The sequence below is a fragment of the Pelmatolapia mariae genome, linkage group LG6 (genome assembly GCF_036321145.2).
Source record: "Pelmatolapia mariae isolate MD_Pm_ZW linkage group LG6, Pm_UMD_F_2, whole genome shotgun sequence".
NCBI lineage: Eukaryota > Metazoa > Chordata > Actinopteri > Cichliformes > Cichlidae > Pelmatolapia > Pelmatolapia mariae.
In genome coordinates, this window is record NC_086232.1 from 33,713,436 (window position 1) to 33,785,524 (window position 72,089).

General features: G+C 42.3%; 1 protein-coding gene and 1 pseudogene across 1 annotated transcript in view; both read left to right on the forward strand.

Annotated features, from left to right (window-relative positions):
- LOC134629377 (complement C3-like) overlaps positions 1 to 13,687 on the forward strand; it is an 87,304-nt gene extending 73,617 nt beyond the window's left edge. Inside the window, exons 33-37 of the mRNA XM_063476665.1 lie at positions 12,080 to 12,161; positions 12,280 to 12,325; positions 12,434 to 12,524; positions 12,634 to 12,723; positions 13,610 to 13,687. Coding sequence (XP_063332735.1) covers positions 12,080 to 12,161; positions 12,280 to 12,325; positions 12,434 to 12,524; positions 12,634 to 12,723; positions 13,610 to 13,624 — 324 coding nt within the window. The 3' untranslated portion in view covers positions 13,625 to 13,687. The remainder of the gene's footprint in view (positions 1 to 12,079; positions 12,162 to 12,279; positions 12,326 to 12,433; positions 12,525 to 12,633; positions 12,724 to 13,609) is intronic.
- Positions 13,688 to 28,428: 14,741 nt separating this feature from the next.
- LOC134629773 (complement C3-like) lies at positions 28,429 to 53,145 on the forward strand (annotated as a pseudogene).
- Positions 53,146 to 72,089: the final 18,944 nt, after the last annotated feature.

A 72,089-nucleotide genomic window follows, 5' to 3' on the forward strand; every position in this document is an offset into this window, starting at 1 on the left:
TTGTCTACACCCACGCTCCAGTGGAAATCTAGCTGATATTGTTCCATTTACCCGCACAGCCGCCATTGGGTTGGAATAAAGAGTCTGTATCCACTTAATTAAGTTTGGCCCAAATTTAAATCTTTCAAGTGTGTGGCCCAGGTACTGCCAGGAAACCCTATCGAACGCTTTTTGCGCATCAAGAGACAGAATCATTGTTTCTTCTTGTTTGGTCTTGTACAAGGACATTAAGTTCAACAACCTACGAACATTGTCCCCATAGTGCCTTCCTGCGATGAACCCCGTTTGATCTGGATTTATGACATGTGTAATGATTTTACTAACTCTTTTGGCTAAAATCGTGGTGAGAATGCGCAAATCAGTATTAAGTAATGAAATTGGCCTATATGATTGACAATTTGTGGGGTCCTTGCCCTCTTTATGGATTACGACAATTGTGGCATCGTTCCAGGACGGCGCCATAGTCCCAGTCTGCAGAGCGCAGTGGTAAGCTTTCAGTAATAAGGGTGCGACTTTGTCCTTGAGTTTTTTTTATAGAATTCGTTAATAAAACCATCAGGGCCAGGACTTTTTTTAGTTTTAGGGTTTGAAATCACCTGTAAAATTTCTTGTTCTCGAATTGGTTCATCTATCTCCTTTGCTACAGATTCTGGCAGTGTTTTTAAATTGATCTTTTCTAAGAAATCAGATAGTGTATTGTCATCTTTACATGTATCTGAATTTTTATACAATGACTCGAAAAAGTTGGCAAAGCAACTTGCAATTTGATTTAGTTTAGTGATTAGGGTTTGATCTGACTTCAACTTTTGGACCATATTACAAGTTTGCTGTTTCCTGAGTCTTATTGCCAGCAATCTACTAGCCCTACTACCCTGTTCATAGTACTTTTGTTTAACGAATCTTAAATTGCCCTCAATTTTTTCGTTTATTAAACTATTAAGCTTGCTACGTAACCCTTTAAGATCGGAAAGCAAATTGGCTGTCTGTGCTTTTTTGTGTTGTTGCGCTAGGTGTTTTATTTTGGCCTCCAATTCACACCGCCTAGCCTCTTTTCTTTTTTTCCTGGCACTTGCAAATGATATTATGCAACCTCTAATGTATGCCTTGGCGCAATCCCAGAGAGTTAAAGGCGATATCTCCGGAGTTGTATTCAACTCCAAGTAAGTATTTAGTTCAGTATGTAAGAACTCACAAAACTGGCTATCATTTAGGAGTGAGGCATTTAATCGCCAAAGTTTTAGTTTTGGTGTCAATCCTAAGTCCCATGAGAGTGATAACGGTGCATGGTCAGATAGTGTAATTGGTAAAATTTCAATATTGTCAATTCTATGCTCTTCTGTTTTAGAGGTAAAAAAGAAATCTATCCTGGAATAGGATGCATGTCTATGCGAGTAAAAAGTATAATCTCTGACTCTAGGAAACCTATTTCTCCAGTCCCAGTTCAGTTGTTAAATGTTTTAGAGCTTTGCTCATTTGCGACGCATGGCTTTTAGAACTTGGTTGTTTATCCATATAAGGTGACAGGACACAATTAAAATCCCCTCCAAGCAATAAAACACCAGAACACTTTTGAAGCACTAGATTAGAAATTGTATGTATGAAATTTGGCTCATCCTCATTAGGGGCGTAGTAGATATTGATGAGGGAAACCAGTACTCGTCAATAGAGCCATTGACCATAATGTACCTTCCATGTGGGTCTCTATAAGTAGCGAGTAGGGTGAAGTTTATCTGTCTGTGTACTAGGATAGCCACACCTCTTTTCCTGCCAGATTTGTGAGATGAATAAAACACTTGTTGTGCCCACGACCTTTTTAGCTTGTCATGCTCAACGTCAGATAAATGCGTCTCCTGCAAAAAAGCTATATGACAATTGAAACTTTTTAACTGGCCTAGAATTTTTTTCCTTTTATTAGGGCTGTGGAGGCCTTTGACATTATAACTTATGACTTTAAGCAAATCTATCTTGACTATTTAGGGTTAAGTTTGAGAGATATCTGAGAGGCACAAATAATTTTGAACTCCATGATGACCCAAGGTTTTTGTTTAGCATAGGGCAATACAAAAAGAACCATCAAACCAACAAACCAGAAACTAATATATAAACCACTTTGTACAAGCTTTTTACCCATCAAATGATCCCCGGGAGAACAAGGGACCTGAACAGGGGTAACAACAGCAGGACACAAAGGCAAAGGGACCCTGAGTGCAGCCAACTCAAGTTTAAATGTCTTCATATGGAATAATGAACTGAAGTTCGGGGAAAATTGCTGGGCGAGCAGTCTCAGTACCACTAATAATTCTCAGTGCTGTCTGCTAAAACAATATTGGGACTCAGGCCCTGCACGACGTAGTTATGACCAGGCACAGTGATGTAGCTTACTGACGTAGAGAACTCTGAGTTACCTTACACCTTGGGACAGAGGATAAGACAGTCATAGTTCACCATCTGCTGGAGAGAGTATATTTCCCTTGACATAATCCATGGCTTTGGCAGCATCCACAAACTCCTTTTCAACGTTGTTGTAAGAGACACGGAATCTGGCAGGGTACAGAATGCCAAAGCGGACTCCCGGTCTATCATGGAGTATCTTTCTCACGTCAGTGAAAGCCGCCCTGGCTTTTGCCACGCTGGCCGTGTAGTCAGGGAATATGGCGATTGGGTTTCCTTTGAAGTGTAATTTTCCTCTGCGGGCTCTCCTGAGGATGTCCGCCGCGTCTCCTTCGCTGTTTAATTTAGCAATGATAGGGCGTGGAATATCCCCGGGTCTCCGTTGAGTCAGGCTACGATGAGATCTTTCCACGCGGACTTCTCTGTCAAGCTGAAACACCTCTTTGAGGAGCGCAGAGACCGCCGCCGGAGAGCTGGAACCCTGGGTTTCAGTCACACCGATAATCCGGATGTTTCCCCTTCTCATACGTCCCTCGAGGTCTTCACATTTGTGTTTAAGGACTTTCACCTCTTTTGTGAGGGACTCCATTGTGTCTTGTACAGCCACCATTTCGTCAGACCAATTCGACAGACCCGCTTCGACAGATTTTACGTTAGCTCTCACCTGATCCAGCTCGGCTCGAATAGCGGTAGTGTTGCTATTGATTTCTGCCTTCACATCTTGGATATCCCTTTTCAACGAATCAAAGCTGTCAGCCAGAGCAGACCTGACTTCCTGCTGGATGATGGCGGTGATATCTTGTCGCAAAGAAGTAAGAATATCCGTCTTGAGGTCTGCCACATCCATTTTAGCTATCGGTGCCGACTTCGGTGTTTGGCTAGCGGTGTTGTCACAACTTTTGCCCGCGGCTGCACTGGTCTTAGCTGTCGACGAAGCCTCGTATTTGTATTTCCGCAGATTTGCTGCCATAAAAGCGACTTTCTTGGATTTATATCCATAGGAACTTTAAAAGTTTAAGATTGTCTTTGAGAGCAGGTTGGTAACTTAAGTGCCTATTTATGATGCAATTTAAGCTGGAATGTGCAGAGGCTCTGAAAAAAGCGTGTTCACTCCATCGCGCTCGCTAGCGCCCCCCGGGATAAGCTATTTTGAACAAGTGAGTTTTGAGTTGGGACTTAAAGAGAGAGAAGGAAGTGATATTTCTTAAATCAGGGGGTAGGGAATTCCAGAGTCGAGGAGCAGAGCAGCTGAATGCCCTGCTCCCCATGGTGGCAAGACGGGGAGAGGGGACAGAGAGAGAAAGAGAAGAAGAAGATCTGAGACACAGAGATGGGATGGTGATCTGAACCAGATCAGAGAGATATGGAGGGGAGTGATGATGAATAGCCTTAAATGTGTACAAGAGTATTTTGAAATTGATCTGATATTTGACCGGGAGCCAATGAAGCTGCTGCAGGACAGGAGTGATGTGATGGATAGAAGGGGTCCTGGTCATAATACGGGCAGCAGAGTTCTGGACACGTTGAAGCTTGTTGATGGATTTTTGAGTAAGACCAAAAAGAAGTGAATTACAGTAATCAATCTGGGAAGTAACAAGGTTATGAACAAGAATGGCAGTGGCATGTGGCGTGAGAAAAGAACAGAGATGAATAATGTTGTGCAAGTTGAATAAACTGAGTGCGATCAGACAAGTATGATTTAAACCAGGCTAGTGGAGTTTGGGAGAGACTGATGGAGGCTAGTCTACTGAGTAGAATAGAGTGAGAAATAGTGTCGAAAGCAGCACTCAGATTGAGAAGAATAAGAATGGAAAGTAAACCGGAGTCAGCTGCCATAAGAAGATCATTAGTTATTTTTATAAGGGCTGTTTCTGTGCTGTGGGAGGGGCGAAACCCAGACTGGAACTGTTCGTACAGATTATTATTAGTTAAATGTGAGTGGAGTTGTGTGGCAACTATCTTCTCAAGAATTTTTGAAAGGAATGGTAGATTGGAAATAGGATGAAAATTCTCAAAATTATTGGGATCTAGACCAGTTTTTTTCAATATTGGAGTGATGACAGCAATTTTGAGGGAAACAGGAACAGTTCCAGTGGTAAGTGAAGAATAGACGATAGCAGATATGAGGGGAAGCAAAGAGGGTAGACATGCCTTAACCCAAACTGTAGGAAAGGGGTCTAGCTGACAAGTAGGTTTTGACTTACAGATGAGATCTGAAATATCAGTAACAGAGGGAAGCTAGAAAGCAGAAAAACTGTGTGATGGGAGAGGAATTACAAAGGAAGAGCTACATGGAACATCGGAAACCAGGTCTTGGTGTATTTTGTGAATTTTCTCAATGAAAAATAACATTAGAGAATCACAGAAGGAAGATGAGTAAAGATGAGCAGGTAAAAAATCTGGTGACCTGAAAGAAGAATTGAACAGTGAAAACAGTATCTTGGTTGAGTCATCATTTGAACAGATAATGGTGGAGTAGTAAGCAAATTTTGTTTGATTAATACACTCCTTATAATACAGAATATGATTATTAAACATTTCCTTGTGGATATTCAGACCAGTTTTCTAATAAAGGCGTTCAAGCCGTCGGCCTTTTGCTTTCAGGAGCCTGAGTTCAGCTGTAAACCAGGGTGCTGACTGAGAGAATGATACTGATTTGGTTTTGAGTGGGGCAACAGATTTTAGAATACTGTTGAGACTAGAGTTATAATAGGAAACCAAGTCCTCCTGAGTGAGCAGGTTATGAAAATGCAAATGACTAGAGAAAGCAGAAAGAGTATCAGGATTGATTTTCTTAATATTCCGAAAAGAAATGGTATGAGGGTTCTTGGTTATTGAAAAGGTCATTTTGACATTGAAAGAAAGAAGTGATCAGAAATTAGCAGTTCATCAGCTTTGCAGTTAAAAGGAGTAAGTCCAGAGCAACAAACTAGGTCCAAAGTATGGCCCTTAGTATGAGTGGGAAAGTTTATATGTTGTTTAAAGCCAAAACTATCGAGGCAGGATGAGAAGTCTTTGGTGAGAGGATGATCACTGTTATCCATATGAATATTAAAGTCTCCCAGGAGTATGATATTAGAGGAAACAGTAGCTATGTGAGTCAGCAGATCAACAAAGTCACTTATGAAGACAGAATTAGACTTTGGGGGGCGCTAAATAACAGTGATGACAGTTGGAACAGGTCCTGAGAGTTGACAAACAACGGATTCAAAGGAACTGTAGACAGGTACAGACAACGCAGTGACTTTCCAGTTCTTGCAATAGATTACTGCGAGACGTCCACCACGGCCGGACTTACAAGGTTGACAGGTGTAAACAAACCCCGGGGGAGTTGGAGTCGTTGAGCTGTGAAAAGTCATTGGGCTGTTACCACGTCTCGGTCAAACAGAAAAAGTCAAACTTACGATCTGTGAGGAGATCCCGAATGAGATGTCCCTTGCCCGAAGTTGACATCAGTGCTGTCAGACTGGACAGAGGTGTTAGCCGACCTAGGTAGGCTGGCTAAAACACTGTGGTCAACAGCCCTGTCGACTGTATTGGCTTAGAGTTGTCATGGTGAAAATTCCGACAAGAGCCCCGGTGAATGTACTTTCGGCGAGGGAGGAAGGCAATATCCGTGTGGAGATGAAGCGCAGCCAGCGGTGGAGCAGCCAGGTGAAGGCGGAGACGGAGAAGCTCCTCAGCTGAGTATTGGTAAAGTCCAGCACTAAGTCGGTAGACCAATGACATAAAAATCCAAACCCACACGAGCACGACGCAGATCCTGCCAGGCCACATCACGGACAGTCAGGTAAGCCAAACAGTCAGGTGTACGGATCCAAGGGAGACAACGGCCAAAACAAACAGGCAGATGAACTAGACCCAAAATACTCAGGCACTTGCAAAATTCGCGGTGAGTAGCGGCAGCAAGTCGTGCCAGCTTTCACTCAACCGGAGCCAGAACTTTGATCAGCATGTGTTCATACGTTTTGGTTTCACGTTTGAGCTTTCGGTTTGTTTTTGCAAGTACTAATTTCCATAAAGGGTTTCTCCAGCAATAAAAGCTGCGTTTTTGAATTTACGTTCCGTCTCTGAGGGTCTTGCATTTGGGTCCAATCCTGGCTGCCGCACAGCACCCATCATGACAGAACAACACAAACACGACATGGACCCAGCAGGCTCTACCCGTGAGAAGGAGATTCTCCGTGTACAGAGTCTCGTGAGGCGGAATACCTGTGCCTCGGACTCCAGAACTATGATTGTTGGGATTAATGCCACTGAGGCGATTCTCGAGGGCAGTCCCCATCTTCGCCAGAGTAATTCCCCTTCCACATCCTGCCCCCGACCATCGTTCGCCAGCCTTTTTCCTGGCAGCAATGTGGTCAGAGGATGTGGAGCTAGCCTCTGTCTTTCTGCCACTACTGGTCTCCTCTACAAACTCCACTCACGTTTCCAGGAGGAAGCGCCCTCCGCATTGCCGATGCTCTTCACCACGGCCGACACCAAGGACTTCTTCAGATCAGACAGTCATGGTCAGTGGCGGTCCTAGCCTGGGCCCAGGGCGCCTGGGCCAAAACAGGCTAAACCCCCCAGTCGCGCGAAACTTCAGAAGCAGATTTGCGTCGCAAAAACACTTTTCTGTCTGATTTGCGCAACCAAGTAGCGCAACTGATGCATTTGAAGTGCGAAGTAAAATACGCGCTGCAGTTTGTGTGGTGCATTTTGTGCATTCGCGCTTATCGCGTCTACCGCTCGAGTTGGAAAAATCTGAACTCCAGTGTCAAGTCGCGCCGCGACAACCAATCAGCAACCTGGTGACGTGATGCTCTGACCCTAGTTCAAAGGGGTAGGTCCAGCCAAAGCCATTCATTCTAGCAATCAGTAGTTTTCTGATGAGGGCTCTCCAGGGCAGAAACAGTGTTCTTATTTTTCTCCTCCTTCTCCCTGAGGCTCTTCCACTTTAAGCTGGGTCCTTTTTATTCCTGTCTTTCTGTAAATAGTTATATTTTATATATTTATGTTTAATGTTTTTCTTTTTCAGCATCTTAATATTATTTCAAATAAATTTTTGTAATGACTAATGTGTAAAGTGTCCTTTACGCCGCTGCTCTGCTCGCCACAGTAAATAGAGAAGGGAGACTCTCTCTTCAAACGCTACATTGACAGCTGCCATCTTGTAAACATACCGTCTGGCACTACTTCCTCCCACATTTCCGCTTCACGCACGTGGAAATTGCATATTTTAAAGCGTGACCAGTTCGCTTTGGACGCGCTTTGAGGTGCGAATGTGCATGCAACCAGCTAGGGGTGTCTGGCGCTTTTTGGTCGCATCTATCGCGTTCGGTGTGAACGCACCGTTAAGTAACTACAATAGTTACACTCTGTTAATCCTTGATATTTATAACTAGTGGTGCAACGGATCAAAAGTCTCACGGTTCGGATCGGATCACGTTTTTTTCGTCACGGTTGGGATCAATTTTCGAATCAGCAGAAAAAAAAAAGACGACAAAAATTTAACTCACCATTTACTTAAGTATTTTTTGCCTATTAAAAAACATTCAACTCAAGACTCATTCCACGCAATTATATAAAAACAAATCAAGATGCAATATAGTGCAGTACAGGGCTTTCTATCTACCACTCCGCTGTGATATAATGAGCGGTCACGGTCACGTAGCTTTCCGTTGCCCTGGAGGTCCACCCATTTGTAGTTAGGGCAACAGAAGATGCCTGGGACAGCTCAGCCATAACTTCAAACTTTTCCTGCTCATACATGCTTGGAGCGATCTTGTCACTGAAGTGGACGCGCGACGGGACATCATAGCGTGGCTCAAGCACGTTCATCATAGTTTAAACTAGTGCTGCCAGCGTAAATCTCGTTAAAATGACGTTAATGCCATAACTGCATAACGGCAAATGTCCGTTAACTAGTTACCGCGGATCGCCCCATGCGTGGGGCTGCACGGCGTCAAAGCGTCAACTAACGCGTTGACTAGTTTAAACCCCTTGTTTTGCACAAGGGAATACGGCCTCCTGTCTGCAGCTAAACACCCCAGTAGCTTTTGTAATAGCTTTAGCTCGGTCGGATTGGGCAGCAAAGGGCTGCTTAAATACCGCAAACTCCTCTGCTCCTCCACTTGGACCGCTAGCGCTGACCATAGCTATCGCTTGACAGACTGACCACAAGCACCATACACATACTTTTTTCTTCTTTCACGTGCGTGCCGAACCGTGGAGTGAGATCGGTTCGGATTTCGGATCAACCGTGATCCGTTGCACCACTATTTATAACTGAGTGATCTGTATTAAATTAGTGCTATTTCTTTTATGTGTTTAAATCTGTAACATAATGTATTGTTTGGAGTTTAGTCCAGTGTTCCTGTTACTATTTTTACAATTACTTCTTGGACCAACTGTAACCCACGATTTCCTTAGGGATTAATAAAGTATTCTGATTCTGATTGCTTCAGGATACATGACCTGCCATTATCCAATGACACATCACTTACCTGTATCTTTTGCTCGTTTCTCCTCCTCTTCTTTTCTCTTTTTTCTAAACTGAGCACCTGATGGCTTTGAACTCTTCTTGTCCATCTTCCATTGGTTTTAATTTTGCACTCTAGTATGAACAAACATCCCCCAACCTAAGGGTCACCACAACATAACCTAACAGACCTACACCTTAGTTCACAGATTCGTTTTGTCTAGGGTTTATTTCTGGGATTTCGCACAACCCAGGAACAAATCATGAATATACAATGGGATTTACAACATTATGAATGAAATGTGCTCTATTTGGAAGCAGCCGGCCCCCCTCCCCTGTGTGTGAGACTTTAAATCATCAAACTGTAAATTATACATTTTAAATTGTTATTGATCCCTTTACCCCTAGTCCTAAAGTGTATATTTATTTTCTTACTCCTCTTATATTTATTGTTTGTTTACTTGCACTGCTGTAACTGGAGCCTCGTTGTCTCGTTTCTCTATTTACTGTACTGTATATAGCGGAGATGACTATAAAGTTTACTTTGACATCAGCACAGCAGTGAGCAAGCGCACTGAGGGCTCTCGCGCTCACTTTTCGGGTAAAGAATTTTGAAAAAACATCAGTGCAAATTATAAGTCTGTATCATGATATCTGGGGTTTCGTGTTTGTGGGTTTGTTTTAATTTTGTTTTATCTTGCGAGTTGGTTATCTCCTCCCTGTGCCGCAAGCAGCAGGTGCACCTCGCAAACGGAGGGCACCCTTACTCCCAGCAAATGGGCGATAGAAAACCGATCGGTGCCTATGCAATCCCCAAAATGCGCTGGCATGATGTCGAGGCAGCATGAGTACAAGCAATTTTTTTTTTTTTTTTTTTGCTGATGCCCGTAATGCCGCCCCCACCACGATGTCACCCTGGGCAACCGCCCATATCAAAAACTGCTACTGGCCTTGGTGAGTAAGAAGGACTTTTCGCTTGCCCCTCCTAAATCAATAACAATTAAGACTGTGACTAAGGAGCCTCACTTTACAAGACCCAAAAACCTCTTCCTTTTGGCCTATGAATGAGAACTTTGATTTTGTTTCTGATGTTGAAAAATCAGAGATTTTTTGTTTGTGCCACTCAGTCGGAGACCATTTGTTATACTACACAAGGGGCAGTATCACAAATTGAAAATGTTGAGTCTGAACCAGAGACTGTATTTTCTGTTTTTGGACTAATGTGTGAGGAGGACTGTTTTTCTCCTGTGTTTCCCAAATCTTTAAGTGTAAAGTTGGTATATTCTGAGGTCTGAGCCTATTAACCTTGAGTGTGTAAATCTGAGTCTGCTAGGGTTAATTGTTCTACTGCTAGGGTAACCTCAGAGGCTTTAAAAACTGTTTCTTTGGAGCGTGGTGGTACTAAAACTAAGACTGTTTATTCTGAAATTGCCTCCTTGGGCTCGGTGAATTTAAAGGGTTCTCTCGTCACTCCCTCCGAGCTGGGGACCATTTCCATAGAAACTGTTCATTTTGGGGTCATTAATTCTAGCTGTGGTAGTAAGAAAGACTGTTTTAATTTTGCTGTTTCTGAGCCTTGAGCTATAAACTCTGAGATTACTAACCCTGAGTCAGCCTCTCCAGGGTCTGAAAACTCTAGGTGTGTTGTCCCAGGATTTATAAATTCAGAAGCTATAAGTTCAAAATCTGTTTCCTCAGAGGCCACATATTCCAGCCCCACGGATATGAAAGACTCTGTTGGTTCTGTTTCTTGTGGATTTAAAGGACTGTTTTTCGCCTACTCATTCTTAGCAATGAACTAATATCACAATGATTGTCTCTTCTGAGCCTGCTCCTCTGACTGCTTGTGCTCCTGTTCTCAGGACAGCTGCGGCCCAGCATTCCCCTGCACCTGTCTTAGTTTCCGAGGTGAGGGGCAATAGCTCCCAGTTGGTCCCTGCTCTGGTTTCCAGGCCAGCTGAGGCTCTGCTGGTCCCAACACCTATATCAGGTCCTCGGGTGGGGACAGCAGCTGCCCAGTCGCTGCCTGGACTGGTGCCGATTCCTGAGGTGAGGCCCGCCAGGACACAGCCAACCTCTGCACCCATACCTACTCCTCGGGTGGGAGTAATTGATGTCCAGCAGATGCCTTCGCCCGTGTCTGTTCTTCGCTGGAGGCTTTGGTGTGCCCGTCCAGCTGGTTAACCCATGTTCTGAAGGCTCAGGAGAACCAACACCACCTATTCTACTTCCACTACTACAGCCTGTAGCATACTCATCAGCTCAGCTGTAGCGCACTCATTAGCTCAGCCATTATCTCTGCCTGCAGCTCAGTTATCTGTTCAGCCAGGGGTCTCCGTACCTGCTGATCCTGTGTCTGCCTCTGCTGGAGGGTCCAAGGGGCCCGTCCAGCTGTCTTTTGTTCCTGCTGTGCATTCTGTTGAACTGCGCCAGCTGTCTGTTCCCGCTGGGGGTTCTGGAGAATGGCGCCAGCCGTCTGTTCCTGCTGGTGGTTCTGGAGAACTGCGACAGCCGTCTTCTCTTCCCGCTGGAGGGTCCGAGGGGCCCGTTCAGCCGCCTTCAGTTCCTGCTTGAGGGTCCGAGGGATCACTTCTGCTGTCTGTCTCTGCTGGAGGGTCCAAAGGATGGCTCCAGCACCTCGTGTCCGCTAACGGCTTTGAGTCTGTTCAGCCACCTCCTGCTCCACCACCTGCTGCATCCATACCTTTGCTTGCAGCACCACCACCTGCTCCACTGCCTGCAGCTGCTACGCTACTCTCTGATCCTGGCTCGTCGCCTCCGGCTGCCCAGCATGGACCGTTTGTCCACCTCCACGTCCACACCCGGCACGGCCTGCTTGTCTATGTCCACACCCAGCACACCATCGCCAGCCACTTTCCAGACCGTCAGCTGAGGAACCTTGCCATCATGGGTGGCCTTCTGAACTGAGTTGCCACCTTCCACGTGGCCAACCTCCTGAAATCTGCACAAACCTGCATCCAAGAAATCACTTGGATAAGTGACAAAATGTTTCTCCCACTGAAAACAATATGTGAACAGATGAACAAAATCAACCTTCTGGGTGTGGCTACATAATTTCCTCTGGGATTAATAAAGTATTCTGATTCTGATTCTAATATTCTTTTCAGATTCCTAGAGCAAGGATTTTAAAAGAGCAGCATTACCAAGACTGGTGCCCATTTGTTTTTCACACAATATATAATTACGCTTTTTTTTATTCAACAGTTGGTAACAAGTTATTATGCTAAGCCCAAAGAACACAAGAGTGGCTGTCAGGATTTTACCCTCTCCGTAGAACTCATCCCAGGTAATTTCATGTCCTTTATTGCTTTGTTTTATTTATCTGTTTGTTTTCATTAAGTTTGCCTCAGTTTTATGTATTTATTTATGTTCTCAGTTGTTCTTCTTTTCCTTTTTTGTTCCAGAAGAAACAAATACAAATGACACATACAGGCTCAGAATAGGGGTGATGTAAGTACAATATACTCCTACCAGTTTAAAAATAGTACTGACTTTTTTGTTTGTTTGTTTTGTCATGCTTTTTGTTATATTTTTTTGATCAACTTTTCTTCTCTAAAGGTATAAGAACAGGAGTCGTGATGCAAGCATGTCAATCTTGGATATTGGCTTACCATTTGGCTTTTCTGTTGAAACAGGAGACTTGGATTTGGTAAGAAGTGATACCCATATTAACCTCCCAGGACCTGGTTAAGAAAAATGCGGTTAAGAAAAACAAGGTCTGTTAATGTTTAAAAACTTGTCTTTATGTGTGTCTCTAGTTGTCTAAAGGACGTGGCCGCACCATATCAAAATATGAGATCTATAAAGCCCTGCCAGAAAGAGGCTCAGTCATCATTTACTTGGACAAGGTTGGTGACTCACACCGATTTTCTTCTTATCCCTTTTTTTTTCCCCTTTTTGTTTTTTTTTTTTTTCAGTTTTTTCTTCTTTATATTTCACTTCACAGGTTTCTCACACACATCCAGAGGAAATTGATTTTAGGATCAAACAGGAAATGCTGGTAGATGTCTTACAACCCACAGCTGTAACTGTATATGAATATTATGGACGTAAGTCTCAGAAACATGCTACCTTTGTTACAGTTAAGATTTACTTGTTTGCTCCCAGCTGATCTGAGTTGATAACAAAGCAGACACTATGTTATGAAACGGCCGTGTGCAGGCAGGAAAAGGACCCAAAGTGCAGACTCCGGAGACAAACGTGAACTCAAAGTAACAAACTTCCAAAGTACAAACATTAACGCAGGCAGGACAACAAAACACACAGCATGAGTGAGGGTAGATAAGAGTAGATCGCGACACGGACACAGAGAAACACAGGGCTTAAATACACAGAGGGAGCAATCAGGGAATGGGTAACAGGAGGGAAACACAGCTGGGGCAAATCAGGCCTAACGAGACAAAGGAAGCAAAACCAGACGCATTTACATGAGACACAAACTTTCAAAGTAAAACAGGAAACATAACACAGAGACGCGAACTTGACAAGGCGATACAGCTGACAGGGGAGACAGAGCAACTAGAGAACACAGAGACATAAACCATAAGACAGAACTCTAACAAAGAAACCAAAGACTAGAAATGATAAATAATATAATAAACTCAAAACCCTGGATCAACGACCCAGGCATTTTAACACACTATGCAAATGAATTTGATCAATTTAATCTGCATTTTTATATCTATTCTAGTTGGCACAAAATAATTTTCGAGTACTTTTTGTTTTCCATTGCAGAAACACGTTGTGTGAAATTTTACAATGCACAGATGGAAGCTGGAAAACTACAGCACTTTTCTTACACATGTCTTACAGGTAAACACACGCACACACACACACACACACACACACACATACATATATATATATATATACACACATATGTAGAGTGCGACCAAATTTTTCAATGGTGCGACTAAAAAAATCTTAGGTCTCACCGGTGCAACCAACTGTTTGAGTAACAAAAAAAAAGAAAAAAAATACCCCGCAACTCTGAAAGTCTCCGTGTGGTCAACAGCAGACACACATTGTGCCCCTATCGTGGTCTTAACCAATCAGAGATAGTCAGGGGCGGGACCTCTCTGATTGGTCGTGGTCCAGATATTCATGTAGTCCGTGTGTACATTTGAAAGTGCAGGGCAGGCGGAGAGAGAGAGTTGAGTAGCTTGAATAAAGCGATATCGATTAGTTAAATCCTGAATCGACTTTTAAATATAAATGTATTTTGCCAGAAACGCCAGAATCTCAGGTTAAAGCTCACAAAAGTATTTCAACAACCGCCAAACAGTAAATGAGAGCAGGTACACTGACTCCACACAAAGAAGTAAACGCAGAGCGGACCCGACGCATCAGAATCAGCTTTCTCTTTCTCGGCTTTCTCACCCGACGGCCCGTACACGGACACGCCGTCGGGGCTGAAAGCCGACAGCTCACTGATTCTGATGTGTCTGGTCCGCGCTGTGTTTCCGTCTTTTTTGTGCTAGATTCTGAGCTGCAGGTTTTGTCTCTCTCCAACCAAAATTCACTGAACCAGCAGCAAAAGAAGCAGCAAACTACACTTCACATTTGATAAACATCGTCATTAATTCCCTCTTACTTTTGCTGTTTTGCCTCCACCACGATAAAAATCACACTTCATGCACAGCTCTCTCTCTCTCTCAGTGTACTTCAAGAACAGTTTCCCATCTCAAATCTGTTTTCTGCATTATTCATTTGCTTATTACCCACCAGTCTACTGGTGTTTACAGTGCTGTCGGCCGCTGTCTTTTTTTTTCTTTTTTTTTTACTTAATGACCTCGGACAAGAAAGACTAATTTCTGCTGTTCAATACTGAAGACATTTAAACTTTTTTAAATTATGCAAAATTGCAGAATATTTTTAAGGTTATCTGCTATAAAAAGCCAGGCCAGGAAAATCTCCTTCATGTTTTTTCTGTGTTTTATTCTCAGTTACTTTCACACAAAGGCATCTGCTGTGATATTCACAATTCTGATGAAGTCTCACAAGTGTCAGTACTGATAAATGATCAGAATTACAATATTTCTGACTGTCTGTGGCAAAATTGAATCGAATTGGGACCTTGTGAATCAGAATCGAATGGATTATAAAAATCAGTGATGATGCCCAGCCCTAGTGAGTAGCCTAGGCCCGACAGAAGTGGATGTAGCTGTGGGTAATGAGAAAAAATGAAAAGAACGATTGATAACGTTTTTGTTAAGTTAAGGCCTGATCCGTCTGAAATTCGTAGCCAGTGCTCGGACACAGAGCCATCGATCTCTGAATGCTGAAAAAGCACAGTGTATCCAGAAAATACATTATATGTTGTCATAAATGCACTGCCCAAGTGTCCCCTCTCCCCACTGCCTTTCAGCGACAGGCAGCAGCAAACAGGTCGTCAGAGGAGGCCGAGATTATGATTACGTTTAACATTGTCTACAATATTGCCAAAGAGTGCCAAAGCACTTTAAGCACAAGCACAAGATTGTTAGTTAATCATTTACAAATCAATATTGCCTGTATGGACAGCAATCCCCCCCCCCCCCAAAAAAAAGTGCACATGTAAAACTGCGGTGTTGAGCGATGCGGTTGAAAAATTTGGGTGCGCCTAACTTTTGTGCTGGTGCACCTAAGAAAAAAATTTAGGTGCACCAGTGCAACCGTGGCAAAAAGTTAGTCTAGAGCCCTGATATATATAAATTTCCCCTCTACTCCTTGTGGGCGGTCTATCCTTCAAGCTTGGGTCCTCTACCAGAGGCCTGGGAGCTTGAGGGTCCTGTGCAGTATCTTAGCTGTTCCTAGGACTGCGCTCTTCTTGACAGAGATTTCCGATGTTGTTCCCGGGATTTGCTGGAGTCACTTGCCTAGCTTGAGAGTCACTGCCCCTAGTTCTCTGATTTCCACAGGGACCACTGTTACCTTCACCCTCCACATCTTCTCAAGCTCTTCTCTGAGCCTTTGGTACTTCTCCAGCTTCTCTTGTTCCATTTTCCTGATGTTGCTGTCATTTTTTTATTGCTACCTCTATCACTACGGCCGTCTTCTTCTGTTTGTCTACTACTACGTCTGGTCGGTTAGCCACAACCAGTTTGTCCGTCTGTATCTATGCTCTTGTAAAATAATTAATATTGTATCGTAGGTAATATATTATTGGATTATATAAATTTTCAGTTTTCCAATTTATGTTATTCCTTAGCCTTTGTCAGTGTTAACAGAGTTCCTGGCTTCTATCTCTCTGGTAAACCTGCTTGGCAGTTTCTAAGGCCTCAGGGACAGACATTTTTTTTTAGACTTCTTAGGCTCCCCTTTATTCATCACACCTTTCTGCAGTTCTGATAGTTGGCTATCTTTCCTCCATACTTTCTTGATCTTGGACTCTAGTCTCCTACCGATTATAGGAACAGCGCTGCTGTTTTGGACACTACAAACAGTTTACATAGTTTTTCACAGGATGGTAAAGGCTCTTGTGAAAACTTTCTTTTTCATGATTAACTAAGATATTGCTGTGGCTTTAGATGTATGCACAAACCGACTTTTCTAAAATCGAAATGACACATATTTTTGCAAAGAGATTGGTTTAAATTTGGATATACAGTAAATCATCAAAAATTTAAGTGAAAGACAGCACTCACCTGCAGGATCCAATAGGATCAGAACAACAATCAGAGCTTAAAGTAAATTATTACTGATATATTTATTACATTGAGATTTTCACATAGCTTCATCCACAGATCAAAACATGTACACAACAGCTTTATATTTTTAATCTGTCCCGATTGTGTACTTCCAGAGAACTGCAGTATGCAGAAGAAGGAAAATATCACCAATGATGAACGCCAAGCTACGATTTGTGAGAGTACAGAGACCCACAAAGTAGACTTTGGTAAAAAAACAAACAAACAAACATAAATGGTTGCATTAAGGTTTATTTAACAGGATACAGAAAAGCTAAAATCTACACCTGGTCTGTCCATAGCATACAAAGTGCAAGTGGCAGAGTTTATAGAAGAGGTATCCACAGACAGTCACAAAGTCCAAGTTGTGGACACCATCAAAGAAGGCAAGTACTCGCCTTTCTTTAAATTTTAATTAAAATTTTTTCTATGACAAAAGGTGGAAGTGACATTTATTTTATTTTGTATTTTACATTTATTCATTGCTCTTTCTATAATAGCTGCACAAGTTTAGGTGATTTTAAGGATAAATCAGGCATTTTAGAAAACTACTACTTGCTTTTATGCAGAGAGGTACATTTGACAGTTAGCAGCATTTGCTAGCAGTGGAGCTAGTATTGCTGATACCATCTCTTACTTGGCATATTGCCAAAATTTTGATATTATAATATATATTATTTGATATTATTATATATAAGAACACAGCAGTGCTGTCTTTAACTGCAACTTGAGCAACACGTTTAATCATTCATAAATGACTGCTCTTAACTGTCACATCTTCATTACAGGTAATCTTGATGCTAATCCACTGAATAAACATCGCATATTTCTCAGTTATCAACACTGCAGAGAAGCTTTAAGTCTGGAAGAAGGCAAAACCTACCTTATCATGGGCTCAGATAAAGATATTCACCAAGATGAGAAGAGCAATTCGTAAGTATATTGTTTGCATGACTGTGCATGTGAATGGTGTATGTTTAAACATGTCTTTTCAGAGTTCTATTAATTAATCATAGGTTCGCTAAATAAATGTACCTGTCTTGTGCTGTGTGTATGTGTTGTTCATTCCAAATTTTGCAGATAGTTAGCTTTTATGTGACCAACTATTTTTTTTTTTTTTCAATTGTTCTCCTCAGGTTTGAGTACATGATTGGTGAGAGAACCTGGGTTGAATACTGGCCTACAGCAGAAGAGTGTCAGACTGATAAATACAGGGATAGCTGCTTGGGCTTGGAATTGATGGTCAATTATTACTTAGTTCTTCGATGCGTTGCATAGTAAAACTAATGAAAATAAAGCATTTTCAAATGATCAAAATATTTTTCGTTACATTTTCATGTAAAAGCTAAACTGATCTTACCAAATGGTTACTGTTGTTGTGATTTGCCACTGTATAAATAAAATTGAATTGAATTAATCAGCAGGTAATAATTCCAACTGTGTTTCTCATTTATCCGCTCCAACCCACATAATGAATTTTGTATTGGTTAAGGCTAGGGCCATTTTTAGTTTTATTACTTTTTAACATACAGTGATGACAGACACAATTATGGATTGTTTTTCCACATATTCAATTTATGACTATTTTTTTTACTGTTATGGATTTTTTACTACTGGTGACCACTGTAGCATCATTTGACAATGTTATTTGCCGCTACTTAAAGAAAATAAATCCCTAAATTATATCATTACAATCATTATCAGTCACTTTCAATGACTCTGCATGTCTCTTGCATGCCAGTTTTAAAAAAAGACTGAGTTATTGCAGGCTAATTTGTGTGTTTGATATCTCTCTTATGATGCGTTCCCCTCCCCAACACCACCACCACCTCTCAGAACTTTGTGTGACCAGTGTGAAGGCTCAAGATATGATAAATGTCCTAAAACAAAATATGCAGCAATCAAACAAGTATAGCAAACTGCAGTTCGCATTAATGAACAGAGAGATGTAAAAGCACAGACATTAAATCATCAGTTCTACAGGAGATTTCATAGTTTGGTATGTATTTGTTGTTATGTAATTATTACCTGTTTTATAGGAAAGTATGATGTAAAGTCCATGCATTTGTATTTGCCTCTCACATGCTGGTTATTTCCAGGTTTCTATGCCAAACAAAAATGAAAAAAAAAAAAAAAGCATTTACCCACTTACAAGCTGATCCAGGAAAGGCTAGAACCTGTACGCCATTCATGTATATTTAGTGAACAGTGGTTTGTACCAGCGCTCCTTATTACAGATGGGCAGTAACACATTAATACGATTACATTTTTTCAAATAACGAGTAAAGTAAGGGATCACTCTTGCAAAAAAGTAATTAGATTACTGTTACTTTCCATTAAGCACACTGTGTTAATGCGTTACTAAACCGTGATTTTGTTTGTGAGAGTGTCTCATGACAATGATGTAGGCATATGCGACGTTCGTGGTAACAGACATGTGCAGATCAACAGTGGAGAGCGTTTGACCGTGCAGCATTTAAAGCGTGAAAGTACTGACCTTACTTTGAGTTTGATTCCGTAAAAAGTGACCAGAAAATTAGCGTCCGCTGTACACTGCGTGAGAAGAAAATGTCTTTTTACAGCGAAACAAAACCCCTAGATATTATAGACAATGTTAAACTTAATCATCATCTCGTCCTGCTCTGATGACCTGTTTGCTGCTGCCTGCTGCTGAAAGGCAGTGGGGAGATGGGACACTTGGGCAGTGCATTTATCGCTGCATATAATGTGTTTTCTGGATACACTGTGCTTTTTCAGTGTTCAGAGATTGATGGCTCCGTGACGGAGCACAGGCTATGAATTTCAAATGGATCAGGCCTTAACTTAACAAAAAAGTTATCAATCGTTCTTGTCATCTTTTCTAATCTTTTAATATCAGCCTTTTGGATTTGGTTGGCTAGCTCATTACACTAATTTCAACCATTAAATTATTTTGATCAGTAATCAGTGCAGTCTTGACACTTCACAAAGCCGTTTTGTGCTGTTCCTACCCCCAACAAGTTGGGGGCAGACATCACCTTCCTATGGAGCAGTGGTGAGACAGAGAGGAAAAAATTAAACTTCTGCTGTTTGGGTTACCACATCAGCTGCTTGGGCCTCCATCTCAGCTGCCTGGGCCTCCATTTCAACTGCCTGGGCCTCCATTTCAGCTGCCTGGGTTTCCACCTCAGCTGCCTGGGCCTCCACCTCAGCTGCCTGGGTCTCCACCTCGGCTGCCTGGGTTTCAATCTTGGCTGCCTGGGCCTACACCTCAGCTGCTCAGGCCTCCACCTCAGCTGCCTGGGCCTCCACCTCGGCTGCTCGGACCTCCACCTCGGCTGCCTGGGCCTCCACCTCGGCTGCCTGGGCCTCCACCTCGGCTGCCTGGGCCCCCAACGCGGCTGCTGGGGCCCCCATCTCGGCTGCCTGGGCCCTCACCTGCTGTACCCAAATTACAGTCTCCGGTAAAGGGTTTCTCATCATTAAATGCTCATAGCATTGTCAACAAAAGGACAAGAAATCCTGCTATTAAAAGTTACAGAGGAGCAAAGATCTGCAAGACATTTAATCAGGCTAAAGTAATCTAGGACACTAAAAATAAACCAAAGGGGCTTCTATGTGGACACATTAACATTCGCAGTATGTTACCAAAGCATGAGCAACTGGAACATATTCTAAGCAATTCCAATATTTCTATTTTGGGTATCTCTGAATCTTGGCTCACAAGTTCTTCTCCTGAGTCTGCGGTTGTCTTTCCAGAGTACACAGTATTCAGAAGGGGTAGAATTGGAACAAGAGGAGGAGGAATACTTGTGTATGTAAAAAAACACCTGGATTCCTCTTTACTTAGTTCACCAATAGATGTCGAAATAGAACATATTTCTGTTAAAATCACTCTTTCACCAGAAATGTCATTTACGTTGATCTGTTTATATCGTCCTCCTTCCGCAAAGAATATTTTTTATGAACAACTACAGATATTACTTAAATATCATACTATAAATAATAAGTCTAATGAAATAATTGTAATGGGAGATTTTAATGTCAACTGGGACTGTGAAAAGGACAGAAAAACACTCAAGGACATAATGGAGACTTTGAACTTTACTCAACACATTGAACAACCTACAAGAATAACGAGACACTCTAAAACTAAAATAGATCTGGTTTTCAGTAATAAGCCCGAGCGAATTATTAAATCTTATAATTTTATCACTGGTATTTCAGACCACAATTTTATATTATTTTCTAGAAAACTTATAAAATCACGGGTTAAGAATCACTTTCATAGTTCATCTAATAGGAGATCCTTTTATGAATTTATACCAAGAAGTCAGCGACAAAATGTAGCAGAAGCATTAGCATCAGTTAACTGGGAGCCTTTATTGTGTAGTGATGATCCACAATTCTGCAGCAGTCACTTCACTGACATTGTCAAGGATGTTATATCAACATACTCCATTAGACGTCGACAAAAAATAAAGACAACATCTAATTTGCCCTGGTTAAACAAAGAGTGCAAGAATTTAATGAAAACAAGAGATCAATTACTAAAACAATTCCTTAAACAGGTCTAACTCTGGATAGACAGAGATTTACTTCAATGCGGAACAAAGTAACAAGAAGTTTGAGACAGGCCAAAGCAAATTTTTTTATAAATATAATTGAAAGAGCCAAAGGTAATGGTAAAATTATCTGGCAACACTTAAATAAATTACTTGGCCGTCATTCAAACAAAAGTAAAAATACAATTGAACTTTATGTAAATAACTCTATTGTTAGAGAGCCTCTATCTATTGCCAGTAACTTAAACACTTTCTTTATTTCATCTGTTAAGGAGATCAGTCAGAGCTTTGACTCAGAAAAAAGAAAAGAAAAAAGAAGAACAAGCAGAAGAAAACGAGAGCAATAGAATAAACAACATCACGATGATATATGGGAATATAACACTAAATACTTAATATTAAACATTATTGTGCAGCACGTAAGATCGACAGCGCACAGTGTGCTTTGAGGTAGGAGCCAAAAAGGGTGTAGTTTGTGTGTGTGAGCACCCGTGTGTACACCTGTGAGCATGAACGCGCTTGTTTTTAAAAGGTTCCTTCATGTAATGATCTGCTAGAGGGTGTGGGGAGCCACGGCCCCGTCCTCCAGGGCATGAGGCAGGTATGGAGGAGATCAAAACTCCAGACATCCAGAGGCGCCCAGAACACAAGAGACCAAGGAAGACCAACAGAGGGGCAGCCGCACCACTATCCCAGAAAGAGCTGAGGAGAGTCCCAGATGAGGGGTCACTCAGCAGCCGCAGAGCAGAAGCCGGGGGGGGGGGGGGTTGCAGTGACGTGCCCGTGAGCTCTGCCGGCAGCCAGCTGTGCCTGAGTGACCGAGCCCCAGGCCGAGAGGCCGAGGGCACCCCACCCCCGAAGTGGCCCAAGCGAGCCCCAGGCTCCAGGCCCCGATAAGCAGCCACCAAGGAGTGAGCCGGTGTGTACCTGGACACCCATCCCCAGACACAAAGAACCACCAACGCACCGATGTCTGAGGGCGTCTGCCACTGGCAGGGGAAGTGGTGGGGGGAGATAAGCCTCCATACCTTGGAGTACTGAGATCCAATACTAAGTCAACAATATATTTCATCACTGTTATTATTGTTTATTATGGTTGGGACAGGAAAACTAAAAAAATCTAAAAAAAAGTAATAAAAAGTCTAGTTACTTGAAACAGAATGTCAATTTATTCAAAAGAAACTGCTAAAAGACTAATCATTATGGAAGTAACAGATGAAATGCAATTATTGAAAATCATTGCTCTTATAGGTTCAATTGGAAAATCAGTAAAACAGTAGGGACAGAGTTTCCAGACAAAGATAGTTTTTATTTGAGCTTTAAAAAACTGCTGGAACTGAAGCAGCATATTAAAATTAATTAAATAATACATTATTTCATCGCTACCAAATTTAAAATTAATTTTCTCATCAAAGATATAGTGTATGATATAACACTCTGACATGTCTGAGGGGTGCAGAGCCTACATTTGATATTGTGCTGTATATATAAACATTACAGAAAATATCAGTAGCACCAGTAATACAAAATACAATAAATTCATGCTGTTATTTTACAGACAAACATTTTCAAATCACAAACTATTGTAAACTTAGAGTTTGGATCTTGAACTCTACTTACATGGGTGATCCATCAGTCAGAAAAATTAAGGACAAAAAGGCCAGTGAGGCTAATAGCCAAAGGCAAGTCCTGTATGTCCCCCTGCCTGATCTCATATCTGTGCATACCATACAACTCTGGAGCATTTTTATCCACGTAATGCCCTCCTTCTGCTCTTTGACTTCGACCCAGTGCAGTTTCACCCAATTAATCTTATTACTAGATTAGGTAAAAATCATTGAAAATGTTATAAGTATGAACATTTGCATACTAGAGCAGAGTTCTCTGCGGTTTCATTTAAAATCAGGACACACACCATCAGACTTAAACAGTAACCACCATCTTGTTTTCAAAAACTAACACTGTTTGATAAGCCGCTGTATGTCCAGAAATTGGTGAGAGATCTTTTTTGAAAAGTAATATTTAATGCATCATCATTTATATAAAAGATATGATTCTATTGCAACAGCAAGTATCATTTGTTCATGTTAAACTAAGAAAGGTAAAATTAAAATGCTAAATCTTTCTCAACAATGGAAATATAATCAAATGAGATAACGTGTAACTGGAATAACACTTTATTATTGAGTATTTGACACTTGGTCCAGAGGTTACTTGAATTGAGGTTGTGTGTGTGTGTGTGAGTGTGTGAGAATAACCTCCTACCAGGTGTACTTAAAATTATTTATGGTGTACTTACAGTATAATCTGTATCTCCTTTTCTTTAAGATATCCATAATTTCCAAATAAAGTACCTTACATTTAATTGCAGAGTAATTAAATGTGGGGTACCTGCAGAAAGTTGATTCTTTTCTGGACCTAGACATTCCCCAAGTCTTGAGTCAGCGAATGGCTGCGTCCAGATGAACAGAATCAACTTTCTGGGCTTTTCTTACCTGGATGATTGTAAATGAAGCGATATACTTCTATAGTCTATATAATGCATCATCAAATTGCTGTATTAAAACAACATAAAATGCTGTCTACATGATAAATGTTGAAAAAGTCGTTTTTTTGTTTTTTTAATCTTCCTTCCTATGGGTTTTACCTATATTCAGTTTTTCCAGGTGGTTTATACTGTAAGGTAAAGAAAGGTAAAGAAAAGCTCAACGATCAGATTATCCTTTATGAGAAAGCACTGGAGGATGCTGGAAAATAAGAAAAAAAACTTTTCTAACATGGAGAAACCTCTGGCAGAAACATGACCTGGAAGTGGCAACCATTTGCTGCAACCAGGTCCTTTTGGGGGTGAAGGGAAAAGGACAAGAGGAAGGAGAGGATTTGTCCTCTATTTATAGGCCTCCCATTGTCTTCATCAAGTACATAGTGTTACCCACATCTTTTTTTTCTTTACTTTTTTCCTTTGTACTGAGAATACAGTGCGGAGGCCGGAGGCCATGCTTCTCAGCTGGAAAAGGGTGGCATACCCACTCTGGGACAGGGATGAGTTACTGTCTCAGAGTGGAGGAGTTAAAGTAACTCAAGGTTTTGTTCGTGAGAAAGGGGAGAGGGGAGTGGGAGATTTGCAGATGGATTGGCACTCTGGCTGCAGTGATGTGGATGCTGTACCAGTCCATCGTAGTGAAAAGAGAGTTGAGTGTAAAAGTGAAGCTCTCGATTTACTGCTCAATCTATGTCCTTGCCCTCACCTGCGGTCACGAGCTCTTGGTAGTGACCGAAAGAATGAGATTGTGGGTAGAGGTGGCAGAAATTAGTTTTCTCCAAAGGGTTGTTGGCATCTCCCTTACAGATAAAGTGAGGAGCTTAGTCATTTGTTAGGGGCTCAAAGTAGACCCACTATTCCTCTATATCAGGGGTCGGCAACCCTAGGCACGCGTGCCACAGTTGGCACGCGAAGGGTTAACTGATGGCACGACCATAGCTGGACTGGCCATCGGGCATACCGGGCATTTGCTCGGTGGCCGATGATTTTTTTTTTTTTTTTTGTAACGGTATAAACAATGAAAGGTGGTGGACTGGCCAGATGCTGGCCGGTGTGTAAAAATAACTCAGTTGTTTGGTGGTGGCTATTGTGGAGCTTCCACAGATTCAGTAACATTAGCAAGTGGTGGAGGCCAGCAGGTGGATGAGGGAAAGGAGAGGCAGGAGGAGAGACCCGAGGCAGCACCGGTCCGAGTGTCAGGTGAACTGAACTTCAGATAAGAAGTTATGACCTGCAGTCTATCTGGGTCAGATATAAACCAAGTTTAGGTGTAGTTTATTTTCGTCATGCTGACTTTTTACAGTCAGTTACAATAACTTGTACTGGGTATTAGCTAGCATGACGGAGTTTTCATCAGCATTTTTGTAGCGAACTTTATTTTATTCATAAGGTTAGTTAGTAGAGTTGTCAACCGTCCCGTAAAAAGACGGAATCGTCCCGTATTCAGAGAAAATATTACGCGTTTCGTATTGAGCTGAAAAGGAACACAGTTTGTCCCATACTTCAGCTAGAATGGAAAAAGACACAAAGCTGGAGTGATTCTGTCGTTACGCTGCGCAGCTGCCTCTTCTTCTCTCATTCTCTCCCCCTCCCTCTCCTGTTGCTACTTCAATCATGAAACTGATCAATGATCAGCTGATCGGCTTTTCTCTCTTGTTTATCTCCCACTTTGCGCCAGAAAGAGGAAACCGCCGGATGTCGTTCTAAACAACAGCAGCACGTTTAAGCTTGATAAGCTGTTGTCAGAATTTATTTAATATTAATTTCTAGTATCAGTTGATGTTTGCTGGAGCCACAGCCGATTTTTTGTCCCAGTCCAGCCCTGGGCACGACACGCAGTGAATTAATCTGAGAAGGTGCATTAAAAAATAAATGGCCACGCCAGCGGTGCACATCGCAAATTAGCTTGCATAGAAACATTAGTTGTGCCGCTTCTTAATGACGGTATCTTAGCTAACAACCCCAACTACCAGATTCAACTTGTAATTGCCTAAAAATAACTTAGCCTACTGGTGAGGGGGAAAGCTTCAGGAGCTGTCCGCTCAGCACAGCATCAGCACCACGGAAATACACGGATACATCCGTAGACTCGAGACAGAATTCACAATGCGTTTTTGGGACTTTCAGGTGTATGGACCAATGTTTTATTTTCTGATCAAACCAGAAATCTTTAATGAGCAGCTGGATTTGTCTCGCATTAACTGGCTGAGTTAATGCCAGTTAATGTGACATCGAAGCAACTGGAATCCACAGCTGTGCGTGTTCATGGAGCTTGCATTTTCACCTGCTGGACATCACTACCTGACACGTTTAATTGTCTTCAGAACATTGCGGAGGCCTTATTGACAGTACTTGGCTCTACATATCTGTGTGAGCAGATTTTCTCTCACATGAAGAGTGTCCTCAGGTAACTGTCTGAATGCTAGACACTCGGAGACCTGTGTCTCTGAGTGGGAGACCAGAGATCACATTAACATGTGTATCTCTGTATTAACAAACATGCCATATTGGCCCAGTTTATTTTACTTATCATCGTTGTGAGGAGACCATAAATAGCATATGTATTTTCTGTTGTACAGTTCATTTGCTGTTATGGAGTTCTTGTTATGGATAAAAAGTGTCTTTTTTTGTTTGTTTCAAAATAGCTGATAACTATTCGCTGATAGCTGCCAACATCTGCGAACAAATATAATTCTATAAAGTTGTTCTATATAGTGTGTAACTGTTAAAATAGAACGTTATTAAATTTATTGCTAATGCAATCATATGGCACACTGGCTTCTGAGGAAATTTTAGATGGCACTCGTCATCAGAAAGGTTGCCTACCCCTGTTCTATATCGAAAGAAGCCAGTTAAGGTGCTTCAGGCACCTGATTAGGGTGCCTTCTGGGTGAGCTGTCCTGGGCATGTCCCACCGGGAGTAGCCCCCAGAGCAGACCCAGGAAACGCTGGAGAGATTATATCTCTCGGCTGGTCTGGGAATGCCTTGGTGTTTTCTCGGAATTGCTAGAATAGGTGGCTGGGGAGAGGGAGGTCTGGGCATCTCTGCTTAGGTGGCTGCTCACGTAACCAGGCCATGGATAACTGGAAGAAAATGGAAATTCAGGCCTCCTGGCAGCCTTATGAGACCCGAGATGTACATTTTGTGCAATCTACACGGATTTTATGAGTAGAGAGCTGTCGGCCACTATGTCCTCCAAACCAGAACAGAGACACTTGACAGTATATGTAGAGGTCGGCAGCATCCAACAACCATTGTTAAAATTATGTATTGAATACTACTTTCCCCTCCTGAGTCATCTGAGGGTTTGCCAGAACCACTTTGAGGCCAACTGAAAGTTTTGTTCCATGGCCTCACTTAATTCCTCCCACACCTGACATTTGCATAAACACTGCTAGATCCACACTCTAGTTGGCCTGTCAGTACCCGTCAGCTGCCTCTGGAGTCCCACAGGCTAACCAAACCCAATAAGACTGTCTGATGGCTCCCTTCACCTCTGGTGTCCACCATCTGGTTCTGGGATTACCAACATTATAGGCAACAACAACCTTGCAGCTGCAGTTTCTCACAACAACCTCTGCAATGGGAAGGCCATTCCTCCCAATCACACCCCTCCAGGTTACATTTCGTTGTCCATGTGGGCGTTAACGTCCCTGAACAGAACAATAGAGTCACTGGTTGGATCACTCTTCAGCACTCCACACAGTGACTCCAAAACAGCTGGGTACTCTGACTGCCACAAATGACAGTCAGGACCTAATTACTGACACAAACTTTCAATGACCTGGGAAAACGCCAATGTACAAGCACAGAACCGATATATCAACTCACATGATTCATTTTTAGATTAATTTTATCATGTGCATAATGGAATTTCAGGAAAATAGGGATTGCTAACACTAGCACAAGTCACTGGAGCAATTTGTGTTTCTTTTTTATTGTTTTTTGAATAATGCAATTGAAAAGTTGCACATAATCCCAAACAAATTCACAGGTTACATGGAATCATTGTCCTAAACTCATAAATAGGGAAGCTGTTTGATAATGTTAGCTGTAGTGATATATTCTGATTTGTTTTGGCACCAGAGGGCACTGGATGGGTGTAAGAATGACTCATGCAGAAGACTGGTGGCCCCTGTGCTTTAGGGGCAAGACATTTCCTGTTTTCCTGCACTTCAGTTATGTAATGAGTAATAATGAGGTAATACTAATGAATTAGTAATGAGTTTAGCTGTTTGCAAGCTTGTCTTCTCTTGCTACTACTGCAGTGGATTGTATTCAGTCGTGCTGGATTGTTGAACTGACAACAGTTAGTGAAGCTGGCTCCCTTGTTTGTTTTGATTCTGCCTTCATCCTGTGAGTTACTTACCTGTTGTGCAGAAAAAGCCTGGAGACTGGAGAGAGAGAGGGAGAGAGAGAGAGAGATCATGCTTTCTGTGAAAGACTCTATGAAGGTGAGAAACTGTGGAATTTCCTGTCTGTTCAGAGCCTGGACTTCACTGATAGGAAACCTTTGCCTTAGCCCTTGTGAACTTTGTTGTGTAAATCAACTTGCCAGAGTCCTGTGTTTGAGTCCTACCCGTTTTGATGGCTGTGACAGTTCACCTGTTTCTTCAGGGAAGAGATCATTATCAGGGCTAAACTGTTTCTCAACTGCCGCTGGGAAATCCTGTCTGTGTGTGTGTTTGAGAAGATGATGGAAAAAAGTGTGTAAGAGTGCAGGAGGAGGGATGTTAGTGGATTAGAGGAGACTGCTGCAGGGCCACAGTTTACTTTAGTAGCAGAAAAGGATCAGGATAATGAGGAGGACTCTGCTGCTACTGGCCTCTCTGGCCGTTGCTTCCCTGACCTCTGTGGCTGATGGAGCTCCGTTGTAAGTAGACTTGCTGTACTTTTACACATTCCCAGTGAGTTTGAATTAATTCACGAAAAATAAAGCAGTTTTGGTCAGTGTTATTATTGTGGATCCATGCAAAATGTTGGATTATATTTTCTTTTTGCGTTTATATATTATTGCATGTATAGATTCACATTCTTTAAGGGCTCATAGTTGGTATTTGAAGGTTTGTGGATGAAGAAAAAATTGGACATATTAATGAAACCTTGGTCAATCTACCTTTATTGCTAACTATATTTTATTTGTAACTTGTGTAATGAAAAGCTGCAGCCAATGTAAGATAAGTCAATGTAATCTGTATTTAAAATGATGCCAAGAAGTTTACTAAACTTTGTTCAGTTTGCACAATGGCACATTACCTCAGACAAGACAAACAAACTCCAGAGGCATGGTGAAAAGATTAACTGACCTAGTTCTGGACCTTAATCAAGATAATCAATTCATCACTCATTGTGTTTGAAGTCCAGCACAATGCTTAAAACCAGTCTGAATTTAACAGTAAAATTACAGGACAGATTTTTAGTTTAAATAGGTCAGCTCTATGCTGTCACTGCTGCTTTTTGTCAGCAAACAGTCATAAACTGGAGGGAACTGAACTTTCATTATCATAAAGAACAAAATGAAAGAGGAGAGGTGTAAAAATGGTAAAAGTGTATCTTCAAAGCCGTATTAACTAGACCTTAACTAAACCACAATGGATTAAAAAAAAAGAAAACGAAATAATACAACATTGTAATATATAACTCGCTAGTGTGGTCATTGGTGGTATTCAAAGAGTTAATTGAAAAACTGATTTCAAGATGCAACATTTAAATATAAAGTATTTTTTAAATGTGAGTTTTAGCAAAAAAGCATTAAGACAGTGCTTGTCAACCTTATGAAGGATAATTCCCATCTAAAACACAAATATGTTACAAGATGATTAAAGACAAGTAGTTTCCTTTATTTTATTTTCTTACTGTATACTAGCTATTTCCACTTCGTCAGGACCATAAAAATCACAGATTTAGTGGTTTAAAGGCTCATAGGGAAAAGGGCTGGGAAATACTTAACAAGTACTTAAAGCCTTCATACATCACACACACACACACACACACACACACACACAACCACTTAAAAGATACTACTACTTTAAACATCTTTCTCTATTACCACTGCTCTGCAGGAAAGTGATGTCTGCTCCCAACGTTTTCCGGGTGGGAGCCGCAGAAAACATCTTTGTGGAGTGTCAAGAGTGCACTGGAGGAGATATTAGAGTTGATATCAATGTGATGAACCATCCAACCAAAATCAAATTGCTTGCAAAAACAATTGTGACCCTGAGCAGAGTAAATAACTTCCAGCAGTTCGGGAAAATAAAGGTAAGAAAATACTTGCTTACTTTAAATGTGGAAAATGTACTGTGTCAAAGAGAGAGAGATCACCTGGCTTATGAGCTGCAAGGCTACTCGGGGAAGTGTTTCATCAGAGAGTAACAGGATTAACATCTAGGAAAAAGCAGTTAGAGCCAGGTGAGTCTCCTCACCACTGAATCTAAAATCCAGTTTCTGAAGTACCTGTTGGGATAAACCCCTTGGAATCGGAATATTGGACCTCCTTGACCAGCCTATGCTGGTCAGCTAGCTATATGTCTTTACTGTAGCAGCCCAAATCAGATGCTAAATTTAGCATTTGTTAGCATCAGTCAGGAGGCTAACACTAGGGTAACACTAGGGTTAGTGTAACTATGCCTCATACCCTTTTAAGTCTACAGCAGAGAGGGCTATAAAACAGTATAGAACTTATTAGAGTCCTAAAATAATTTCTTCCTGTCTATACATTAGTGATGGGATTTCCGGCTCTTTTTAGAGAACCGGCTCTTTCGGCTCGGCTCACTAAAAAGAGCCGGCTCTTTCGGCTCCGAACCGGCTCTTCAGGTTGTTTTGTTGCTTTAATTAATTTATTATTAACAATAATATAAAATTATGCACAAAAGGAATTACTAATGTAAAAACAAGTGGTTTTATTTATATATGTTTATATATAAATATTTATGGTGGCCCCTAGAGAGAAAGCACGTACAAACTCCAAAAAGCACGTACAAACTTCCAAAACAGAGCTACCTAGATCACTTAAATTACACAATTGAAAGCATATGTGTATGGTTTGTGTATTTATACACAAGCACTCATATATATTCAAATAATTAAAAAAAAAAGTTCATTTACCTGTTACTACCACACACCAAATCCGGTCGTTGGTACTTGCTGGCTTGTGTAGCCACTAGGTAACAAAAGCTCAACACTGCGCCTAGCATCCTGGAGCACTTCTGTTGTGTTTTGTACGTGTTTTGGAGTTTGTACGTGTTTTGGAGTTTGTACGTGTTTTGGAGTTTGTACGTGCTTTGTCTCTAGGGGCCACCGTAAATATACTTTTATTTATTCACTCCACATAAAATGTAATAAATAAATCATATAATACAAAAACCAACTATTCACAGTTCAACTTTTAACTATTTAAATTTTCAGCCTTTTTTTCTTTTAAACAAATTTAAAGTGAAACAACACAAAACACTGCAAACCACAACACAATTAAATATAAATTAAAATATGAAAACAAAAAAGAAGATGTACATTCTCTGTCATATGGGCCTGCATGAATAAACTTTCTGAATCCTTTATCATCCGCAACTGAAAATAGTTGTGGATGATTACTATACCTTTCTTTTTTTTTCTTCTTTTTTTTTTGCCTGTCCCATTTGGTTCTTTAGCCGTCAGAATTGTTGTCTGAAGACCAACAAGGATACCCAATGGATTTATTTTGCCAAATGGATCATCATGGCATTGCCGTATTGGTCCATTTGATCAACCTTTGTTGTTATTATTTATTTAGGCATCCCCCCCCCCCTGTCCCCTTCTGGCCACTTGTGCCTCAATTTTATTCCACAACTTAGACATCCACATTACTCACACTCCCATAACACACACACATATATTCAGGGTCTTGAGGGTGACCACGTTAACGGCGTCCAGTGGACGGTCTGTGTATTCAACCCTACCTCTGGCACCGGTGCCCACCTCTCAATTTTAAATCCATGTAGACACTGAGGGTTCTCGGGAGGGGCCGTGCTAACACCTGCTGCTCTCTGGCAGCAGCACCATGCCCTCCCTTGTTTTAAATGCACTTTAGAACAACACGCAGCAACACTACACATGAGCGGGAGGAGGGCAGTATGGGGTCTTCACACACCCCCGTTCTCTACTAGCCATCGGGGCGGGGGACTGGGAGGAGGTGTCGGCTGTCCGATTGGCCTCCCTGCTGCTGTGGAGCCTGGGGCGGTCTGCTTGCCTCCACCCCGGGGGAAAGGGTAACATCTCTTGGATCTGGGTGCCGTTTCCCCCTCTGGGGGCGAGGGTACCTGGATCTGGGGTATAGAGTATGTTTGGGGAGTGTGATTGTGTGTACATGTCCATTTATGTCTATCCTTACGTTGGGTGAGTGCTGAGTGTTTGTATATGTGTGCATGAGGGTGGGAATGCATGTTTGTGTCTGTGTGTGCCTGTTTGTCTGTGTCTATATGTCAGGTCGGGTCTTAGACTCCACCTCTCTGGGAACACCCAGGCCCTCCAAAGTGTGGAGGCCTATCTCCCCTCACCACACTCCCTGCCGGTAACTGATGCCCTCAGGGGTCGGTGCATTGGTGGTTCTTGGTGTCCGGGGCTGGGCGCTCAGGTATGCACCAGCTCACTCCCGGTGGCTACTTGGCGGGGCCTGGCGCCTGTAGCTCGGTCAGGCCTCTTCCGGGGCAAAGGGGGCCCTCGGGCCTCCGGCCTCTGGGCCTGCGGCTCGGTTCACTCTGGCACAGCTGGCTGCCGGCAGAGCCGGCGGGCACGCCAGTGCAGCCCCCTCTGGCTTCTGCTCTGTGGCTACTGGGTGACCCCTAGTCTGGGGATCTCCTCAGCCCTTCCCAGGAGGGTGGCACGGATGCCCCTCCGGTGGTACTTCTTGGGCTCTCGCACTCTGGGGCCTCTGGATGTCTGGAGCCTGGATCTCCTCCATGCCTGCTTCATGCCCTGGGGGACGGGGCTATGGCCCTCCACACCCTCTAGCAGACCGTTACATGGGGAAACCTTTTGAATACAAGCGCGCTGATCCACACAGGTGTGCACACGGGTGTTCACTGTTCGTAGACATAAACTACACCTTTCTTGGCTGCTACTTCAAAGCACATTGTGTTATGCGTGCTGCATAACAACATTCAATATTTAGTATTTACTGCTGTTTACACTTAGCTAGATTAACGTGATGGTGTTGTGTTTAGTATGTTGCTTTGTTTTTTTTGCTTGTTTTCTATTCCTTTTCTCTCAACAGGTGATCCAGGAGATTTTTTTTTCTTTGTCTTTGTAAGTGCCCTTTCTCACTGTCCCTCTTCCCTTCTGTTTTTCTTTTCCTTCCTCTCTTGCTTTTTCCCTTTCCTATCCCCCAGTCATGTCTGTCCCGTCTGTAACAACTGAAAATAAAATAAATACTATACCTTTCTAATGTGACGTTGTTGTCCCTGACTCTCTTTCTCTCTCTCTCCCTCCCGCTCTGTTCCTGTGCTACTGCGAGTGTAACTACCGCCCCTCCCCCCTCTTCCAAGCGCAAAGCACAAGGCTCGCGTGCGGCGGAAAAAAAGTGCGAGAGAGAGGGTGAAAGGAAAAAAAATCCCCACGGCTCGCGATAAGGAGCCGGCTTGCGTCGTTCACATCAAAGATCTGGCTCCAAGAGCCATTTCGTTCGCGACTGACACATCACTACTATACATCAGTAGAACAAACTTTTCCATTTATCTACATCACTGACTTTAACTCAACAATAACCTTAAACAATACATCTTGAGTTCAGTCTCTTCATCACTGAAGATGCCATTTAAGTCTTCAGACAAATGTCTCTTCATAATGGTTTCAGATCCCTGCAGGAGACTTCAATAAAGATCCCAGTGTGAAGCAGTATGTATACCTACAAGCTCAGTTCCCTGACTGTCTGCTGGAGAAAGTCGTCATGGTTTCCTTCCAGTCTGGTTACATCTTCATTCAGACTGACAAGACCCTTTATACACCCAACAGCAGAGGTAAGTCCACTGCTACCTCATGACTGAGAAACACAACACCCACCATGTCTTCATTGTAATTCTACCGTCTGAAAATATTATGAACACACACTAGATTTTTACTTAAGCATTCAATGAACATCAGGCGAAATTCAATCAGTGTTTTACTGATGATGTTATGGTAATTTAGTGTTGAATAAATTCTATCACTACATCTCACAAATTAGAAAGTGATTATGTCTTGTCGACTAGAGAAACAAAACAGTAACACACACACACACACACACGCACAGTGTGTTTGTAAAATTAACTTCTTTAATAATTATTCCTCCCAAAATGTATATGTATGTATATCACCTACATAATCAGGTAAATGTGTAACACCTTGAGCAACAAAGCCTTCCCATCAGTTTTATTCAGGGTGTTTGCACTGACACCTCAGATGGAGCCTCTAAAGAGGGATGAAGAAATCCAAACTGATACTTCCATTATCATTGAGTTTGTGGTAAGTGTTCTATTCTTTTTAAGCTTAGAATTGAAAGTAATATTATGCAATTAGCCATAACAAGGAAATCTTGAATGTTTTTTATTATTTCCAGACACCTGAAGGCACAATTTTACTACTTCGTCGAGTCTTTTTACATTCAGGTCTCTACTCTGGAAGTTTCCATCTTGATGAAACTGTTAGGTGAGTATTTTATTTTAATGAGGTTATTAAAATGTTAAGTTATATTAACAGAAATCAAAGGTAGAACCGTGCAGTTTAATTTGTTTTATGAAAACATACAAGGGTTATTTTCCTTGTAGTCTGGATTTATATGAGAATCTAAACAAACTCTATACATAATCAAAAGATATAGCAAGGCAGGGATGTGAAATACAAATATAAAAGAAAATTTTCCTAAAAAACATAGAAATCTTTGTTCTTGTAGATGTTTCTTTCTGTAAAGTAATACACATTAGATCTTTTTTGTAGATTATGGTCTGCAGTCTTATTAGTTTTTTGCCTTCTGTTTTATGAATACTTGAACTATTGATTATTAAAATGTCTGTGCATTTGTATGTCTAGTACTGGACTGTGGAAAGTGGTGGCAAAATTCCACAGCAACCCACAGCAAAAGTATTCTGCAGAATTTGAGGTTAAAGAGTATGGTGAGCATCCTGTTATCTGTACAGTACCTGCATGAAATTTCTTTACTGTTTTTAAATGTGCAATACAAATAGCAATTTGAACTTGACACAAAAAATATTTTCATCTTGCAGTTCTTTCCAGTTTTGAGGTGAAACTGACACCATTAACACAATTCTTTTACGTGAACAGCAGAGGTTTCACTGTCAGAATCAAAGCTACGTATGTAATTGTTTTGTGGATTTAAAGGCTTAAGTAGAAATTATGTGATCCTTTGTTGATACAGCTTGTGAATTCTCATTCTGAAGTGTTTATTCTGTGGTTTAAGCTATCTGTTTGGTAAAGAGATGGATGGAACAGCCTATGTGGTATTTGGGGTTAGAAAAGGACAAAGAGAGCAGAGCTTTCCAGACTCTCTTCAAAAGTGCCGGTGAGCCTATATTTATATTAAAGATGTAGCATGTAAAGTGATCCTGACATAAGAGTTTAACTACCTCCTACTATTCACAAACTGTATTATTGTGCTATAACTGTATGACATATTTTTACACACACATCTTTGTGTTGCTGAATTAGATTAGAAGTGGTGAAGGAGAGGTGGCACTGAGGAGGGAGGACATAATAAAAGTTGAGAATGACATCAACAGCCTTGTAGGGGGCGCCATATTTGTATCTGTCAGTGTGCTGACAGAAAGTGGTAAGAAAGAAAGCCTGTCTTTTTAAGCCTGTTCAGAATGTTTCATATGTCTTTTTGGGGTTTTGTTCTTGTATTAGATTTGTACCTTTGTGTTGTGAAAAACATGTAGTTGAAATACATATGTATTCTAATCAGTTTATCTGTGCATATAATTATCTTCTTGCATCTTGTAACAGGTAGTGAAATGGTGGAGGCCGAACTGAGAGGTATCCAGATTGTCACATCGCCCTATATGATTAACTTTAAAAGAACTCCAAAATATTTCAAGCCAGGAATGGCCTTTGATGTTAAGGTAAAGCACTAATTTAAATTTACATAGCTTGACATCATATCACTCTTTAAAAACATAATGTTGATGCATCATTAGTTCCTATATAGAATCCAAATCAGAATTTGTAGTATACACTTTGCGCTGTTTGCAGAAATTATTATTCTTTCACCAAGTGTTTTGATTTAATTTCTTTTTTTGATGTTAGGTTGAAGTTTTAAATCCTGATGAAACTCCAGCAGCAAACATTCCAGTAGTGATTAATCCTGGTGCAGTCAGGGGACTCACAGCTGCTAATGGCATGGCATGGCATGGCTTACAATCAATACAAGGGACAATGGAGCCGAGCTGAGAATCACTGTAAGTGTCAAAGGTTTAGAATTTAAAAAGAAAAGAAAACACAGCAATAAAAATAGTCTCACTATAATTATCATAGCATATGTATGTATGTATGTCTGTATGTACACTGTATCTTCACCTTAACAGTCTTAATGAAACTTTGCATGAATGTCGATAAATATACAAAGTCACATGGTAGTAATGTCATTTCAGTTTCAGATGGTGATTCAGTATAATCAAAGTTATCACAAAAAAGGGAAGGCTGGAAAAATCAAAATTAGGAAATTATTTAAAACTGAGTGAAGCTGTTTGATGTTGCATTTAAGTAAAAGTAAGCTTTCAATTAATACATGTTATTTACTTTTCGTTTTCACCTGTCCTCTATTATTGACATGTTTCTCCATTTCTCAGAGTGAACTTATTACACAACATTTTTTCTCCATGGAAAATACAGCCCTTATACCTTTATAATGATTTACGATGCTAATATTTGTTGAGAAACGCCTCTTCTTGTATACTGTCTATTAAAAAAGCATTTGCTCCTCTTCATGACTGGTAACTTCATGTAATTTTTAGTCAGGAAAAGGACCCAAACACAATACTTTCCTGGTTAGCAGCAGTGAATTTATTTACAGTGTTTGTTTGCTTCACGCTGTTTATTCTGTGTTCCAAACAGTGCAATTTCCTCTGTGCTAAAACTCCCAAATCCCATGCAGTACTCTCCTCCCAATCAATGGTGCAAGAATAATCCAAAACAAGTTATTTACAGCAGTGCTCACTCCCTCCAATACTCCTCCTGTGGTAACCTGAAAAAACAAGACATAGCGATTTAGTAAACGTTTTCTGGACTGAGACAGGTTTCAGTTTCCGCGAGCTGGGGTTGACTGAGTCACTCAACGATCCAGTGTTGATCGAAGTCCAGCCTCACTGTTAAATAGCAGACTGCCGACAAAGATCATTGTCAGCAGGTGAATGGTGGTGATTGCAATCAGGTGTGGCTGGCCTCAGCCCGGGAACTCCACAGGCCTGGTGTTCCCTGAGAACCAGCACATTGGGCACACACACATACAGCGAAACAGCAAACCACACACGACATAACAAAAAAAAGCAGGTCGACCGGCGAAGACTGACAACCCATGACACTACATACTGAGTAGTGCACCTGCAATTTCACTCTCATCTGAATGCATGGACACACAAAAGGGAGGAAAAAGTGAAAAAGATAAATTTAAACAGGAAGATGAAGTAACTCAGCTGTCTCTGTGGCATCAGCTGGAAGGATCTTCAGACTGTTTCACATGAAACTTGCTTTTCATTAAAGTGCGTATCAGATTTAATCGCTCATTATAACCTTAACCCTTGCTCACACATATACTGACCTCAAGTGATAAAGATTTTTTGCACCCCTTGTTACAATAACATTGGATGAAATTATTTAATTATCATTTACTTCCTCTTTTTTTCTTAGCATGGTTTATATGTGTGTGCCTTTAATTACAGGCAATGACGGATAATCCTATGGTTTCACCTGATAGACAAGCAAGAGCAGAGATGACAGCTAGACCATACAGCAGCAAGACTGGGACTTTTATCCACATAGGTGAGGAAGATCCTGAAGAAACACTGGGTAAAGCTAAAGAATAAAGATGGTAGTTATAGGTCGAAGTAAGAATGTACTGTTTGAAACATGCACCAAAAGATCTTTTCAGATTGGAGCACTAATTTATCACTAATAAAAATAATTTGCAGGTGTGGATGCACCTGAGAAGGAATTAGGAGACAACCTAAGAATCTACCTCTTTCTCAACAAGCAGCCAAATCAAAATCATGATATCACATATCTGGTAAGAGATGTATTTATTTATTTTTGCACATGTGTAGCTATTTATGTTTTGGTCCAACAGCTGGTCATCACATACATTTGTGATTAAGGTGTTAGGTATTAATGTGTAAATCTGTTTCCTCAGATCCAAAGCAGAGGTCAGCTAGTGAAATATGGCCGTTATGAGACAAGAGGCCAAGTACTGATTTCCCTGATACAACCAATCACCAAAGAAATGCTGCCATCATTCCGCATCATAGCCTACTACCACACAAGTTCAAATGAAGTGGTATCAGACTCTGTTTGGGTGGATGTAAAAGACACCTGCATGGGCACTGTAAGAGACTCAAGAGCTGTGAAAGAGTGAATGTGGACATATAATATGCACAAATGTTACTCATTTCTACAGTAGTACTTATTTTTTAACATATACAAATCTGCATGTCACACTCACTTAGCTGAAACTTGAATTCACACAACCTTCTCCAGCCTATGAGCCTCGCAGGACGTTTCGTTTAAAAGTCACAGGAAATCCGGAGGCCACAGTGGGACTGGTTGCACTTGACAAAGGTGTCTACGCCCTAAACAACAAGCACCGCCTGACACAGAAAAAGGTCATTTCTCGATTATTTATATTTATTTTATTTTGTTTTTTTTTGCTTTTTATATTTTTATAATTTTAAAAGCTACAGTAAACAGGTTGCAGATATTGGATTTCATATTGATTTATGTATTTCAAATATGACATGGAGACTCCATGGGTTATCCTTCAGCAGTAGGGAGGAAAGACCTGCGAAATTTCTCCGTCCCACATCGTGGGTGCCGCAGCCTGCCACTGAAGGAGCTGCTCAGTGCTGTCAGAGTCTCCTGCATGGGGTGAGAGATGTTGTCCAACAGGGATGACAGCTTAGCCACCATTCTCCTGTCACTCACCACCTTTACTGTGTCCAGAGGGCATCCTAGAACAGAGCTGGCCCTTCTGATCAGCCTGTTCAGTCTCTTCCTGTCCCCAGCAGAGAAGTTGCCGCCCCAGCAGACCACACCATAAAAGATGGCTGAGACCACCACAGAGTCATAGAAGGTCTTCAGGAGTGGGCCCTTCACCCCAAAAGACCTGAGCCTCCGCAGCAGGTACAGCCTGCTCTGCCCTTTCCTGTAGAGGGCGTCTGAATTATGAGTCCAGTCCAGTTTATTGTTCAGATGAACACCAAGGTACCTGTAGCTGTCCACAGTCTCAATGTCCATACCTTGGATGTTTAGTGGTTGCAGTGGAGGATGTTTGTGCCTGCGGAAGTCTACCACCAGCTCCTTGGTTTTACTAGTGTTGATCTGGAGGTAGTTCTGCTGGCACCAGTCCACAAAACCATGGGTCAGTTCTCTGTACTCCCTGTCGTCCCCATCAGTGATGAGGCCGACTATTGCAGAGTCGTCAGAAAACTTCTGCAGGAAGCACTTGGTGGAGTTGTGGGAGAAGTCTGCAGTGTAGATGGTGAAGAGGAACGGAGCCAGAACCGTTCCCTGTGGGGCCCCCGTACTGCAGACGACCCTGTCCGACACACAGCCCTGAGTTCTCACATACTGTGGTCGGTCAGTGAGGTAGTCCAGAATCCATGTAGTGAGGTGATGGTCCACTCCTGAGTTCTCCAACTTGTCCTTCAGGACTGGGGGAAGAATGATGTTGAAGGCACTGGAGAAATCAAAGAACATGATTCTCACAGTGCTCCCAGGGGTCTCCAGGTGAGAGAGGGAACGATGCATGAGGTGAATGACGGTATCATCCTCTCCAATGCAAGGCTGGTAGGCAAACTGAAGTAGGTCCAGTGATGAGCTCACAGGCGCCGAAGCTGAGCCAGGACCAGCCGCTCCAGGGTCTTCATCAGGTGGGATGTCAGAGCCACCAGCCTATAGCTGTTGAGGTCCTTGGGGCATGAAGTCTTTGGCACTGGTACAACACAAGAGGTTTTCCAGAGCTGTGGGACTCTCCCTAGCAGAGAGACGTGGTGGAGCTGCAGTCTTAAGCAGCCTTCACTAGAGAACATGGACATATTGTGGTTCTCAAAAAACAAAAAGTCTGCTTTAGCTGACCTACAGGTTTCAGAATGTCACTTTGAATTACGTTTCTTTGCACCTTTTCTTTGGAGAGAAGGATGATTCATTCATTTATTATTATCCAAAGTGGTTGTCTGCCTCTGAGCTGCAGAAGAGTTTCTCTCCCCAGTAAAAACAACAGATTGTCTCAAGGTGCTTTAATTTGCAAGGTAAAGACTCTACAATAATACAAAAACCAGAGAAAACCCCAACAATCATATGAACCCCTATGAGCTAACGCTTTGGTGACAGTTGGAAAGGACAACACCTATTTGATTTGGGATGTTTTGGATGTATCCAAGTCCTCCAAGTCCTACTGGTACAAAATATACATTTGTATTTCTAACCTGCAGCTGTGGGAGACAGTAGAGGAATCTGACACAGGCTGCACACCTGGTGGAGGAAAGGACAGTATGGGTGTCTTCTTTGATGCTGGGCTATTGTTTGAGACTAGCGCTGGTTCTGGGACTGCATACAGGCAAGGTGACAATATTTCATTCAATAGAATACCCCACTCTTTTCTTATTGTTTAATGGGGTTGCAAATGTACTTTTCCTTTATAAATAAACTTTTCTTTTGTTTCAATGCTGTACCCAATCATGATGATGGTGTTTCCTAATCATCACAAATATATCATTAGTTGAAACATGTTAAAACATTGTCGGTGAAGGTTCTTAGTCATTCAGGTCATCGTAGTCAAAGGAGCATCGAAAGAAAAGTGTCTGGACTTAACGCACACTCACATCCTGGGCCATTTGACCTCAGGAAATCACATGACAGGGTGGGGCTAGGTTTCACAATGAGCTCACCCGAAACCTTGGCTGATTGTGACCTACACCCGTTTTCACACCTCGGCTCATGTGATTGGGTAGAGGGGCCCAAGGCTTAAATCTGAGACTCTTCACCGTTTGACTCTAGAACTGAAGAAGCTTCTCAGATGAGAGGTGAAAAGTCCAGACGCTTTTCTTTCCAAGCTCCTTAGACATGTTAAAACATTTTACTCTTGAGTCTATTGCTGTTGATAAATATTTAAATATCACTTTTTTTTACTCTGTTTTGTGACAAAATTCTTGTTATGGTAGATCTCATCTGTGTTGCATTTTACAGAACTTAAATGCCACACTGTTAACAGGAGGAAACGCAATGCTGCTATAATGGATGTCAGAAGCAGCTTATGTAAGTATCCCAGCCCTACACAAATAACCACATATTAATTCATAATTTCACACACATAATTTTTTTTTTTACCTTTGCCAGACTATGGATTAGTAAAAAGACAAAGCAAAAAAAATCTTTATATAATGCTTCTGACTTCATTACAGTAATTTTTTTTATAAACATGTATTTTTTAAATATTTGTAACTTTACAGTGAATCTCAGTTCTTATACTTTCTTCCACAACCATCTCTGTTTTCAGTAAAAAATTATACAGACCCAGTAGAATCTGAGTGTTGTCTGGATGGCATGAAGGAAACCCCCCTTTCATACACCTGTGAGGCATGCAGTGACGACATTGTCAATTCTCAAGGCTGCCGTGATGCTTTCCTGCACTGCTGCAAGGCAGTGGAAACCCTTCGAGCAGAGAAGAGGGAGGAAGACTTCAAACTTGCTCACAGTAAGAGATGGAAACGAAATGGTAGGTGGTTATCTATAGTCATGCTATTTGTCATAAAATTCACAAAGTCATATCATATTTATCAGGTTTTTTTTTTTTTTCAAAATCCAGATGAGGAAGAAGATAATAGTTTCATAGACAGCAATGAAATTGTTTCTTACAACAAGTTCCCTGAAAGTTGGCTGTGGTCTGATATCAAATTGCCTCCTTGCCCTAGAAACACACCTAACTGGTGAGTCATATGTAACTCTCAAACACATGCAAATGAACTGATAAGTTAGTCTTAAGCTAACACTTTTCTGTGTTTCAGTGACACCACATCATTTGTGAAATTCTTTTACTTCAGTGATTCAATCACAACCTGGCAGTTCATCGGCATCAGTCTGTCAAGAACTAACGGTGAGGACTTGGTGGCAAAAATATGGCTTTGCTTTTTTTTTTTGCCTTCCATTCCCTTTACTTTTTTCTTTTTTTTTTGGTTTCATTATTTTCTACATATTTTCTTTAAGGAATCTGTGTGGGTGATCCATTTGAGGTCATTGTTAAGAAGGATTTCTTCATTGATCTCAGGCTGCCTTATTCTACTGTCCGTGGAGAGCAGATAGAAATTAAAGCAATCCTCCACAACTACAGCCCTGATCGAATCACTGTAAGTACAGAACCACAGTAATTACTGGACTTAAACATTGTGACGTTCATACGTGTCATCTTGTGCAGTTTATTATTTGCTTTTTCGTGTTGTCCTTAAAATCCTTTTTATTTACTGGGATCATTATATTTCCTCAAATAAGGCTGGATTTTTATATTTGGGTTATCATCAACTAAAATTGAAGAGCACAATCCGTTTTTATGTTGAGTCTATTAAATTAGTTTTCTATAAATAAGCGGTAACTGAAATGACAAAAGTGAAAGGAATGCTTAACAAATCATCAGCATTTGAGAACTTCATAGGATCAATATGTCCTTAAAATTTGAATTTGACTTGGTCTCTTTTCCATCTCTGTTGTTGTTTTTTAAAGGTACACGTCAATTTGACTGAGGAGGAGCATGTGTGCAGTTCAGCTTCCAAACGTGGTAGGTATCGCCAGGAGGTCACTGTTGGGTCCGAGACCACACGATCTGTCCTCTTTGTCATTATTCCCATGAAGGAGGGAGAATGGCGCATTGAGGTTAAAGCAGCTGTTAAGGGTTCATATCTCAATGATGGAGTCATGAAGATGCTGCGGGTGGTGGTAAGAGAACCAATGTTTGCTATTAGTCACAAAATATGTTCGCTATCAGTTCCCTATTAATAAAACCAATATATTTTTTGTAATCTGAATATGAACAGGTCTCCCAAAACTGTTAAAATAACAATTTGAAGGTTATTGTTTGTTGATGTGTGGGATGAATGGGAATGGGCTCAATCCCAGACCAAACATCAGACTGATAATTTTGTAGGTTAACCTTCTGTGTTGATTAGTGCTTTCACTACATCATTATTAGTGCCAAAAGAATATCACTGTAATGAATATAGTGATATTTTGTGAAGAAATTATGAAACGAATAAACAATAATGGTATTAGTCAAAACATTACAAATTTTTTGTGTCCATTTTGGAAAATGGAATTTATTCAAAATATGAGTACGGGGAAATGGAGAGTGTGCCAAAGTGTCAAAACTGAGGCAAAAATATAAAATACACTTTAGCTATATTTCATTTCTAAACACAATGGTTATCATCATTCCTGGTATATCATCAGAATTTTTCCCACTATGTTCATTTGGGAGAAATGGAAAGGAATTTACAAATGCAGCAGCTGGAGGCTATTTAAGACAATAGACATACAAGCATGCTAAGGCATAGTTGCATCCTCCTCTGAAGCCTTCTAAAGTTCATAAAATGGCAGGTCAAAAATACTGTGGTTTTGAAAAGGGCTTTGGCTTTATACCAATTTTGATGATGGCTGTAATAGTTATTCTGTGCATATGGGTTATAAACACCCATAACTTTGTTGGTATAATTACATTCTGCTAATGGTGTTTACTCATTTCATTGTAGCCCCTTACTCTGCAGCTTTCTGGTTCACATTGCATAATTTTATAGTGACTATCTGTTGTAGGGGTAACCTTCCATACAAAAGACATGCAAACTGGGCTTAATGGGTGTATTAAACTATTTAAAATAATAATTGTCACGGCTGTGACGGCAGACGTGTGGGGTTGTGGTAAGGACCCAAATGCAAGCACTGACATAGATGCAGAGAGTGAGCTTAATTTAGTGAGGTGAACAGGATACAGGGGGAATGGAGAATGGCATACAGAGAAACTAAAAGAAACCTAAACTGAGAAAACTAACAAAACTGACCTGAATCCTACATATGGCAGAAACACATGGAGACATGAGGCGACAACACAGACAGACCAGCAACAAGCAGGAGAAAACACAGGGCTTATATACTCACCGGGGCAATCAGGGAATGGGATATAGGAGGGCAACACAGCTGGGAGAAATCAGAGCTGATGAGACAGGGGAAATGTAAATTGAACGCACTGACATAAGACAAGGACTTTCAACAGGTAAATACAACAGGTATGCACAGACACGAACTTAACACAAGACATGGCAACAGGGAGGGAACACAAAGATGTGGGACCAAGGCAGGCACAGAGACACAGAACAAAAGGAGCTCGAAATACAAGACAGAAACAAAACCTGAGAACAGAAATTTCCCGAAAAGAATGATGTGTCTATTTTCCAGCCTGAAGGTGTACTGGTTAAACATGCACAGATCATAACTTTAGATCCTGCTAAGAAAGGACAAAGTGAGTTTATCCACTAAAAAGCTACAAAGTGAGCTTTTTGATTATTAAGTCAGTCCCTGATTTTTCACTTAATAACTGATCTCCCAACATTGACATTTTTTTCTCTTTAGATGGTGTACAGAACGAAGTTATCAGCAGTGGTATCCCTAGGAACATTTTGGTTCCAAACACACCTACTAGCACACAGATCTTTGTGACAGGTGAGAAATATTTTATATATGTTCAGTTTATGTCATTCACTAACTCTATCACCCCAAAACCTTCCACTGATATACATTATTGTTTTCGTTGGGAGCTGACTACCTTAATGGTTGTTGTGAACCTTTGCATGTTTGTTTAACTCATATTTTTAATCTATGCATGCAGGGAGAGAACAAGTATCTAAGCTGGTGGAGAATGCCATTGGCGGCAACTCAATGGGTACTCTAATCATACAACCTTCAGGCTCTGGAGAGTTAAACATGATGTCAATGACCCTGCCTGTTATTGCAACCTTGTATTTGGACAAAACCAACCAGTGGGAAACTGTGGGCTTTGAGAAACGTAAGGAAGCCCTCCAGTATATAAAAACCGGTAGGCTCTCACAGATGTACATAAATTCTTTCAATAAACACACAGAGCTCCTCAAATTTGCTTCTAATAGATAAGAGTCAGAGACACGTTGACTAGCAGTAATTAAAAGATCGTTTTATTTATTTTTTTATTGCTTCATCAAGGTTACACAAACGAGTTGGCCTATCGTAAAAATGATGGGTCTTTTGCTGCATTTACTTCTCCCCAAGTAGCACCTGGTGAGGCACCCACAAACATCCATGAATTCATACACAGTATTTTGCACATGCAGCTTGAATTTCTGATTTTGCACTGGCGATATATTTTATGGGCAAATACATGAAACTAAGCTGTATACCCTCTTCCTCTCTATAATCAAATCAAATCAAATCACTTTTATTGTCACATCACATGTGCAGGTACACTGGTACAGTACATGTGAGTGAAAATCTTGTGTGCGAGCTTCACAAGCAACAGAGTTGTGCAAAATACAATAATGTAAAACAAGCAAAATATAAAAATGGCTAATCTAAAAAGTAATAAATATATGTACAATATGTAAAAGTATATACATTACTGAATGTGTATACTAAATATGTTTTTCTACGTGTGTGTGTTTGAGTGTGTATATAGTATGTATATACATGTTTTACAAATGAAATAAAGTAAACAATAAAATAAGATATATAAAATATACAGAGGTTGGTATGTGCAAAACAGTGGTATTTATATACAGTATGGAGTGCATAATGTTGAAGTTCCAGTAGTGAGGGTGAGGTGTCTATGAAGTGTTCAGCAGTCTGATGGCCTGATGGAAAAAGCTGTCTCTCAGTCTGCTGGTACGGGACCGGATGCTGCAGAACCTCCTTCCTGATGGAAGTAGTCTGAACAGTTTATGGCTGGGGTGACTGGAGTCCTTGATGATCCTCCCCGCTTTCCTCAGGCACCGCTTCCTGTAGATGTCTTGGAGGGAGGGAAGCTCACCTCCAATTATCCGTTCAGCACACCGCACTACTCTCTGGAGAGCTTTGCGGTTGTGAGCGGTGCTGTTGCCGTACCAGGTGGTGAAGCATCCAGTGAGGATGCTCTCAATGGCACAGTGATAGAAGGTCCTGAGGATGCGGGGGCTCATGCCGAATCTTTTCAGTCTCCTGAGAAAGAAGAGGCGCTGCTGCGCCTTCTTCACTGTTTTGTTTATGTGTACTGACCACGTAAGATCCTCAGCCAGATGTACACCAAGGAAGCGGAAGCTGCTCACTCTCTCCACAGCGGCGCCGTTGATGGTGATGGGGGTGTGTACTCCTCTGCACCTCCGGAAGTCCACTATCAACTCCTTTGTCTTTGCGACGTTGAGGGTGAGATGGTTGTCTTGACACCAGTGGGTCAGGGCGCTGACCTCCTCCCTGTAGGCCGTCTCATCACCGTTGGTAATAAGACCCACCACTGTAGTGTCGTCCGCAAACTTCACAATGATGTTGGAGTTTCTAGTGGCCGTGCAGTCGTAGGTGTAGAGTGAGTACAGGAGAGGGCTCAGTACACACCCCTGTGGAGCACCAGTGTTCAGTGTGATGGGGGATGAGGTGGTGCTGCCCAGTCTGACCACTTGGCGTCTGTCAGACAGGAAGTTAAGGATCCAGCTGCCGAGGGAGCTGCTCAGTCCTAGATCCTGCAGTTTCCTGTCCAGCTTCGAGGGAACGATGGTGTTGAATGCTGAGCTGTAATCTACAAACAGCATTCTCACATACGTGTCTCTCTTCTCCAGGTGTGACAGGGCAGCATGGAGTGTCACGGCTATGGCATCATCAGTGGACCTGTTGTGGCGGTATGTGAACTGTAGAGGGTCCAGTGAGTCGGGTAGTGCAGAGCAGATGAAGTCCCTGACCAGCTTCTCGAAGCATTTGCTCACGATGGGGGTCAGGGCTACGGGTCGCCAGTCGTTCAATGAGGAGATGGTGGAGGATTTGGGTACAGGGACGATGGTGGCCATTTTGAAGCAGGCTGGGACTACAGACAGAGAGAGGGAAAGGTTGAAGATGTGTGTAAACACTCCAGCCAGCTGAGCCGCGCATGACTTGAGGACGCGGCCGGGAATCCCTTCCGGACCAGTAGCTTTGCGTGCGTTCACCCTCCTGAAGCACTTCCGCACATCCTCCTCAGACACAGTGTGCGCACTGACGTCATCCGCGGTGCGCACACTGTCCGGTCTCGTGGTGTTCGCTGTGTCGAATCTAGCGTAGAAAACGTTTAGATCCTCACACAGAGAGGCCGTGGTCTGCGGTGTGCTGGTTTTCCCTCTAAAGTCTGTGATCGTGTTTAGTCCCTGCCACATACTCCGAGGGTTGTCAAAATGTTGCTCCACCTTGTCCCTGTACTCACGTTTGGCTGCTTTGATCGTCTTCCGGAGTTGGTAATGTGCGTGTTTGTAGTCCAATGTGTTCGCGGAGGCAAAAGCGGTGCTCCGTGCCGCCAGTGCTGTGCGAACATCTCCGTTAATCCAGGGTCTTTGATTTGGGAAGGATTTAACTGTTCTGGATGGGACGACATCTTCCACGCATTTTCTGATAAATCCGCAGACTGAGTCTGTGTACTCATCAATGTCTTTAGCAGCCACGTGAAACATTTCCCAGTCCGCGTGATCAAAACAGTCCCGCAGCGTAGACTCCGATTGGTCCGACCAACGGTGCACCGCCCTCAGGGTTGGAGCTTCCTGTTTCAGCTTCTGCCTGTAGGCGGGCAGGAGCAGGATGGAGCGGTGATCTGATTGGCCGAATGGGGCGCGGGGGAGGGCTTTGTATGCATCCCGGAAAGAGGTGTAGCAGTGGTCAAGAAGCCGGTCTCCACGAGTGCTGAAATGGATGTGTTGGTGTAGTTTTTGTGAGACTTTCTTCAGGTTACCCTTATTAAAGTCCCCGGTCGTGATAAACGCCGCTTTATAAGTTTATAAGATTTCTTGTTTGTGTGATAAATATAATATATTTTTGGACTCCAATAACACAGCAGTTAAAAAAATTGTGAACTGTTACAAGATATTTAGTTATTTGATTTGTTTTATGAGAATCCCAGTCCTGCTAATGTGTCACTCTGTCCACCTCAAAAAACATTTGTTTTGTGTTCAGTATCCTTTATAAATTCATGTCACCACACAGAAGCACTTAGGGCTTTTTCAGATTTTTCCTAACAGATTGAACTGATGAGATAAAATTCAATATAAATTTAGTGGCGAGGCATGAATATTTTTCGCCTCCAGATTGGGTTGGACCCGGATGAGCTTATCTCTGTTTTATAATCCTTTTCCCATTTGTGTGTGTTTGTGCATATTAATCCCAACAGGTTAATGATATAAACCAGAATGTCACAGTGACTGCTAGAGGAACAGGAGAAGCAACAGTGACAGTAAGTCATGTGTTATTATTAATACTATATTTAATTCAGTATAATTCTGTGTAATATGCTGCAATATTTATATATATCAGAGCTATTTGTATTTACTAGAGTTATTTTGTCATATTTTGTAAATTTGAAATATTTTATTATTTAGTTTAGCTTAGTTTAGTTTACTTTAGTTTAGTTAGTAAGTGTTTTTGCTCTCTCAGCACTGACCAAGTGTGTTTGCTCTTTGAACTCTGTCTGCATTCTACATAGGGATAGCAATCGAGAAACTATTCTCTACAAGAACCGGTTCCTAGTAGTCGAATTCCTTGGTATTGTTAGTCCAGTTGCCTATTGATCCTGCTTATCGATTCTCGCACTTGTGCTACAATCAGCTGATTTCAGTTGTCTGAGGAGGAAGACAGTAGGGCAGTTTACAGCGTGGGTATCAACATAATTTTTTTGGCACAAAAGGATGAGAGTGCAATGGTAAAGTGCAAACTGTATCCAGGAAAGAAACAGCTGCATTATGCTGTGACCACAACTTCCACACTTTGCTTGCACCTGCATGCCCCTAACACTAAGTTACATTTACGTGAAAAAGAAAAGATCTCTGAATCGAGGAGGGGGGCTAAGGGTACATCTTTCACCATCTTACAATGCTGTGATTGCAGCTATTCCGCAACTCTCTGTGAATGGCACTAATGGTCATTGATCAATGGTCATGACAGTTTGCATATTATTGGTCATGAAACTGACGTCTGGGCCAATTGTTAGTCAACGGTGCTAGTTTAAGTCATTATGCAAATGCACTGTTTATAAGTTTGGGAAACCTCCAGTCAGCTGAGATTGAAGAAGTCACTTGGATAAGTGACTAAATGTTTCTCCCATTGAAAATGCTAAGTACAGATGAACAGAATCAACTGTCTGGGTGCTGCAACATAATTTAATAAAGTTTAATAAAGTAATATGACTGTGATTTTAATATTATTTTTAGGTTCCTATATCAAGGCTTTTAAAAGAGCAGTTTTACCAAACCATTCGTTTATCACACAATATAAAATTACACTTTTTTTCTATGCAACAGTTGGTATCAAGGTATTACTCTAAGCCCAAAGAACACAAGAGTGACTGTCAGGATTTTACCCTCTCAGTAGAACTCATCCCAGGTAATTTGATGTCCTTCATTGCTTTGTTTTTATTTATCTTTTTTTTTCATTAAGCCTGTTTGCATCAGTTTCATTTATTTGTTTATGTACTCGTTTTTTTTCTTTTGCTTTTTTGTTCCAGAGGAAACAAATACAAATGACACATACAGACTCAGAATAGATGTTATGTAAGTACCATATACACTACACTCCTGCCAGTGTAAAAATAGTACTGACTTAATGTAGTTTTTTTCGTTTTGTTTTGTCTTTTGGTTAAATTTTTTTTAATAAGTGTTCTTCTCTAAAGGTATAAGAACAGGGATCGTGACGCAAGCATGTCAATCTTGGATATTGGCTTACCATTTGGCTTTGCTGTTGAAACAAGAGACTTGGATTTAGTAAGAAGTGATACCCATATTAAGCAGAGCTATGCAGTTAAGAAAAACAATACCTCTTACTGTTTAAAAACTTGACTTTATGTGTGTCTCTAGTTGTCTAGAGGACATGGCCGCACCATATCAAAATATGAGATCTATAAAGCCCTGTCAGAAAGAGGCTCAGTCATCATTTACTTGGACAAGGTTGGTGACTCACACCGATTTTTCTTCTTATCCCCTTTTTCCCTTTTTGATTCTGTTTTTCTTACTTTTTTTCTTCTTTGTATTTCACTTCACAGGTTTCTCACACACAACCAGAGGAAATTGCTTTTAGGATCAAACAGGAAATGCGGGTGGGCGTCTTACAACCCACCCGCACCCAACGTGAGTCTCAGAAAAATGCTGCCTTTGTTAGAGTTAAGATTTTCTTGGTTGTTCACAGTCGATCTGAGTTGATAACAAGGCATACCCTATGCAAATGAATTTGATTGATTTAATCTGCATTTTTATGTCTACTCTAGTTGGCACAAAGTAATTTTCAAATATCTTTTGTTTTCCATTGTAGAAACACGTTGTGTAAAATATTACAATGCACAGATGGGAGCTGGAAAACTACAGCACTTTTCTTACACATGTCTTAGAGGTAAACACACACACACACACACACAGACATATATATGAATTTATTTTTGGCTAACGTTATCCTTTAAGCTTGGGTCCTCTACCAGAGGCCTGGGAGCTTGAGTGTCCTGCTTTGCAGACTGCTCTCTTCTGGACAGAGATGTCAAATCTTGTTCCTAGGATCTGCTATAGCCGCTTCCCCAGCTTGGGGGTCACTGCACCAAGTCCTCTGATTACGACTGGGACCACTGTTGCCTTCACCCTTCACATCTTCTTGAGTTCTTGTTTTTCTCAGCCCTTGGTACTTCTCTAGCTCATGTTCCTTGTTCCTGATGTTGCCATCACTCGGTATAGCTAACATCTGTCACTACGGCCCTCTTCCTCTGCTTGTCCACCACTACTATGACTGGTTGGCTAGCCATCACCAGTTTGTCCGTCTGTATCTGGAAGTCCCACGGGATTCCACTGTGATGGTTACTGGATCCTGTTCTGAGGGGCTGCTTTTGTCTGATGTTAGATCTGGTAGCCACTGAGTATTGTTGTTTGGGTTAGTCCTTTTTTCATATGTTCTTTCAGGCTGTTCTCATATTATTCCCCTTCACTGAGAGTACACACAGGGTAATAAACTACAATTTTCTGTTGGCTGTTTATCTTGTAGTAAACCATCTCAACAATAATTGTTGCCGTGGTATAAATCAGCCGGTTTGTTTCAGTGATAATCACAGTAGAGATTGTCCTCAATGCTAAATTCACAACTTCTAGTAGATTTGGATGGAAGATGGAGCAGCTACAAAGTTCTCTCTTCATGTCAGAGTTTGTTGATCAGGTGGTTTGATGAAGGACCCTACATCATGTTTCCTAGCTTTTTCCCAGTCAAGGTTTAAATGGCGATTACAGGAACAGCACTGCTGTTTTGGTAAAGGCTCATGTGAAAACATTATTTTTCATGATTAACTATGTTCTCTGTGGCTTTAGGTGTATGGACAAATCTACATTTCTAAAATCTAAATGACACATATTTTTGCAAACAAATTGCTTTAAATTTCGATATACACTAAATCATCAAAAGTTTACGTGAGAGACAGCACTCACCTGTCAGAGCTTAAAGTAAATTATTAATGATATATTTATTACATTGAGTTTTTGACATAGCTGCATCCACAGATCAAAACATGTACTCAACAGCTTTATATTTTTAACCTGTCCCGATTTTGTACTTCCAGAGAACTGCAGTATGCAAAAGGAAAACATCACCAATGATCAACGCCAAGCTAAGATTTGTGAGAGTACAGAGGCCCACAAAGTAGACTTTGGTAACCCCCCCCCCGCAAACAAACAGAAAAACAAATATATATGGCTGCATTAAGGTTTATTTAACAGGATATAGTAAAACAGAAAGCTGAAATCTAAACCTTGTCTGTCCATAGCATACAAAGTGCACGTGGCAGAGTTTATAGAAGAGGTATCCACAGACAGTCACAAAGTCCAAGTACTGGACACCATCAAAGAAGGCAAGTACTCGCCTTTCTTTAAATTTCAAATTTGTTTCTATGGCAAAGGGTGGAAGTGACATTTTTTTAATTTTGTAATTTACATTTTTTTCATTGCTCTTTCTTTGATAGCTGCCAAATTTTGGTGATTTAAAGAATAAATCAGGCATTTTAGAAAACTACTACTTGCATTTATGCTGCTAGCAAATGGCAGTTAGCACAATTTGCTAGCAGTGGAGCTAGTGTTGCCAAATTTTGATATGATATAATGATTATTCAACCAGGAATATTTAAGAAATCAGCAGTGCTGTCTTTAACTGCAACTTGAGCAACACATTTAATCGCTCATAAATCACTGCTCTCAACTGTCATATCTTCATTACAGGTAATCTTGATGCTAATCCATTGAATAAACATTGCATATTTCTCAGTTATCAGCACTGCAGAGAAGCTTTAGGTCTGGAAAAAGACAAAACCTACCTTATCATGGGCTCAGATAAAGATATTTACCGAGATGACAAGATGACGTAAGTATATTGTTTGCATGACTGGGCATATGAATGGTGGATGTTTGAACATATGTCTTTTCAGAGTTCTGTGTGTACTGTGTATATGTGTCACAGTTGTTCATTCCAAATTTGCGGATAGTTGGTCACATAAAGGCTAACTATTTCTTTTTCAATTCTTCAGGTTTAAGTACAGGATTGATGAGAGAACCTGGGTTGAATACTGGCCTACAGCAGATGAGTGTCAGACTGATAAATACTGGGATCGCTGCTTGGGCTTGGAGTTGATGGTCAATCAATATTCAGTCTTTGGATGCATTGCATAGTAAAACTAAAGAAAATAAAACATTTTCAAATTATGAAAATATGTTTCATTACATTTTTCTGCAAAACTGAGAGTGATATTACAAAACGTTTACATCATTACTCTGTGATAATTGAAATTTATGCTAATGACTGTGTGTGTCTTTTGTTGACATGGTTACTGTAGTAACTGTGTAGTTACTGTACTAATCAATTTTATTAAAGCATGACAAGCACAACAAGAAATAATGGGAAATTTGACATTTGTGTTAAGTTATAATGAATAAGGGCATTTAGTATAACTGCAGCAAAAAAAACATTTTGCATTTATTTTAAAAAAAGAAAAAAACTATACTGTCATGGTGTGCTGTGTGCAGGCAGGAGAAGAGGACCCAAACGCTGGACTCACAGTGAACTAAGGCTACGTTCACACTGCAGGCGAAAGCGCATCAAATCCGATTTTTTTGACCCTATGCGACCCATATCCGATCATGGTATGACAGTGTGAACGGCACAAATTCGATATTTTCAAATCCGATCTGGGTCACTTTCGTATGTGGTACTGAATTCGATACATATCTGATGTTTTAGAAAGCGACTGCTGTTTGAATGGTCAATTCGCATTAAATCCGTCTTTTACGTCACTGACACAAGACAGATGCCAATTATCAGCTCCGGAGAAGCGCCCAAGAAGACATCGCGAACGCTTCCTGGCCATCCAGCGTAGATGTCAGTGAAACTGTTGGGAAGACAATGTTGGAGAAATGTGAACATTTTATTTGTACTGTATAATCTGCAGATTCTGACAGAAATCTGCAACTATCCTTTGAAGCACCGCTCCTCTCTAAAACAGCAATAAGGATAATTATTAGGTTATTTACATTATTATGTAAATAACAAAATAACTTAAAGCAAAAATTGGGAAACGTCAAGTCTTTATATTAAGGGCCATCAGTCAAACAATATTGTTTGCTCTGGGTCTAAAGAGAGCGCGTTGTGTGTGATGTCTTCTTTTGCGCATGCAGGCTGCTTTGAGGGTTCACACTAGAGCGCGTTTGCTGTCGCATTTTATTTGTAGTGTGAACAAGCAGACAAAAAAATCGGATTTGATCAAAAAATCGGAATTGAGCATTAAGACCTGCAGTGTGAACGTAGCCTTAAAGAGGCAGCTTTATTGCACTGTGGCAGAAACTCCAAACATAAATAAAATAGAACAGAGCTAAACTGAAAACACAAAGCTAATAACAAAACACTAGTAAAACCTAAAGACGAGAGACTGGGAGCACGGAAAAAAGAAACACACAAGTTGAGGGTACGACACAATGCTGAACACTGGGGGACACACCCTATAAATACACATGCAGGGAACGAGGAACAGGTGGGAACACAGCCGGGAGAAATTAGACCTAACGAGACAGAGGAAGCGAAAAAACAGGAAATCCACAGACTAAACTCAGAGACAACTCCAACAAAGAATGGAGGGAACACAGAGTATAGGGACCAGAGTGACATGATGGGCAAGGGAATACACAAGCTAAGGAACACAGAACAGAAACCAAAACACCAATAGTCATAAACCATGAACCAAAAGGAAAACAGACTAATAAACAACAATACAAAATCAAGACACTGGGCCACCGGCCCAGGACCGTAACATATACTTACTAAAAATACTGTGGTATTTAAAATACTGTGGTGGCTACAATTTACTAAGCAATAAGTTCCTGTTAAGAAATATTTGACACTTGCATAACAAACATGCCAGAAAAATTTAAGTGATAAAGTGATTAATTTGTTATTGGTATAAAATGCATAGATATGTAGCAATACAAAATATAAACCAAAATAACATGAATTATATCCATTATATCTGTAAAACTGCCTTGCATACAGGCCTTGAAAGACTATTGTGCTTTTTTTATGGTTATTTTAAAAACCTAGTTACTCATCATCAGGTAATAAATCCAACTCATTTATCCACTATAACTGACGTCATAAATTTCTTATTGGTTGAGCCTAGGCTAGGCTGCATTACCCAGAGCCCTTACTTCCCCACTTGCTTGGAATAGTATGGAGCCAGAATGATTTTGATATTGGAAAAAATGACACTGAAAGATAAAAACTGAAACTGAAAAATGAAACTTGGATACAGGAAGTAACAAAAGTTTTTTGATACTATCCCCCACCCCCCACAAGATAACATACAGAAATTAAAAATTATAGCTTCAAGCAAAGATGCTTGTTTTTTCTAACACAATCTTCTTTTTTTTACACAGAGTTTTTTGTGTGTGTGTTTTTTTTGTGTGGTTTTTTGGTGGGTGTAATAGAAGCACAGCAAATCCTATGTAATTTTCCATATAATTTGAGTTCAGCATGGTTTGTCAGATCCATCCCAAGCTTCTGTTAGCTAAATCTATGCAATGCTGTCTCGAATTCAGGTGGAACTGTTAAATTGCACGTACGTCTTATCCAGTGACTCTGCATGACTCTTGCATGTGTTACCTTAAAACAGTTTTACCCAGCTCGTATATTCGTCAGGACTCCAGAAAGAACATCGGGACTCAGTAGTCAATTAACAACACTTTTATTAATCCACAGTTATTGATTACACCTTCTAGAAGATGTACAGGACCCCGGACTTTCTCTGCAGATCTCAACCACTTGTCTGTTACATGCAGTTTTGTATAAGTGACCCCCCCCCCCCCCCCTTCTAAACCCTCTACGAGGTGCCATAAAACTAAATGCTATGTTTACATGCTTGTGTGTGCGAGCACGTGAGTGCCTACATGTGCGCGTTCCCGTGTGTTTATGTGAGTGCACGTGAGTGAGTGTGCATGTAGGTGTGGGAGTGTAACAGTTAAAGCACTACGGGTGTGTGTCTCTGGGTACGTGACTTCCTGGGGGTCATAAAAGTCCATCTCCCTTCCAGACCACAGTTATCCAGTTACAAATATTGAGACCCCCACCCAGGTGTCCTCTGGGGAATTTCCACTCAGCATTAACTCCTCTTTGTCTTGGTTTCACAGTCCAACTGGGGGAGGGTCTCCTAAAATCTACTCCTAAGTTCATGACACAGTCAGGCCTTTATTACATTCAGGGCGATGTCTCACAATTCTACATCCTATCTAACACGTTCCTAAAGTCTAAAATAAGCTAAACATTCCTACAAGTCCCCCTTTTTATCTGCCTTAGGGCAGATAAAACTAAATCTTTCACCATAATGTTTTCATACTGTGACTCCCCATTCCCCAAAAGTGGCATCATGGTGTCGGACTTTGTATCAGATTCTCCCACAGCACGATTGATGAGTCTTACCAGCAAGGCTCTGATACAAGGCACACAACAACACCCACACGTCACTAATATTGCAGTAAAAACAGACAAAGAAACCATAATTGACATAATGAAACCTTTCCATTGCCCAAAGACAGAGGTCATCCACGCGTCCAGTGGGTTATCCACTCCTGAATGCTCATGCATTGTGATGGGCAACGTCCTCAGGCCTTCCAGCGCTCGGGTCACAGAGCCATCGGGAGCTGTGTTATTTGGAATAAAGGTGCAACACATATCCCCAAACATCGCGCAAACGCCCCCTTTTTCTCCCAACAACATGTCTAACGCCATCTGATATTGTACTGCCATTAAAGATGTTGGCCCCAACTGCTCAGCAAGCCCTTCAACCGTGTCCCTGGTAAGGTAGGCCAATCTCAGGACATTGTAATGCACATAATTAATACGATCCACATTCTTGCTAGGAGTTACTGGAAAAAATGCAGAAATTATTGGGAGATTTTCAAATCCTCCAGCAATTTGGTCCGCTAATTTAAATTCATTAGGCACACCCCTAGGCACCCCAATGGCATCTATATATGTTGGTGATCCTATTGTAAGGTCAAACGATCCTGGTGACCGTTTGGCCAACACATGACGTCTCCGCCTGGCTGTCAGTTGAGCGGTGCCGGGCTTAGCCAGCCGCACCCCCTTTTCACCTACTAAAACGAGAGGTACACCTAAACGTACCATAGCACAGAGACCAGAAGTCCAACTAGGAATTCTAACATACAATCTGTACCCACCACAATAATAATACAAACCAGCACGTGCCCACAGGCCTATTTCAGTGCCGGTGTCTCTTGATAGCTTTCCTCTGGCCAGGTACGTCACAGTGCACCAATCGGCGTTAATCTCCCCGGCCTCATGCTCATGTCTGTCAGGGAAAGACACAGTAAAGTTAAAACACGTGTAGTTGGCTCTTCTTGGCGTGAAGGGACCAAGTACAGTATCATTACCTATTGGTGGAAACAAACTTGCTAACGTAGTACAATTACCTTCAGAAGCCGCTTTTCTGGTGAGTCTTAACATACACTCAAATCCCCACTGGTCTTCGGGATATAGAGGAGCTGGCTCTGTGAAAAGATGTGGGCGAGCAGCTGCGCATGCCACACAATCTGAAACATTCTGTTCTTTTTGGATGAGCCAGTCTAGCCACAGATTGCTGTCACGATAACCAGTGGCCATTGAAATGAGCTGTTTAGGTTTGAGTCTTGTATAATCTACCTCAATTATTTGTGAGCCCGATTCAGAAAGTGACAATGGTGGAGGAGGTGTTGATACAGTTATTTCAGCCACATCAGGTGCAGAATCTCTAAAATTAATTTTAACCAAACCATATGGATCCTTCCCTGAGACATCTGCCCCTATAAATAAATACACCACAGATTGGGCAGGCCACACAGTGTCATACCAACGATTCAGTGAGAGGGTCAACGGGTTCTGCCCAGCTGAGAAGTCCCGCTGAAACCCAAGTTTCTGCCACGTGGTGTCCTTATAGGGGCGCCACGTGCCAGAATACTCCACTATGGTAGACCAGTAGTCACACGGGCCCTTCCAATAACTGTGATAGGGGTAGCCAAGCTTCTGGTTATTACACTCTATATCTACCATTGGATTGTAAATGGCCTGCATTTGTATAGCTTTACTCAGTCCCTAAGGACCCCAAAGCGCTTTACACTACATTCAGTCATTCACCCATTCACACACTGGCAATGGCAAGCTACATTGTAGCCACAGCTGCCTGGAGGCTGCCGGACACTGGCGCCACCGGGCCCTCTGACCACCACCAGTAGGCAAACATGGGGTTAGTATCTTCGTCAGGACTCCAGACGAAGATGCAGCCAGGAGGCAGCCTGGGATCGAACCACTGACCTTCTGATTAGTGGCTGACCTGCTCTGCCACCTGAGCTACAGCCACCCCGTGGCTACCATTGGATTGTAACCTACCCAGACATCATATCCCCGCTGAACTGTTTAAGCCTTTACATTTAATGACAGCACAAAGGTCGAATGTATACGAGGTCGTGGACCCTTTAACGTAGTCCAGCTCTATACCGCCATAGTAATCCAAACACTCATCTGATTTACCTGTTTCGCTGTGTTTGGTTCGCTCCACCGTGGCCTGTGATGGTGGTATCCCCGGTGTGGACTCAGATCTGTCTCTGGGCAATTCACTTTTAAGAAAAATCACAGTTACAATAACAACAGTTATCACTCCTAACACTACCATTGCTCTCCAATTTCCCCATAACCCCATTTTGGTTGTTTCTCTTATCCCTTTTCTGTCCAATATAATTTCACTTTTCACTTGTTTTAAAAACCACCTTTATCTTCTGAGTTGAGCGATTCTCTGTTGCTCTTCTTTCTTCGACTTCCGGGGTAGACTACCCTTCAGTCGTTGCATGGATCAGGGATTTATTCTGTCCCTGGGCTGGGATCCATGTGGGGGGTCTCAGCCGAGTTCCCCCTCTTTTCTTTTGCAAAGAGCCTCTCCGACCGCTTAGGCTCTTCCGCTACAGCACACTGGCTCCAGTGGTACCAGGTTTCACCTTTCCCTTTCAGCTGAACTGCGTGTGAGGTCCTGGTCCCCACCTCGAACGGACCTGTCCACCTGGGCTCGTTCCACTTCCGTTTGTGAACCTTCAGCCACACCCACTTCGCCTCTGGGACCGTCTGCTCCTGTCCTTGGCTCGCAGTCACCTGTGATACAAAGTGTAATGGAATTTCTTTCACTTATGTATTAATCACATTATTTTATTGTATAATGCCTTGGTGCCACTGAATTCTAACGTCTGACACCCATACTGTAAGACAAATGGTGGGGGTCTAGTTAGGAAGTTGGGGGAAGCAGACCACTCCACAGGAAGAGTCTTTTGTCTCTTCGAGGACTCTGGGTGTGTGAGTGTGAATCTTAAGGTGTGAAACATCTGTGTACTGCCTTTTGTTCCTGGAGAAGGTATTTAACTGAAGAGCCATGCTAGGCTCAGGAAGACTCTGCTGACCCTGCCCCGTGGTTATATGCAGGCTCTCCACAAGCTTGGTTGTCTGTCTTTGTGTGTCTGGATTAAAGAATGTTAGCTACCGCTCACCGCTCGTCTGCAGGCTTTATTTAAGTGGGAAAAACTTCCACAACAGAATGGCGCTGTGAGCAGGGTGGTCCGTGTGGTCGCTGAACAACGGTTCCGTGGATGGGCTGATCACCCCTGAGGGAAAAGGTACCTTTGTCCTACCAGCTGTTGAAGCAAAGGAAATGGAGGAGTCACGGAGCCGTGTGTTTCAGTCACCACCGAGACCATCAACTTTGGGGGGACTCCTGCAGATGGGTGAGTTGTAGCTAACTTGTATACAGTCATGGAGAGTTTTTTTGTCTGGCCGAGGGGGGGAACGCTGGCCGACTCCGGAGTTCGAGTCTCCGGAGGGAAAATCCTGGCGGTTTGAGACCCCAGGCTTGTGTTGGGAACGGCCCATCATAAGGACAGTGGCTCGAACACGTTGTTGGGGAGAAGCCGGCCCAGACCTGTGTTCCGTCCAAGTACGTCACAGGGACAGCGATTCGGGTACACTGTCGGGGACAGGAAAATCCTGGTGGTTTGAGACCCCAGGCTTGTGTTGGGAACGGCTCATCACAAGGACAGTGGCTCGAGCACGCTGTTTGGGAGAAGCCGCCCGGGCCTGTGGTCAGTCCAAGTACGCCACAGGAACGGCGGTTCGGGTACACTGTCGGGAATCATTTCTGCGTACTACAGTGCGTGAAATGACGGTATTTTAGCACTTTTCTGCCGGTAAGGGAAGAAGGCCATTGCAGAGGACGCTCTGAATGTAAAGGGAAACTGGATCCAGTAAAGCGGCAGGCCTTCCACCAGGCGGCCAGGGACAAAACTCAACATCTGACTGTATGTTAAGAACTGAGTAAATGTGTGGTGTGTAAGATTGCAGAGAATGGTTGTGTGGGAAAAGATTGTGTGTGTAAAAAGAGTGAAAATGGGGTTAAAAAAAAAGTTGAAAATGGGGAACAAAAACAAGGAAAACAAGAAAAAAAAAAAAAAAAGAGAGGAGTGTAGGAATGTGTGCAAAAGTTGTTTCCAACTAGCGGGAGAGGGTGGTACTGCAGACCACCAGCTCCCCTAGGGTGGACACACAAAAATTTCTATTTTAGCAGACTTGATGAAAATAAGCAAAAATAGGAAGAGGGTTTAGTGATTTTCAGTGTAGAACAACTACAATCTTTCTGGGTTTTTAAGAAAGGGGAGTTCAGAGCCAGAGAGGGGAGACGTGTTGTTTTAAGCAATGAGAAGAATGATCAAAATGTCTCAGTGTGTCACTTGCAGGTGAAGAGCAGACCCGGATCAATTTTCCACGTTCAGCAGTCGGGAAAAATTATAGGTCAACACCATTAGAAACACTCAAACCAAGTTTTGGCTGAATTGTTTTACAGCTTAACTTCCATGTGTTTGTCACCCTGAGAACACAAGCTCCAAGAATCTCTCCCTGAAGACAAGAAATGCAGTCCCAGAACAACGAGATGGATCTCAAGAGCTCACAGCAGTATCCTGAGCAGTGAAGAAAAGGTCCAGCAGCAGCTGTGCAAGACAGCGACAGCAAGGAGAAAAATGGCATCATCATGACTGGATGGATGGATGTGCATTTCCAACGAGCTGCAACTTCACTGTGTGTACATGGACCTTTGAAAAGACTGTCTGAGTTGGACATTTGCCACTTTTGGAGCAAAATGGCAAAATGAGACAGTGGAAAACACAGGACGAAGCTGAAAGAAAACTGACTCTCACTGGACTGCTGCAAGGGGGGAGAGATGAGATGAGACCACAGTGGAAGGAGCAGGGGAGAACATGGCTGTTTTAGTGTGGGAATGAAATTTGGGTTTAGGAAACTGGGAAGAAAAATGACTGCCTTGCGTGGAGAATTGAAAAGTGTCTGGAGCACCGCAAAGAGGAGAGGTACACAAAAATTACACAAACAGAAAATGCATTAATCCTACTAACACAAACACACATGCGATGAAGCTCATGAAGACCAAATAGCATTTTAAGCATGCATTGCTGTCACCATCATCTTGTCCGGTTCACTTAGTGGGTTAAGAAGTGATACATAGACTAGTGAACTAGTATTATTTTGGGGAAGGATGATTGAATCATTGCAGGGGTGAACAGAATGCTGCAGGGGGGTCAGATGAGTGGGGACCAATAGGCTATTGAGTTTCTGGTTTCTGATGTGTGGGGGAGGTCTTATCATAACACACATCTGGGTACATGGGGGAAAACAAAACTCATTATCTAATAGAATATTGCTGTGTGAGGTGTGTGACTGGTGGATGAAAGTTTTGGGGATTTTGCATTTTTCTTTTGGTACCACTTTGAAACTGCCAATTAGTTGTTTTGATCTATCATTTTGAGAGAGTATGCTTAGACAACTTCTAAAAGAGGCCTTCATATTGTTTTGATTTTTAACAGTGCACTGAGATTTTTATTTGGCAATTTTCTCTTTTTGAAGCAGGCCTGCAAGATCGGGATCGAAAGCGCTATACAACATGTTGAACAATCGCAAGTGAGTTTCTCCAAAAAATTAAAATGGGCTCGGGAGAAAGCCACTTATTTGGGACAATCAGAAAACAAGTCCCTGCCAAAAAGGATTCAGCGATGTAATCCAGTCTAAATTATTTTTCTTTTTTTGAAATGACGTCATTGCTGGCAGTAGAAACTTATTGCGTCACGAGAGGTTCTACTGTCAGCAAATAAAAATGGGGACTGACTGGACTGACAAAAGCTTGACTGACTTGACACCAGTATGCAAGATTGCACCTCCACCTTGACCTGACAAAAGGGTGGATGCATGTATGTATGTTTCTTTTTACAGGAGCAGAAAGATGACAGCAACAGGTTGCATGACCTTTGGGGCATGCAGACTTAACCTTTAATCGCCACTTTCTGTGTCTTTGAATTTACCAGCAGTGTGTTATTCATGACCTTGTATTGTTTACAGTGCAGAGGTCACTGTGGGAAAGTGTGCATACAGATGCGCTGCGCTAACATATATTTTTCCACAGCAGAGGGCTAATCATATGATCCAATCACATGATTTACAGCAGGACACACCACTGGCTAATGTTTTACCCTTTCTTAAGACAGGGCCTGGAGTGAAACTACTCCAGGGGAGAATCCCTGGGAATTTTTAAGAGACAATGCACAACGTCATTGTGCATGTCTAATTGTGCTAAGCTGACATAGGGCAAAAGAGGGTTTTCCGTGGAAGCTTTCATTTTTAAATTGCAGAGAACGTGACATGAGGGATATGGAAGGATTGACGTGGATACAGACCACGACCGGGACAGAACGCTTCAACAGGACCAGTGAGAAGCAGGGATCATCTGCAGGACAGCAGACAAACGACAGTGGGCTGCACCACTGGGCTTCCAAAAGATTGTCACGAGGAGATTTTGAACAGCAAAATCTTAAAATAAAATGAAAAGTTTCTACGTTGACGTTGAGGAAGACAACTAAGGTGTACGACGTGCTCTGCCTTAAATCTACAGCCGCGTTGGAATGGAAATCGAGGGATGGAGAGAGCATGCCAAGCTCCAAAGGTGACAGCACAGAGGGAGATCAGCGTTGGAATTACAACTCTGTAAATGGCACAGACACCAGGAGCCATGATCGGGAACTGAGAATGACCATCTAATGCTTTTTCACTTTGCCATGCAAAGTACTTTGACACTCTGGAGAAGACCTTTCCTCTGTATCATTGTTGTAGCCATTTGCATGTGAGAGCTTAGATTGGGGGGAAGATTAAAGATGAACAAAGGGTGGTGGGAGAATGGTGAAGTGAGGATACACAGTGTGAAACTCCTTTAAGTGAACAATAATGTTGATGTGATATACAGAATGTCAGGAAAGAAATTCTGGTTTTAATGTGATTCTTGATTTAAGAATCAAAGGGTGGGATTGTAATGGAATTTCTTTCACTTATGTATTAATCACATTATTTTATTGTATAATGCCTTGGTGCCACTGAATTCTAACGTCTGACACCCATACTGTAAGACAAATGGTGGGGGTCTAGTTAGGAAGTTGGGGGAAGCAGACCACTCCACAGGAAGAGTCTTTTGTCTCTTCGAGGACTCTGGGTGTGTGAGTGTGAATCTTAAGGTGTGAAACATCTGTGTACTGCCTTTTGTTCCTGGAGAAGGTATTTAACTGAAGAGCCATGCTAGGCTCAGGAAGACTCTGCTGACCCTGCCCCGTGGTTATATGCAGGCTCTCCACAAGCTTGGTTGTCTGTCTTTGTGTGTCTGGATTAACACTAGAATTACTGAGCCTTTTTTCCCTGGATCAAGTCCCTACTACTAGATTTACTAGCCTGCGCAAATTTGCGTAAATTCCCCCCGACCTTAACACCTCTTGGCACCCCGCTGAGATTTTCACAGGTCTTCAGCTCCATTGTTCTCCTGCTTTTGTTGTGCAAACACACCCTCCCCCAACCCCTAACCATGAGAGGTTCAGTTCTTTCCTTCCCTGCAAGGCTACTTTCCTTCCTTACCTGCAGTGTACTATACACTATGGTAGTTTCTATGTGCAATATTTCTCATATGCAATATTAGTTCTTGTCAATCCTTGTCACTACATTGGATGCCTGGCCATAAACATATATACACAGAGTTGTACATATATTTATATATTTATATAGCCACACCTTATATAATATGCATAAAGTCTAGTTATACACACAGACACATCTATATCATATATATATATATATATACATATATATATATATGTATATATATATATATATATATACACACACACATCTATCTGTGTGTGTGTGTGTGTATATATATATATATATATATATATATATATATATATATATACATATATATATACACACACACAGATAGATGTGTGTGTGTATACATACACCAATATTTTTGAATACTCGTGTCCATATATATGTTTCCAGATTGTTTGTATAGTGCACTTTCTATACCGTGCTCTGTCCACTTTTTTTGCAATGACAATGCAGATTTTCCACTTGTGGGACAAATAAATGCAGATTTGCTGTGTGTGTGTGTGTGTGTGTGTGTGTGTGTGTGTGTGTGTGTGTATATATATATACATATATATATACACACACACACACACAGATAGATGTGTGTGTGTGCATATATATATATATATATATACACACACACACACAGATAGATGTGTGTGTGTGTGTGTTTGTGCTACATTGGCATTTGTTTACTCAGATCCAAGGCAGGCCAAACCTCTGTGTTACAACCTACATACAAAAGACACACATTCACAATATATGGGTACACAAGTCTGTTTTATTTCAAAGGGTTTCAAACTTTACAGCGTTTGCAGACCCAGTGTCCATCATCCCTGCATTTGGCACAGGTGAATTTCTGACATGTTGCACAGGTAAACCTGCTGCGATTCCTGTTGCAGCTCTCTTGCACCTGGCACTGCTTTGTCTGCGTTGTAATATTTCCTTGTGCTGCATGAATCGGCAACGAAGTTGCTGAGCTAGAAGACAATCTTCTTTTGCCTGTCCACCCTGTACATGCCTTGTACAAAATGTAGGCATTCACTGCCGCCAGGTCCAGCATATTGTAGAAAACCGCTACTGACCACCTGCGTGTTGCTGATCTTACGGAATACATCCGTGCCATTTGGTCCAACACGTCTACACCACACTGTAAAAGCAGAGAGAGAGAGTCATGAGTATATGTTTTTTTCTATAGGCCTGTATAGCACACATCAGAAAACATTGTAGCACTGGTGTAAAATTGTACACACATTCACATACCTTCATGTGGTTATAGTCTGTTATCGTGTTGGGTTTCCTCTTTCTGCCGTCACCGATCGTCACGTCTTGGTGCATGGAACAGTCTTGTTTTTTTTTAGGTGCATAAATTGTCAAGGAGACACTGTCACTTCTAAGCACTGAAGTGGAGAATACCTCTCGCTTTGCAGTATCTTTTGCAAGTTGAGGAAGTTCACGCCGGACTTTATTCACCGTGCCCAGTAACGTTGTTTTGCGCTGCAGCAGTCTGTGCGACAGTGACAGTGAAGTAAAGAAACTGTCCGTTGTGACATTTCTCCCATCATCCAAAAACGGCTCCATCAGTTTCATGACCACGTTCTCTGCCAGCCTCTCTCCCTTCTGACGACTGGGGTCCTTTCCCAAGTAAGGAGATGCACTGCAGACATATTTGGTGTTCAAATCCGTGGCCATCCAGAACTTGATCCCAAATTTGTCTGGCTTGGTTGCCATATACTGTGTGAATGGACAACGAACCTTGGTAGGGAACAGCTGTTCCCTACCAAGCATTTCTTGCAGCTGGCAACAACGGTCATGCATTCAGTATAGCTGTGACTTCTGCAAGAAATGTGGTCAAAATCTCATGAGTAAGTTGAAGCATTTCTACCAGGCATTTCTGAAAGTTGTAACACAGAGGTTTGGCCTGCCTTGGATCTGAGCAACTCTGAGTGAGCAAATGCAAATGTGCCAGGCCTCAAGGATAATGGGTGGTTTGCACAACAAAAGCTGTAGGAGAAACAAGCTGACGACCTGTGAAAATCTCAGCAGGGGTGCTTAACACCTCGGGACTTGCACCAGAAAATAAAAAAGCCAGTAATTCTAGGGGGTGTTGGGTTTAGGGAAGTTACACAAATTTGCGCAGGATAGTAAATCTAGTGTTAAAGAATGTTAGCTACCGCTCACCGCTCGTCTGCAGGCTTTATTTAAGTGGGAAAAACTTCCACAACACAAAGCTTAAGACAAGAGCTTTTAGTGTTCAAATGTAGGCATTTCTTGTCTTAAAGCTGGTACCCCTGCGGTGGGTCCAGGAAATTGCCTCCCGGTGTACAGCTCATAAGGAGTAAACCCGGTGGACTGATTTACTGAGCATCTAATGCTCATCAGGGCTATTGGTAACGCATCAACCCAATCCATTTTAGTCTGTGCACAGATCTTAGCCAATTTATTTTTTAAGTTTTGATTCATTCGCTCAACCTTACCTTGAGACTGTGGATGATAAACTGTCCCAAACCTGTGTTGCAACCCTAACATGGATTCCACCTCCTGCAGATGTTTATTCTTAAAATGTGTCCCATTATCTGATCTAATTCTCTCTGGGAATCCATGCCAGGGAATATAATGATTTACCAAACACTTAATGACTGTTGTGCTGTCCTCTCTCCGGGCTGGCCACGCCTCTGGCCACCCTGTCAAACTATCCACACATACCAGCAGGTATCTGAAACCCCTCGCTGGTGTCACCATGTCTGTGTAATCAATCACTATTTCCTGCCCTGGCCTCTGTACCAGGGGAAACTTACCCATCTCTGGTTTCACCGTAGGTTTAGGATTGTGTTGGCCACAGATAAGGCAGGTTCGCACATGCTCCCTCAACATGTCTTTCAGGAATGGGTGCCACCAATGACAGAGATTCCTCTCCATCTGGGCCACACCCACATGCCCAAGGCCATGAGATTCTCTGGTCTTTTTCTCTGCCATATCTGCCGTGAACACTGGTCTTCCATCTGGCCCCCTCCAAATGTTGCTTACCTTTATGGCTCCTCTCTCCTTCCAGAGTGACTTTTCTTCTGGAGAGGCCTTCTCCTGTTCTTTTATGATCTCTTCGCGTCCCAGCCCTGGATTTTCTTCCCAATCCATTCCCATACTTACCATTTGTCTGATCCCCGTGTAGCCAACCACCTTTTTGGCTGCTTCATCCGCTGCTCGATTACCTCAAGCAACCCAGGTAGCCGAATCATCGTGCCCCTTGCACTTTATTATTGCTACCTCCAGGGGTCCTTCCAGGGCCTCTTCCAGCGCCTTCATCTCCTTCTCATGTTTGATTGGTTGTTGATTAGTAGTGAGGAATCCAGCTCTCTTCCACTGACCCAGCTCCACATGTGCAGCTCCAAAGGCATAGGCTGAATCAGTGTAAATGTTTATCTTTTTTCCTTGAGCATATTTCAGAGCTTCAATCAGTGCAACCACCTCTGCTCTCTGCGCTGACTGCTGCCCTTCCAACTTTGCTGCTTTGATCACCTCCAGCTGCTCCCCTCTCTTACTCTCTTACCACTGCATAGCCTGCCTTGAGCCCCTCCTTCTCATCCCTAAAGCAGCAGCCATCTGTGAAGAGATCCTCTGCTCCTACCATGGCTTCCGCTTTGAGATCTGGTCTTGTCTTCTCTTCTTTCCAGACCGCCTGAGCGCAGTCGTGCGGTTCCCCTGACCCCATTTGGTCTGCCATGTTTATCCCTTCATGTGTAAAAGTCAAATTTGGGGCCTCCAGCACTTTGCTGAGCCTCTGTTGTCTAAGTGGGGTCATGGTGAAGGCCTGTGAGTTAACATAAGCCACCACACTGTGTGTTGTTAAAACTCTCAGTGGGTGTCCTCTAACTATATGTGCTACTTTCTGGATGGCCTTTGCCACTCCAGCTACATGCTGAGTGCATGTAGGGTGCCTTTTCTCCATGTTATCTAAACACACACTGATGTACATCAAAACCTGTCTGTCTCCCCCTTTTTTCTGAAACAAAACGCCATTCACCACCCCTTTTGTTTCAGAAACATCTAAGAAGAAGTCCCTGTTGTAATCTGGCACAGCTAAATCTACTGCTCGAGAAAGATCCTGTTTCAGAGAAATGAAGCATTGTTCAGCTTCAATCGTCCAGTTCAACTTAGCAGTCAAGTCTCTCATTCCATGCTGCTTCACCAAGTCACGCAAAGGCTTAGTGCGGCCCACATAGTCTGGAATATACTGCCGGCTGTAGCCTGTGAGACCTAAAAAGGAAAGCATCTCTTTCACAGTCTCCGGCCGCGGGTGGGAGAGAATGGCACTTCTATGAGCAGCCATCATCCCCACCATATGCTGTTTCACCTCTCTCCCTAAAAAAGTCACCTGTGGTCTCACCAACTGCAATTTTTCTTTACTCACTTTAAAGCCCGCCTCTGCCAGTCGTGGGAGCAGCAATCAGGAGGTCGTCCACATATTGAACCAGAGTGCAGCCAGCCGGCATCACACATGGTTCCAACATCTGCTTCAACACTTAAAAATCCCCGGTGACAGAGCAAATCCCTGTGGCAACCGAGTATACCTTAACTGTTGACCCCTGTAAGAGAAAGAAAACACATCACGCAGAGAGTGGTGCAAAGGTAAACAAAAGAAGGCATTTGCCAGGTCAATGCATGTAAACCAACGCTGATCTGGGGAGAGATTAGTCAGTGCAGTAAATGGATTAGGAACTGGCACAGTTTTAGTTTTCAGAATTGCATTAATAGCCCGCAAATCATGAGCCATACGGTATTTACCTGTGCCATGCTTTTCCACTGGCAAAATGGGCGTGTTCCATTGAGACGTGGAAGGCTCCAACAGCCCCACCTTTAACAGCCCTTCAATAGTCTCTGCAATGCCTTCCCCCACCTGTGGTGAATGTCGGTACTGCGGACACCATATTGGAATGTCAGATTTAAGTTCAAAGGTCACAGGCGAACAGGTGGTCAAGCCAACATCCGTAGGCCCCTGTGACCACAGTGTGTGAGGCAACTGTGCGAGGCCTTTAACGGCCTCTGGATGATCTGTCAGTTCCCTGCCATGTGTCCTACATATGTGACGATGTTCCAATACAGTGTCATCTGTGTGGGATGTTGAAATTCTATAAGTTTTAGTACTTGGAGAGAAGGAGACATCAGGAATCTGTGTAAGTTGCCAATCAATCGCTCGTGAAGCTACACGTATCATAGGATCCAAGTCCTTAGCTTGATGTCCAGAATGAACCGCTAGAGACACATAAGACACAGATTCATCACCCATTCGGAACCAACTCTTTTCTTCCTCCAACAAATGGACCAGGGCTGCTACCCCCTGCGGTCCAACATAAATATCTCTGGTAGAGACCTGCCATGCCTTCCCCTCCAGGAATTCATGGAACAGGTCTTCATACCACTCAGTACTTTCGCGATCATAAAAGAGTGTCACATGGTATGGGTCAATGGGCGGAGCATACACGTCCAGGGCCATGATCCAGGGCCGCCAGAGCTGGAAGTGTGCCAGGATGCCGTTAGAGGTCGTCAGCCGGGCCCAGTAAATTTCTGCTGTACAGTCAATGTCCTCAGACAGCAGCCACTGTCCTCTCGTACCTGTGGCCACACAAGGAAGCTGTGTGCCATCCTTCAAAGTCACTGTTAAACCATCAGGCCCACACATGATCACAGCTCCCAGTTTGATGAGCAGGTCTCGCCCCATCAAGTTCACAGGCACCTGTGCTGAAATGACATATGGCTGTGCCACCGCTTGCTTTCCAATTTCAGTCTTTAAAGGAGCAGTCACTGGCAGTGTCATTGGAACCCCAGAGAAGCCGATCACGCTGACCTCGTCCCCAGATAATTTAGTGTTATCAGGAACTTCTTGGATGGTTGCATAAGTAGCTCCCGTATCAACAAGGAACGGCAGAGTCAGTCCATTCACCGTCAGTGAGAGTAAGGGGTCTGCCTTTCCCCCCTCTCCTTGGCCTTCCTGTGGGGTGTGTCACTGCTGCCAGTCCTGGCGGTCCCAGCCGGCCTCCCAGGTCGGCATTTGGGGTCTTGGTCCGGGGATCATGTGAGGGTTTGGAGCCTGATGGAATGGACCACCCCTTCCTCCTTGAGGCGGTCCCATATGCTGCTGTATTTGTGGCTGTTGTGGACAATCTCTTGCTAAGTGCCCAGGCTGATAACACATCCAACAGACACCTCTAAACCCACGACCCGCTCCAGGCACACCCCTTCCATAGCCCAAGGCGCCCCTCACACCCACCGGGCCACCATGGCCTCTTGCCCTTCCTCTACCGGGCCACACATTACCTCCCCAACTGGCCATGGGTGCACTCTGCAAACCATCATAATGTGTCCAGGGATTCATTGGATAAATATTTGGGCTAAATTCAGGTCTATTTGGCTCAGGTGGGCAGCCTTGAGCTACCATCACCTTTGATGAATCAGTTAATTTGTTCTCTTTTTTCTTTTCACTTACCTTCTGTCTCGCTTCTCCCCAATTAAGCTTAAGCAATTGTTCCTGAAGCTCCTCCACCTCCCCTTTTTTCTTATCTTTATCTTGCTTGTATTTATTCAGATAATGCACCAAGTGTCTCTCCCAGCGATGTGCGTCTGCCCCTTCTAAATCAGGGACATCCAAAATTTTTTCTCTTACCTGTTTTGGTATTCCCTCTAGCACTGCCTGTCTAAACCAAACCTGATGAAGGCCCCATGCAGAAGGGTTATAACCTGTGTTTTGCATCCACTTCTCTTTCACCCATAGCTGGACTGGCCATCGGGCATACCGGGCATTTGCCCGGTGGGCCGCTGGCGATTTTTTGTTTTTATGGGCCGATGGATTTTTTTTTTTTTGGAAGGGTATATATAATGAAAGGTGTTGGCTTGGCCAATTGGTCATGATCGACTCTGGGCTGGACCAATTACAGCCGAGGAGGCCGGATGCACCCTCCCCCTTGTTTAGCAATCTTATAGTCAAGTTTATTTATAAAGCACATTTAAAAACAACCAAGGCTTACCAAAGTGCTGTACAATAAAATACAAATATAGAATACTATAAAAACACAGGTACATAAGTACCTCACTGATAAAACAATAAATTAAAAAAAATAGGTTAAACCTTGCTAAAAGCCAATGAAAATAGGTGAGGTTTAAGAGCAGTTTTAAAAGTTCCTAGGCTTGTGGAGAATCTGATGTGAGGGGGTAGACTGTTCCACAGTCTGGGTGCAGCCACAGCAAAAGCCCTCTCTCCCCTAGTCTTTAATCTGTACGTGGGAACATCTAAAAGCATCAAGTCTGCTGACCTCAAAGATCTCCTGGGGCAGTAAATGCTAAGAAGCTCTGCCAGGTAAGGAGGTGCAGTGCCGTTAAGAACCTTAAAAACCAGCAGTAAAATTTTAAAATCAATCCTAAAAGCAACTGGGAGCCAGTGGAGAGAGCAGAGGACCGGAGTGATGTGGTCTCTCTTTTTGGAACCGGTCAGCATGCGAGCAGCAGCGTTCTGCACCAGTTGGAGGCGATGCAAACAGGAACGATCTAAACCAGCATAAAGGGAGTTACAGTAGTCCAGCCGTGAAGTAATAAAAGCATGGACCACCCTTTCTAGATCGTTCCTGCACAGGTAGGACTTGACTTTAGCTAAAATCCGTAGGTGATAAAAAGATCCCTTGACTACGCAGCTGATTTGTTTATCAAATTTAAAAGCACTGTCAAAAGTAACACCGAGGCTCTTAATGGAGGAAGTACATTCAGAAGTTAGGGGTCCCATAAAATCAAAAGAAGGGTTAGGGTCTTTAGGAAGCCCAAACACAATGACTTCAGTTTTACTTTCATTTAGATGTAGAAAGTTAAGAGCCATCCAAGACTTAACGTCAGACAGACAGGAGAATAACGGCTGCAAAGAGTCCTTACAGTCTAACCTCAGAGGGAGGTAGATCTGAATGTCATCAGCAAAAAAGTGGAAGGACACATTATGTTTGCGCAGCACATCGCCCAGAGGGAGCAAATACAAAATAAACAGCAGGGGGCCTAAAATGGACCCCTGAGGTACACCACAAGTTAAAGGAGCTCTGGGAGATGACAGTTCACCAAGGTGAACAGAAAAACTCCTGTTATCCAGGTAGGACTGGAAAAACTTTAAAACAGTACCTTTCAGACCGACACAGTGTTCTAGGCGGGATAACAGTATGTTATGATCGACAGTGTCGAAGGCTGCTGTCAGGTCTAAGGTTACTAGGACAGCAGCACGACCAGAGTCTACAGTTAAAAGCAAATCATTAAAAACTCTCAGTAAGGCGGTTTCAGTGCTATGACGAGCTCTAAAACCAGACTGAAACTTCTCATAGAGACTGTTGTTGTCTAAAAATGACTGGAGCTGCCTGAAGACAACTCGTTCCAATACTTTGGACAGAAAGGGCAGATTGGAGATGGGCCTATAATTAGAGAGTATAGATGGATCCAGATTAGG